General features: G+C 32.5%; 1 protein-coding gene across 1 annotated transcript; it reads right to left on the reverse strand.

Annotated features, from left to right (window-relative positions):
• Positions 1-6,389: 6,389 nt before the first annotated feature.
• Positions 6,390-49,193, reverse strand: Dhc93AB (Dynein heavy chain at 93AB). The gene is made up of 67 exons (XM_088224279.1): positions 48,943-49,193; positions 48,671-48,823; positions 47,445-47,656; positions 44,967-45,197; positions 43,857-44,141; positions 43,626-43,736; positions 43,004-43,158; positions 41,011-41,209; positions 40,673-40,934; positions 40,167-40,315; positions 39,882-40,093; positions 39,522-39,807; positions 39,175-39,447; positions 38,963-39,109; positions 38,701-38,871; positions 38,455-38,613; positions 38,203-38,376; positions 37,964-38,109; positions 37,760-37,886; positions 36,317-36,346; positions 35,986-36,231; positions 35,680-35,904; positions 35,369-35,595; positions 35,117-35,261; positions 34,219-34,631; positions 32,892-33,027; positions 32,684-32,818; positions 31,523-31,653; positions 31,113-31,446; positions 30,325-31,037; positions 29,939-30,240; positions 29,712-29,866; positions 29,498-29,634; positions 28,946-29,412; positions 28,758-28,873; positions 28,511-28,672; positions 28,232-28,431; positions 27,995-28,151; positions 27,446-27,634; positions 26,854-27,093; positions 25,985-26,175; positions 25,733-25,902; positions 25,139-25,401; positions 24,003-24,123; positions 23,013-23,188; positions 21,011-21,180; positions 20,789-20,927; positions 20,527-20,691; positions 20,014-20,207; positions 19,738-19,942; positions 19,491-19,655; positions 19,207-19,347; positions 18,965-19,135; positions 18,730-18,878; positions 18,563-18,650; positions 17,924-18,003; positions 17,559-17,835; positions 16,781-16,972; positions 15,738-15,909; positions 13,123-13,298; positions 10,967-11,209; positions 9,576-9,758; positions 9,434-9,493; positions 8,159-8,272; positions 7,721-7,869; positions 7,498-7,630; positions 6,390-6,778 (listed from the first exon to the last, which is right to left on the reverse strand). Exons 2-67 carry the CDS (start codon positions 48,819-48,821, stop codon positions 6,617-6,619), a joined length of 12,759 nt encoding a protein of 4,252 aa, XP_088080405.1. The 5' UTR covers positions 48,822-48,823; positions 48,943-49,193; the 3' UTR covers positions 6,390-6,616.
• Between the last annotated feature and the right edge of the window lie 22,896 nt (positions 49,194-72,089).

The raw sequence follows: 72,089 nt of genomic DNA on the forward strand, positions 1-72,089 counted from the left end.
GTATCTTATAAATTTATAAATGTCTGTTGGCTTTCCAATGAAATAAAATAAAATTTTAAAAAAGGTTAAGGTAGAACTTGCCAAAAAAGAGTCTGCTCTTGTGTTTGGCAAGTATACAAAATATTGTAAAAAAGAAACAAAATATGAAAAACAAAATAATACAATAAACGAGAAATTAAACAATTGAAAAAGTTTACTATCAATAAAAAAAAAATATACAAAAAAAAACACAAAATTTATAGATTAATATACACAAGCACATATTATACATACATCGTTATTTTCAGAATACGGTTCATGTTAATTATGTCAGGAAGTTTTTTTCAATTTATCTTTAAATTTTCCGTAATTTATTTCTCGACGTATATTTTGTGGTAAATTATTGAAAATCTTCCGTCCTATATAAGTATAATGATGTTTGGCCGTGATAGTTTTAATTCTTTGTAGAACGAGGCATCCTGTTCTTAACCTTCCCGTAATACGGTCCGATGGGAGGCTCTCTTTATGCACCTGGAGCATACAACCCTTTCATTAGATTTCCTCTACTCTTAAAACATTAAATTCTTTGAACAGTTCAGTAAGTGAGAAGAAGAATGGTTTATATAGTTTTTTTTTTTCTGTAGAACCTTTAAGGGTATAAAGTGGGCGTTAAAAGCCCCTCCCCATCCAACTATTGGATATTGAATGATTGACTGTACTAGAGCATAATAAACTGTCTTCAATTGATCCGTCGATAAGATACCTCTAAGCTCTAAAAATATGTTGAGTAATTTTCTTAGTCTTTTACATATTGAATCAATTTGTTCTCTTCATTTAATATTTTGGTATATTTTATCTTAGATTTTTCGATCACGGTAACACATTGAGAAGAATAGTTTGTATGGTCCCCGCAATTTTTGTCGTGAGATTTTAGATTTATTTCTATTGTTTAATGTGAATGTTAGGTAGTGGGTTTTTCTGAATTCATTATCAAGTAACTTTGATCCAACCACTCTTTAAAAACTTCTAGTCTATATTAGCCACTTTATTAACCTCATTCCAAGTTTTTTATTAAAAATCATCACAGTATCATCGGCGTAAGAAATGACTTCGCCCTTAAGTGGTAAACTGAACATTATATTGACATAGATTATAAATAGTATAAGACCTAGAATAGTACCTTGTGGGATACCAAAACAGGGGGCTGAATCGGTCAATGTTTTGTTTATCCTGGTGTACTGGATTCTGTTTTGTAAGAATTCTTCTAACCACATAAGAACCGTTCCACTAATCTCATAAAATTTCAGTCTGTGTATCAGTCTGACGTTTGATACACTGTCAAAAGCTTTTCTTAGATCTACAAATATATCAAGTACCTTATTACCCTTGTCCAATGAATCGTATATTATTGACGTTAATTTAGCTATGGCATCTTGAGTGCTTATATTTTCTCTAAAGCCATACTGATTACCGTTAAGTATGTTATTTGCTTTTAGATAAATTAACAGTTGCTTTTTGTCAACTTTTCAAAAAATTTGGCAATATTTGATATAAGAGAAATTGGACGATAGTTGGTTAGTTCTTTGTGATCCCCGTTCTTATACAATGGGATTACTACTATTTTTTTATAGTTTTTTGGAAAAACTCTATTTCTCAAGCTTGTATTTACAGTATGAGTAATTGGTTTACTTATAAAAGGTAATAAAACTTTGATTAATGGGACAGTGGACTGGCAGAGTTTCTTAAACTATAAATGTGTTTTTTAATTTCATCTTCTTCTATTTCATCAAAAGAATCTAATTTTACTGCATTTACACTGTTTTCGAGGATATCGTTTTTAAAATCTGGATTAATGTTTTTTGCAAGATTTTCACCGACCTTAGAAAAGAAATCGTTAAAGTAATTAGCCATCTGTTTTGTTTCCTTATCTGCTAGAATTAATTGATTATTAAGTTTAATCTTTTGTATCGGATTAGAAACATTACATTTTCTTTCGGTTGTGTCGTTTATTATTTGCCATTTTTTTGTTGTTCAGTGTGGCAATCTACTTTCTCGTATTTTTTCTCTAAAATATGTTTCTTTAGTCCATTTAATAATATTTGATAGGTTTTTTTTATATTTCTTATAAAAGGAAGAAATTTTTTATTTTAGTGAATATCTTTAAAAAGTCGAAAAAAGTTTTTTTTTTTTGCGGATAGACACAACAATTCCATGGGTAATCCATGGCTTTATATGTCGAAATTTAGCTTTTATTTTTAATACGGATTGAGTCGAATCCGCTTTGATATAATTATTTAATGTTTTTTTTAATGACATCGCATAATCTAGTGCGTTATCAAAAGATAACGGGGATAACCAGTTTTCGTTTTGTATGTTTTCGCGCAATTTCTCTTTATTAATTTTACTAATAATTGTAATACTATCCCTTTTCTGACTAGTACATTTTTGGTCATATATTAAAATAGCAGTGTAGTGGTCTGTAATGTTTATTTCCCATATAACGGTTTCTTTGCTAACCCGAGGAACTCTGTGGCAGGCCAATACAGAGATAGGATTGACATTAATCACGTGGGGGTTGGACGCTCTGGATCTTGGGTCCTGGGTTTTGCACACATCACATTTCCAATTGGAACGTGTGATTTGTGACATTTTCCGTAAATTTGCTGCAGATGTACCCATACAAGAGTGGTGGGTACTCCCATAACACCGTTAGCACTTAAGTGGTTTTGATGGGCTCACGATGTTAGAACACTTATTGCAAGTAATGTAATTAATTTTCTTTATGTTACGAAGAGATGCGCCTTGTTAAAAGTAAATGCAATCGGGTGAACACGAAAAAGGATATCGATGAAATCTACTGCCATCTATTGGATAACCAATATATTAATAATTTATGTGTTTTAGTACCTGAACGTGTGAATAATTAGGTGGACGTCTGTACTAAGCAGTTGACTAATTAGCTTGTAGAAATAATTTAGCTTCGTTCTTGTATCTTTTAGAGTTAAATTATAAATTATATTATATTAAAATAAATTATATTGAAATGACAGTTGTCAAATTTAAAATAGTTTAAAGTTTAACTCACTTGTATCGTTAGATACGAGTAGTATGCCTTCACAATTACACTTGTCACAAAGTAATCCGGTATTAATTTGTAATAACTCAATTTCGGTTAAAACAATCACCACTAAATCGTAGATTCTACTTTTTTTGCTTTCTCTGAATAATCGTGTTACTATGTAGCGAAAGATCTATATTGCGTAGATCAACCTCCTATATTGCGAATTTAGGTTCGTACTGCGCATACCTTTTCCCCCGCGGTGCTCATGGGTACGGCGGCGGCGCGGCGTCTATAATACTTCAGTAACTCATTGACTATCTCGCGCTATACTTAAAAAATATAAACCCTCAGATTCCGAGATAAAATAAATGTTCAACCGATATGTTCAAATTCACTAACACCAATAATTGTGAAGAACAAAAGAGAACAGGTAAGCATTCGAATCGTAACAATGATGCATTTTCAAAAATTAATGACATGGATACTGTACTTCATAATATAACGGAATGTTGGTGTTGATTGATTTTATAGGTGGTATACAATCCTTAACGCAATATGATTATTAATATAAATAAATAAAATAATTTCTGAAAACCATGATATCTTGCAAACTTGTGCCATTCACTTAATTTCTAAGCAGACTGGTATTGGGGCGCATTCCGTAAAATATACTTTGTTACGATATTTAAGAACCGTGAAGTTAAATCGCCAAATAAAAAGAGACAGCGATTGAGCATATTTTCGACAATTGACGATAAAAATGCAATTAGATATATCAAAGGCTATCTTCATCGGTACATACCGAAACGGTATACTTAACTTCTGTACTATCTCTATCATCCTCCATCGACTTGTCATCTCGACATTATATGATCGAATCCAACCAATGAATGACCCTAAAAATTTAGTCCGCGTTCCTACTTAATTAAAATTAAAAATTGTTTTCATTTATATTTTAAATAGGATTCTGTGCTATAAAGTGGCCACTTCAAAACGATTATAAACTCCAATAAATCCCAATTCAAGCAAAAATTGCTAATAATAAAATAGATGTCTCAGAAGAATCTTGGGTGAGCGGTGATTTGACTTGTAAGGAATGAAGTAATAAGAGAAAGGACTCAGCTAACTCCGGTGACAACTGTCATCAAGTGGAGGCGATACGCTCAATTTGGCCATGTACTGCGGATGCCTCCTGAGAGCTTTAACCACGCTTGCCTAACTTTAGAAAGTATCAGGTTCTCGACGTCCTGGATGTCCACTGCTGACTGTTCGTTGGCAGTTTATGTCAGAACTATGAAACGCTAACCTGACTTGAGAGGATGCACAGGAGCTGGCAGCTGACAGAGATGCCTGGAGGAACTTCGTAGACACCATATGCTCCAACTAGAGCAGACATAGAATGATGATGGTGATGCCAATAACTAGGTAGTACCTATAGGCACCTTACCTACTATAATATTTTGTTTTCTCATGAATAAAATTTGTTTTTCTTTTTTTGATTTTTATTTGACAAGAGGAATAGGTTTATGGAATAAAACAAATATTATGCTTTCTAAATAAAGAATGTCTATTTATATAAAAAATGTGAGAAAATAAAAAGTGTCATGAAGATTACTATTTGATAAAAAGATACATTAAGACTAGTTAATTTTAATATAATTTATTTTATTTTTTGGATATAGATTACATATAAATCGGTCATCATACAAAGCACCAACATATATGAGTATTAAAATTATTGATTAAAAGCACATTTTTATTTAAAGCTTCATCAATTCACACCCCTGGAATAATAGTGACACAACTCAAAAAACTAATTTTCACAGGAGAGGAGTTTCACACACGCCCATATCAGTAAAATAACATTCATTTGCTAAAACGAAGGCATAACTTAAAGTATTTAATATTTTCAGAAATAACAATAGCATGATGAGCATTGTGTCACTATTATTTCTTGATTTAAATAGATAAAATTTAGTATAACTGTGATATTTTTGCTTTTAAGGCCGCATCATTATTACTAAGAATAATGCTATTAGATGTGCAGATATTCAGTAACATTTCTGCGTACTTAACTTGAAAATGTCAATTTTGGACATGAGCCTTTATTATCGCTGAGGTGTGAATTATTTTTATGTCAGGCCTGGGAAAACTGTGGCCTGCGGACTGTATGCTGCCTGAATTGCATTTTTCAGTCGCCCGCGAGATATAATCATATTTCTGAAAAAATGCTATTTTTCTGCCCTTTAAACATAAAAAAAAACCATTTAGTATTATAGAATTTATCGACTTAACATATATCTATAAATATACATTTTTTTTATTATAGAAATAAAAGACGAGTGTCTATAAAGCAAGTGGTCTCGGGAAAGGGGGGAATGAAAGTGCATAAGAGATACACCACCGTGACATGAAGTGTCAGTGTTATTATATAGATAGTATGCCCTTTCTTTGGGAATAAAAATAACCGACAATGTACTGACTCTCTGTAGTGACTCAGTATCCCTCTAACTACAAAATTAACACCTGAAACATAGAATTAAGAATAGTCAAGAAACCACATACGCACATCAAACAGAAGGCGAGTAAACTACTCATAAATGAGTATGGTTACGTTTTGACCCATTAGTTTCTTTGTAGACGTCGCTCAGTACGCAACTCCTGATTTGAATTCAACTATGCCGTGTTGTGTCCTTTTAAAGTGTAGAAATACTGCTAGGATCTTAAAGAAACAGGATTCAATCACATTTCACGTGTAATTAGCAAATGAATGAGTATGTAACAAATACATTACTTAAAAATTTAATTATTTTTCCACCTGTCAGATTGTCGAAGAAACAATATGAACATTTAGTTAGTGTTGCCAGGGTAGTAAACTTTTTTACCCTACTTTGCTCATCTAATGATAGAACTAATGAAAATTGGATCTTGGATTAAACAACTGTATCGTAGATATTTGACCGACATTATCTTTAAAACATCAACTATTTTTTAACATGATATAAAAATATCCGTTTTAAAATAAAATAAAATTGGTTTTATATTTTAAGTTTAAAGTTCATTAATTCAATTACTCTTATTAAATGACTCTTTATTTATCTACTCTGTTGTGTCAATCAATATTTCCGCGTGCACAATAAAATTTTAGAGAAATTAACAAATTGCTTTTTTTTACCTTAACTTCTATGACCTGAAATTTAAAATTATTTCCAGTTTCATTCTTCAAATAAAATTGTATTTTATTATAGAATCCCTTTTTTAAATATTGAAATTCCTTATGTCAAAGTCCCGAGTGTAAAAAAAATAAATGAACCATTCTGAAGTAAAATTGAAGAAAATCACATGTGTAGTTGATCATGACGATTTTACTTAACTTCTTGGGGTGCAACTGGCCCTTAATTATCCTTGGTAAACTCTTTATTTAAAGACTAGTGATTTAAATGGAATATAAATAACAACTGAGAAACACTGTGATTGGTGTTATGTTTTAGTCTTCTACAAACTTAAAATTATTATTAAAAATAATGATAAAGCAAGCAGAAAAAAAATGCAATTATTGTGATGATCTAGACCAGACTAGACTTGCAGTAGAAGGGCTACTCCGGCTAGAGTCCATTTAGAAGGTTTGTCTTTTGTTTTGAGATTGAATGTCCAAACAAATGTTGGACCTCGAGTGCGTGTCTTATAAACTGGACATTCATACATATTCCTCAGGTCTTGCTTATCCTGCGTGATGGCCTAAAAAGATTACATAACCAAATGATATTATAATATATATGCACAATATCATTATCATCAATCATTAGGTGCGGAAAAGGAATGACGGTGAAACACACTCCGAGAAAGACTAGACAACCACAACATACAAAAAGAACCCATGCGCCTTCGGTGAGATTCATCTAGCTGAATTCTTTTACCTACTTTCATTTATCGATCAATGAGTTGCTTAATAAAATGGTTTATAAGCGTATTAATGAAATAAATTTAATAGTTTTGGGTAGTTGTACTTTATTTTTCATGTAAATATATTTATAATTAAAAAATAATTTTTAATAAACAGTTTTTATTTATTATTATTATTCATTATAGGCAGGCAGCCTTTGCTGATGCGCCTATATCTCGTGTACTGCTTTTTGTCTGCATTCTTGCGGGTTAAATTCTTTTTCTAAGGTGTATACTGAACACTGACGAACGTTTTTATGGAAAAAGGTCAGTTTTTGAAATAATGAGGGCAACATCCTTTTTCTCAACACGGTCGATATCAATAAACCTTTTTAGTGGCATTGATTTAATGAAGTTGTTTATATTTATATAAATAGTAGATATCCGCCGGATATTAACCTACTTTTTGATATCCAGCCAGATAGTTGCCGGATATACGTATCACCTCTAGTGAAAATACCCTATTCCTATTACAGTTAATAGTAAAAATAAACACCGGGTCAATCAATACTAACTCTTATGTTGATAACTGGCATTTGAGGGAATAACTCTTTAAGCCTCGAGTCCATAATTATACCAGCTTGAGGATCCCATCGCGCTCCTTCCATCAGTAATCCATGGACATATGCGCCATCTTTTGGTGCAGAACTGGAAACAAGGCAATTTATGAATACATTAATAATAAGAAATAAGAATGTAGCAATATGATTAAATTCGTTTGAAAAATTCAATCCTAACGTAAAGTCTTCTTTGTTTTTCTTGGTGACATCACATTGCAGGCACATCTTGTCCAAAGGGAGTTCATTCCGCCGGGCGGTGCTCTGCATAATAGCTGTCAAAAGACTCTGAGGATTGAAAAAGCCTCCCAACCAAACTGAGGCCGGCAACTGTAAAAAAATTAATACAAGCATTACCCCATTACATTAGAGAAAATGGATCAGAATCAAAGAGAACACTGTTAAATACTTCAATCATTCTTTGCAAGTGTTTCTTGAATGACAAACATATTTCAATTGAGGAAAAACAAAATGTTACTGTGCGGGATAAAAAGAAAACTTAAGGATTTGGAATCTGATCATTGATTACGCTAACTCTGTTTCTACACCACTATTGATTATACTAAGCGATCCTGTGAGCAAAAATTCAAGTTATTTATTCTATATTTGCAGAACTTACCACAAAATCGGATGACCATGTTTCCAACTCTCTTAATCTAAGAAGTAAATCGACAAACCAAGATGTTAACCCCAGAAGAGATGGATACGCTCTTGATGACCATACCGGCGGAACCTGTTGAAAAAATAGAACATGAAAATCCTACCTCATGAAATAAATCAATCCCAGAACATGAAAGTCTCTTCTCATCTTTGTTGCTACCAATTTGTTTTTATGTTCCCAACCGTGTCACCAGAAGTCCAAATCTGCTATTTATCAAATCTTCACAGAACAACTTTTGTTTTTATGTCCCAATGTTCAGAATGTATAGATTAGTCAATTGGTCACACAACTTGGAATTCTTTCAGATAGATCTTCCCGCCTTTCATAGATCTCTGCCCATTGGCCGTATATGTAAATAAATTAGCACAGTATAGAATGAAGTTGGATTGGCTTGGGTTAGCTCGATGTCTTATATGGTCATCGTGTTATTGAATATATTGTATGCCATTATTTTATTGCCCTTGTTTGCCTTTGCTGCATACTTTTATGTTCTTTTTGTTTATAAACAATATTTTTTAGAGTTTGTCCAAATTTTTGTAGACAAGGACTGGATTCAACTCCCTGGGGAACTGTTAACATTAACATATTACAACAGAGATGAAGAACAATGACAGGTCATAAGACCTGTAGATGCCTAGATTTCTATATTACCTTCTCTAAAATTTTCTTAATCTCTGTTGTTAATCTTTTTGTTTAGTTTCTTGTACAAATGTTTCTTTAATATAACTGTTGTAATTGGCTTAAACCACATATATCATAAATAAATAAAAAGAGTAGGGAAATATCACAAACTACGAATACCGATAAAAATATATTCAACGGATTGAGAATGATTAATTGTATTTTCAAAATCAATATGCATATTGTGGAAAAATGATTTCATACATAAATTAAAAAAAGAACCTTAAAAAAATATGTCGCTAGAAAAACACATATTTGGCCTTGACAGTTGTGATGTCAAGATTTGTGACAATGTTCTAAACAAATTTGTATGAATTGAATGAATCGTGAAGTATGAGTGACGTGGCCAATGGAATGGCCGTTTTTGCAGGAATCCAAAATTACAAATTTAAAAATATTTTTTATGCTACTAAGCAAAAAAATTTATTTTTACTGGAAAGTATTTCACAGACCTTTATTACTTAAAAAATGTTTTTAAAAAAAAACTGATATTTCCCTATTCTTATAAAATATTATTATGAAAAGAATCATCTAAACATAACAGCAACTTACTTGATCAAGGAAAAGAGCATTTTCTAAGTTTTCCATATCTGATGTTATTGTAAGTTCTCCCTGAAATGTTAAATAATTATTATAAAAACTTTACGTATCATCTGAATTTAAAATTGTTGGCTTTTATCAAAAAGTACTGCACCTTTAATCCCAAATCTAGTTCTTTGAGGGACCTCTTGAGTTCCCCTGTAAGATAGTTCATCCGTTCGCACTCCTGAAAAGCTACAATAACGTACGGAGTTCTTTCCTCAACCTTCCCCATGATTTCAACCATATTGAATTCCTCTGGAAGTTTCTCCATCATTTCATCCAGCATTTGTTTCACCTAGAATAAGAAATGTATGTAAATACAATCGTATGTAATGAAATAATTGAGGAATGATTTTTCAAAAAATTATTTCATGTATATTCATATTATGTTTTAGCAATTAAGAAACTTTAAAAAGTATATGTGAGGGTATTAGAGAAGCAAACTAAGAAATCTCCACTGAAGGAGTTACTGAAATATTTGCGAAAAACTTTGGAAAAAGAATTGTGAGATTTCTAATTATGGTTCACTAACTCAATGGAGAACGCTAAGTTTGCGGTGTCAAGTAGTATAATTGAAATCTGTTTTTGCAAGATTTAGAGGCGGTTTTAAATTATGCTTTCATTTTGGGAGGTAGGTTTTTATGTGTAGTTTTTTTTGGCATCAATAACTCATTTTCAAACTATCAGTAAGGTCGCAGTGAGTCACATCTTGCTGGAGGGTGTGATTCTATAAAATGCTGCAAACGTCCAGTTGCATTCCACCGGCATCACTACCGACTAGTCCTACTTGTTAGCGTCCACGTCGTGAACCCTGGGCAATGGGATCACACTCATAACAGTGTGATCACAGCAGATAACAAGAAGATGAAAGGCGAGTTTCTGGTGCCTCTATTTTATTTTTGGAAACAACATATTGGCATTTCCTTGAAGGTAATAAATCACTGCGTAATTCAAATTTGACCACTTTAGAAGAGATAATAAAACGTTTTTTTATTAGTGTTCAGTAAAACTATGGATTTCAAAAAAAAATAAGTAAAGTTAAGTTTACAATTAAAAATATTATTTTTTTGTTTTTACTAGCAATGTCTGAATATATTTACCGCCAAATGGCATAACTGGATAACTTAACTTATTACATACAGTGATGGGTTGCCACTAACAATTTATTTATCTCAAAGTTCTACTTGCATTGCAATCTGTAGTTAAATGTTATTTGCCCTTTGATCCATAAAAATAGTTGCATTTTTTACCAATGTAAACATAACTGTGCTTTCAATCTGTAAAAAAACTTCTGAACTCACACAGTAGAATGATGGGTGAAAAAAATAAATTAGAAAAAAACAATCATGTTTATACAAGCCCCAAGAGATCCAAGCAGTACTATACAATTGAAAAGGAAAATAAATAAAAAAATATATAATAAACTGATATGCTATTTAGAATGAGCATCTGCTTAGATACATGATACCCTTACAAATTAAATCAATTGATATTTAATCAAACCTTGTCTTCTCTAGTGACAGTAGCACCTCCTGATGATCCGGAGTCCCTGGGCTGCATCTCAAACACCGTTCTGAAGAGATTTTCACTGGTGGTGGTGAGGAAGCCGATCTCCGCATTGGGATGCAGCCCATACAAGTACGGAGACTCGGGAGGCATCGCATCATCTATGTAAGTGTGGTAACCGATGTAGTCTGTGTTGGGAGGTGCAGGAAACCCGGGCGCTAGTTGAAGCTCACCATCCACCTAAAATAACATTCTCACTACTATTAACTCAACAATAAACTAAAATGAATCAATGTTGAAAAATAGATAAGATGATCAGTCTTACGCTTCAGGTGCCAGTCTAACAACAATGAAATATTGCAGTGTAGAACTACCTTAAAAACCAATATTTCGCATCCACCCTGTTAGAAATTGAACATAGGACCTCAAGCATGATAGTGGTGAACCAAGTAAACATTCAAATTTCGTTTGTGTTGGTAGATACACTAGAATTATTTATATGAAAACTTATACACACCCATAAAACAGAGGTTGTTAAAGATTTGAATGGACTGTATTTATTATTTGAACATTTTAGGTTCATTGAATTCACCACATGTTTTTAAGGTGCAATGGCCATCTTGTATTAATTTCTATGTTTTATTATGAATTCTTTACAATTATGGATTAAAATGTGTTGATGTTCATTAAACTTTACATATTATCACATAGGTTCAAACTCAGAGTAATAATGCTCTACCGCTTTTAGAACAGCCCATACAGACAAAAATTATTCCAGGATTATCAATCACGAAGTTAGCTACAGTTTACAGCAAAACAATGGGCAGTGGCTCAGAGAAATAAGGTGCTACTGCTGTAGAGCCGCCCATATGGACACAAATCATTCCAGGATTATCAATCACGAAGTTAGCTACAGTTTACAGCAAAACAATGGGCCGTAGCTCAGAGTAATAAGGTGCTAACTCTGTAGAGCCGCCCATACAAACACAAATCATTCAAGGATTATCAATCACGAAGTAAGCTACAGTTTACAGCAAAACAATGGGCCGTAGCTCAGAGTTATAAGGTGCTACCACTGTAGAGCCGCCCATACAGACAAAAATCATTTTATTTATTAATGAAATCATACAGTCTTTATATAAAACAAGGTACAAAAGAACAATAAAAAAAAGTAAGACCAATTACAGATTTCACACTAATTTATTATGAATGCAGGAGGAGAGGGAAAAAATAGTTAAATTCTAAAAAAGTAAAATTATAAATATTAAATAAAAAGTACATAAAAAGAAGAAGACATTCTATACTTTCCTCCCTCCCTCTCTGCTTCCATGAACATTTAAATTTATTTGTAAAAATTCACAACCAACAATAATTTATTAGATGAAGGTAGTAGATGTAAGCAAGTATAAATTAAGAGTTGAAATCAAAAGTTAAAATAAAAATCAAAAGTAAAAGTTGAAATTAAAATGAAAAGTTTAAATTAAAATTAAGTTAAAAGTTAAAATTAAGAATTAAAATTAAAAAATTAAAATTGAAAGATAAAATTAAAAATCAAATTAAAAGTTAAAAGTCAAGCAGGAGATAAATTTAAAATGTCTTTAACAGATCTGATAAAAATATGGTATTTACAATGTAATATGTCGATGTCACTAAAACTGTCATTATAGGTAATCTATATTCTTTGTAGAGTGCTATTTTTTAAATAATTAGTCATTGAGTTAGGAATGTCGAAGAGTACAGATTGACGAGTTCTACTGACAGGGACTCGATATGAAATGCCTCTAACAATTTCTGGGCTATCAATTACGTTATTAACAATTTTGTAGAGAAAACTCATATCCAACATAGTACGCTGAGTTGCGAGATTTTGAACCTTGTGATTTAGTATTATCAACCACGAAGTTAGCCGTAGTTTACAGCAAAACAATGGGCCATAGATACTTTGGTCGAGAATTGCAGGCCGGCCCAAGTGCAGCGACGAAACCGTCCATTACACATCTGTTGTTAAACCGAAAATTTGCGATGCTTTTGTTCTATGCAATAGAACAAAATGGAATCTCTATAAGCGGGTGGCACATTATTACTCTGAGGGTTAAAAGTTACGATAATATACTTTTGGCATATATGCGTAATTTTCACTAAAATTACATTACCAAATCAGGTTGAAGGAGTTCCTCCAAATAAGATATGCACAGCTTTCTGTCCCAATCATCAGTTATATGACCTCCGTACATTATCTCTCCAAAGAGATATCTCAGATCCTCCCACGGAACTTTTGAGTTCGCTTCTAAGTAGTTGTACAATACAGATACACTGATATTTAAGTCACCTGAAAGAAATACCCTTACTTAATAAATTGTATTTTATCAACAATATTTTGAGTCTATACGAATTTTTGTGGACAAGAACTGAATTCAACCCCCGAGAGACTCATAGTGCCTAGACTTTTGTATTCCCTCGTATAAGATGTTCATCATTTTTGCAGTAATATATTAATGTATTTTATTTCACAATATAAAATCATCATCATCATCCCCCTTTCTGCAGCCAATAGTGCATAAGGCACTGCATTGGTAAACCAAATGTAAGGTAGTTCGATTATCTGTTACATGAATGTCTTGCACTTCAGATGCTAATCCAGAAAAAAATAAATATTGCAGTTTGAAAAACCTTTCAAATCGATATTTCACGGCCACCCTGCCAGGAATTGAATCCAGGACCTCTAAAAAGGTAGGCGAGTATGTCAAACACCGAACAACAAGGCGGACTTATCTCCACTCGATTTCCTTTTTCAGGATTTTTATCTGAGATTAGTAATTGCGTCAAAAATACTCGTCCACGATTCTGATTCTATTTCACACACAGAACTGTATTATTCATCTCCCCAGACACAGACAATATATTAATTGTTTCATGTATTCGAATGGGTTTTCTGGAGCAGGATTCTCCTACGACTTTGACAAAAGTCTCTTTAGTGTATTTTTTCATTTTATAATATGTACGTCTTGAATTTTAGTTTGTAATGTATGGGTTATTTTACACACCAGCGCTGCTATTCCGAATGCTCTCGCAGTCGTAGACAACACTTTAATTTTGTGTATTTTGCATGTAAATACGCGAGATAAAAGTGTTGTCTACGGTCACGAGAGCGTTTGGAATATCACCCCCTGAAGATGTTAAAGAGTTTGCCTCCATACTGAATAGCCTGATACTTTACGGATCTGGGCGTGGAGGGGGAGATTAAGCAAAATGTAAACTCTCGCCTTCCACACAGGAGCCAGGCTCTTTGTAGACCAGGACTTGGAGGGCGAGAACTACTCACGGGGACCCGTCACAATAGATCTTCACAGGTTGAAGTGACGTCAGGAGCTTGAATAGCACTGACCCCCACCTCTAGGAATAGGTTATTTTTAAATAGATGAAGTGAATTGAATAAAATCAACTAAGAAAAAACCTTACTGCTGTCACAATACAAAAATGTCCCTTTTCAGCCCATAAAAATATCACAGAGAGCACATTTCAAAAGAATTATTTTGATTTTCATGTTTGCAGATACAAACAGAGTTTTTCTGGGTTTGCATTGTTTTCCGAGGTTTCAAATTGCATTGCAACGTCCTTCATCGGGATTAATGTAATTTGGGTGGATATTTATGTAGCAAAATTTATGGGTGTCTGGAAGAATGACGAGACAGATGCCACCATTTTGTAGCAAAAATTCACAGTGTATACTTGTAATGCCGTATTAAACAGACTTCATGAACTCGGCAATAGTTATTCCCTCGTATCTGATATATTTAGTGTAGGGTATTGTTCCAATAGAACAAACCTTTTAAACTTTTTCAAAGATGGTGAATGGTAATTATATTTATTTATTCATGCATTTCATAATATATACAGTTTTTTGTTCACTTTGCCTAGCTGTATGAAACAGTACTTATGATTTTCTTGTTGTATACCCAAGTTTTATAAAAAAAAATTAAACCTAAAAGTTATACAAAATTTATATTTAAAAAATTAACCTAAAACTTATACAGCATATTTAGTAGAAAGTTTAAATAATTCAAGAATAAATGTAAAAAACAAAATTAAATAATAAACTAAAACATTCTTGGGTATATGTTGTAGAATGTTTTAGTTTATTATTTAATTTTGTTTTTTACATTTATTCTTGAATTATTTAAACTTTCTACTAAATATGCTGTATAAGTTTTAGGTTAATTTTTTAAATATAAATTTTGTATAACTTTTAGGTTTAATTTTTTTTTATAAAACTTGGGTATAAGAAAATTTATGTTTTAAAAAAAATATATATTAAGCCAAATATGTTAGTATTACAAATTTGTGTAAAGGGCAGATTTGCCGTTTATGTTAATAAAATAAAAAAATATATATATATATTTAGAATTTGTACTTCGTTGCATCTGCACATTTCGTAATTTAGAAAATTCAATTTTCGCTACACGAAAAAATAAGTTATTAAGCTTTCTTGCCAACAATTTGAACAGCATTGTCCATCTCCTGGGCTGAATAACATAATATACTGTCATTTCAAGCCTAATGATAGAGTTTCACGATAAAGGTGGCTGTAGTATTGTTCAATGCAAAATCAATAAAATATATCGGGAAACAGCGAGATCTTTAAATGGGTAATATACATAGATGTGTAGAACTTTTCACAAAAAAAGAAAACTACAATATCATTACATTCTGAATACAATGGAACCAGATCACTCTTAGGCGTAGAATATTATGTAATGAAATAACTCACCAACATTGAAAGGATACACTTTATTCCATCCTTGAGGACCAAACTTCCTTCTCTCAGCAACCACAGCGTGGAAGTAACACAAGGAGAAGAGAATAACCTTAAACTCGGCTTCCTTGCCACACATTTCCAAAGTTTCTTGATTGAAATTATCCAGTGCCTTATGAAGGTTAGCCTAAATAAAAATAATTAATAGTTACGGTCTATTCATCAAAGCATAAAAATCAACGCTGCAAAATAATGTAAATACATTTAAAAGTAAGTAAATAAGTTCTTTAAAAAATAATTACCTTTGACCACAAATGAAGAATGCAAAATAAAAACAATGTGCATAAACTGAAAAAAAAAACAAAAGCATTAAATAAAATTACAGTGAAAAAAATATTGAAATGATATACCTTTCACATGTTGTGGCGGTAATGAAGTAAATAAAAAACATGGCAAATTAAAAATCAAAAAATTGGAGTCAAGTTTTATAATTCACATCATATTATTGTTTTAAAAGATACATAATATTATATTCTACCTAGTACGAGTATGCCTGTATTTAAAAAATAAATCTAATATCTTTTCAATATGGCCCACTTTTTTATTTAAAAATTAACCAATCGTGTAACATTCAACCTCTTAATCCCTCCCCTTACTTACTTCCCCCCCACACACATTTTGAAACATATCGTTAAATATTATTAACCAAGTTTTAGTGCACGTTCAGACATGGTAGTGTTTGCATCCCCTTTAACTCTGCGTGTAACTGTTATATTTTTTCGCAAATACTATGTTTACTACGGTGAAGGCAAAGGTGAAAGTGTATATTAGTATTTGCATGTTGGTGTAGTGAGTGTCCTGACGAAGAGACGGGTACGTCTCGTAACCGGTAGACATAAAAAGCCAATAAGTGGTTAAATACTAATATTTACAAACATGATTCTTAAGAAGTATTAGAATAGTCAAATATTAAAGTTTTTCCGATAAAAAGGGAATCTAATTTTATTATTTTCCCGACAGTCTCAATTCCAGTGATTGAAGTCATGTTTAGAATTTACCTGCATTCCAGTAGGGGGTTCATTAGTGATCTTGATAGAAGATTCCAGAATACCCTGAGGAATAATATGCGCTGCTGCAGTGGCCGCTGGTTCAGCACTCACGAATACTCTGTAATCGGGGTGGGAGCCAAACGAATAAAGCTCCAGAGTCTTCTCTAGGGATGGCAGCCATTTTTTAACAAGATGAATGTTCTGCAAACGAATATGATATTTTAATCATAATTATATGGACAGTACATAATCCGTTTTAAATTAATTTCGAACCAAAAATATTTTTTGTAGTATTATAAAAACATATTTAAAATTAAATTATAATGTATGTTAATAAATCATTCTTCAGTGTAAGAGTAATTACACTGAAGAAAGATTTATTAATATACATTATAACAATAAGTACAAAGGCATCTATTTCAGTGACATATTTTTTTAACTTTGAAAAGTATCGGTGAAGATTTAGATAATAACTCTGAAATATAAAAAAATACAAAATATTTATTTTTTATTATTTTGTCTAATCTGAACAGTAATTGCATAATACCTCAATATTCTGTCACAGTAAGATAAGATGATTGATATTCAACTTTAGGTAAAATCCATGAACTAAAGTAATTGATAAAAGAAAAAATATTTTTAGAAAAAAACACCATTTATAAAATAAACATTTCATGTCTGAGGAGTTTATGCTAGATTTACCCATAATAATTACGCTTGCCCTTACATCAAAAGGCAGAAATGTATTTCATAACATCAACGTATAAAACAAGTGGAAAAATCTTACTTGTAATACGACCCAGTGACCATTTTGTGCTGCCACATCCATGGCTTTTTCAGCCACCACTTCTTGCCCCTGGCCGAGAGACACGTTGTGGAAGTTTCCATTATCAGAAGTGAATCCCAGGGTCCTGCCAAGAGTCTCCACATCCTTCAAGGGGTTCACACCAGGAGATAAGATGAAGAAAATAGGAGTGGATGGACTGGTCTCCTCGAAAGATTTGCTGAATTCCATTGTGCGATTTTCAACATATTTGGCTCCCATCTTTTCCTCGATAAATGTTCTGTGCAAGTAAATTTTATGTTTTAGATCTCAATAAAAAAACAAGACACAATACCAATATTAATAATTTATTTTAAAATATAACTTACGCAACTGCATAAGTCATTCTATCTGGTCTAAGGGCTCTCAGCATGCATAACCTCTGAATTGGTGTTTTGTTCTTCCACTCCTGAAATTAATATCATCAAAAATATTCATACATTCATCAATTGAATTTGTGTATCACTAACAATTTTTATTTTTTATTTTTATTTTACACCACAATTAGGCCAGAAAACCCAATTACAGAGGTGAATTACAGCACAGAACATAGTTTTAAAATTCTTAAATATTTAATTCGCAATAATCCATTGTCCATAAGGACAATTAGTAAGTACTCTCTCTACAAAATTGGTATTAAGAAGTAGATAATGAAGGTCGGTTGCACACGGATTGATGAGTGAATCGGGATAGGTAAAACAAAAAGTGTCTTCACGTCTCACTCTAGATGCTATAGATATACTCACGAAAGAGAGACAATTTCACATGTGACGCAGGCCAGCCTGTACCATTGCCACAAAATGTTCAGTTGCTCACAGAGTTCCACAGCATAAGTTGAGGCTTAAAATTTGTTTTGGGCATCTTTCAAAATAAGGTAAAATGTTTCCCTCAGTACAGGACACCCCGATTTAAAAAAAATAACTCAAAAAATTATAAATTAATTAATGATTAATCAAATCGATGGGTACCTGAGGAAACTTTTCCTTCTCTGGACAATCGAGTTCAACAAGCTTCTTCCATCTTTTTGAAGAAGTTTCTATGTCTCGATCAAGATTTCTAAAAATGTTTTAAGCAATTATAAAATAAAATAGAGAAATAAACCGCACTAAAAAAAATAAATATAAAAATATTAAACCTGAATTCCTCTTTCCCTGATAATGAACAGATTCCACCCCAACTTGTGTTTGTTAGGAAATCTACTGGACTTGTAACATGAGGCTTTATTGGAAATCTTAGCAAAAAGTCTAATTCTGCGGAAGAAATCTCTCCACCCATTAATAGAATCTAAAACATCAAACAGAGGAACATTGCAGTAAAGCTTACATAATATATTTATTATAGAAATAAACAATTAGGATAATTTCACAAACTTGAAATGTCATTTGGGATGAAAATATAAGTTTATCACACTCAAAAAGTCCCCTTGTTGTGTACTGGAATACAGAATAACTTATGCAATCGATCAAATTCTTCACTCTCTGTGTCACATCCTCGGCTGGTTCGGCTTTTGATATCGCTTTTTGGAACACAACACTAAACGCCTGAAAAAATATAAGAATATGAAAATTTTCTCAAGTCTTCCTTATGTTTGAATAAGTTTTGGATAAGGTACCTTGAGAGAGAATTGGTAGATGGGATTGATTGTGTTGAGATCATTTAGAATGAAATAAAGTAAACTAGCTCTGGCTGCAGCAGGACGATAAAATTCTCTCGCTTGGTCAATCTGGTGAGAAGTTATTTTAGCTTCGGCAACCTAGAAAAAAGAAATCCTATTAAAGTTGATGATAAAATAATAATGCATGTGTTACAAATTATGTAAAACTTATTCAAATTTGAATTTATTGATCAATTTAACAAATGTACATATTTTTGTGTGTGTGCAATGTTCCGAGATACCTTTCTTTCAATATCCGCGGCTGTTTTTTTAGTTGTTTCCAAGTTTTCAACCAAAGCAGTATCTCCCAGAATATTAGCTCCGGCAGAAGATAACCGGGAGAGCAAATCATCTTCCAAACCTTTCAGTTGTATTTTGAATTGATTCTGTTGCTTGGTCAACTCTGCCTAAAATTTTCAAAAAGAGATTTGAAAACCCGAAATGATATAATATACTAGACACGAAATTTTATAATTGATTCATCTAAACCTTCAGTTCTTCCAAGTCTGGTCTCTCTGCTTTGACGACTTCAGCTAAAAGTTGATCCTCTAATCCATCCCTAGTGACCGTAAAGTTGACTAATGTTGTTTGGGCTTGCATTTCTGGTTTATAGTGAGGATTAGCGAGCTTCGTATGCAAGATCAATCTGAACTCCGGGTTATATTCCACTTCTTTATCTCCTATCTTGATTGCTCTAAAATAATATATGTGAATAGATACACAGGTACTTTGTGAAAATATTGTGACTGATTTTAAAATGCTCACCTTCCTTTCTTGATAAGATTTCTACCTAGAAGGGGATCAAGTACAGGATCAACACTTTCCCCTATATTTTCAACTAGGACAATTTCTCCCTTGTTCAAAGCTTTTTCTATTGTATCCAAATAACCCTTTGAACCTAACCTTATCACTTGCAGAGTATCACCGTACTTTTGTTTTATCCACTTGACACCTTGTAACTGAAATATCACATATTTGAAACTATAGTTCGAATCCCTATTTCTATGTACATACATATATCAAAAACTTTGCGAAATTTCGACTTCACAAGAAAAATCTTTAAAAACATTAATAACAATTGTTAGAATTGCTTTTATTTAACCTCAGTGGAGATGACTTATATCCAACAAACATTTGCAAACAGATATCTAGCGATACTTAAAGATTATAAACATAGTGATAATTTTCAACAATAGGGTAAATAAAACATGATTATATAATTATGTTCATTTTTGTCACAAATTTTTAAACAATAAAAAAAAAACAGTTACATTTTACCTGCGGATCAATCATGAGTGGCCACCTATCCGAATTAGACAGAATGGTGGCATTTTCTGTACTCATTCTATCAGAAGGCAATCCTTCATTCTGCCACATGGCGATCTGTGTATCATCCGTCAATAGTGACAATGGATCGAGACCTTCGGTTATAGGCAGAGGGGGCTAGAAAAATAGTCAGACGCATTTTAATTGAATCAAAATTCACAAATTGATTTACTAAAAAACTAATTGAGAATAAAAGTTCAACTAAAGTATATACCTCGAGAGTTTTAAGACTTGTAAGCCACATTTTATTGAGTAGATCCAGACGATATTGTTTAGTGAAACAACCAACATATGAAATGAAAGCTGTCACAAGTAAAACATCGCCGGGTAATGTGGTACTTTGTTGCATAAAACTGAAAACAACAGATATTTTTAGTGCATTGTTGTTATGTAAAGATAAAAAAAAATTGTTTCTAAAATAAATTCAAGTACTTACTTTGATACCGCCTCGGCCCATCTGACGTTTTCACTAGCCAAACCACCCACAAGTCTGTTGGCAAGTTGTATAGTGCAGTTAGTAGCATCGGCTTCTTGCTGGCACCGAAGTTTCTCCAGGGTAGCCACTTCAAAATCTGCCGTCAACTTTGCGAGCTGCTCTTCTAGAGACTATAACAAAAATATTTACTGTGAAATTTAAATTCAAAATTCATGTTTATCCAAACCAAAATAACAAATAAAACAAAATGTTATTTAAGGCATTAAATTGGGACAAAATATCAGGCCAGGAAAGGTTGAGCAAAAGCTTGATATTATGAAGGCATAATACTCTCCAATCATATCTTAACCTTTAAGCTAATACACGAAGAAATAATAATTATTATATTCAATAAAATCGCCAGTAAACTACATATTTTATGTAAGAAAAAAAAACTGAAGTTTTGATTTTACATTTTAAAAAATGAAGAAAATCTTATCGAGAAGGGGAATTCAAAGTCTATGCATTTGAGTTATCGTTAGCTGGATGTTCCCTGTTTAAACTTAAATACAACTCTTAATTTTTGGAACTTGTGTACATATAGCATTTGTCAAATCAGCCAACGACAGGTCATAAGCCCTTCAAGTCTGGACTTTAAAATATGTACCTATCGTAAAAATAATTAATTTTTAGTGAGATATTTGTCCATTTATGTAAATCCTGTGAAGTTTGAATAAAGTGTTCATCTACAATAATTTGGACATACTGAAAACATACAAACTAGCTAGCCACTGACGCAACGTATTTTATGTTCTTATACAGTCCCACATCCCGTCTTATATTTTTCAAAAATTTTACAATTCAATCCGATGTGCCCTCAGCTCGACTTTTGCCTCCAAACTGACAAATAAATTAATTACAATATTTGAGTTTGTTCAAATGTTTGTACACACAAGACTGGATTTCAGCTCCTCGGGAGTCATTAAGATTAACAAATTACAACAGGGGTGGAGAATACTTTCAAGAACGGAATTTTATTTTTATTTTATTCAGAAAACATACAGTCATACATAATAAGTATTAAAAACCACAATTTTTTAACATAAAAAGACCGATTAAGTTTTCATGAATTATGCAAAAGATATAAACATTAAATGTGACAAAAAAAATAAATAAATAAGAATTTCAAGTGAGAAAAGAATAATTGTTAACATTTGCGTTTTCCATGGAGGTAATAAATTAAAATAAATAAAAATACCGAATGTACACTCCGAGCCATCCACGCACACACATGAACGCACATATAAAACATACACAAACATATACATTACATGCGGCACATATACATAGTATAAACCACTCAAGATACACATTCAGTAACTATCCCAAATAATCGATCCCATAAAGAAATTTTCTGTACAAATGCAACGTGCAGTTAAAAATGTCTACATCAATACTAAGTCCATTAAAATTTCTACAGGTACGTCTAATGAATGAATTCGAGGTATAATTGTTTTTACAAGTTGGTACATAAAAAAGGGAATTTAATCTGGTATAGCGAAGAGGACAACGGAAACCAATATTTTGTAAAATATACGGCGAATCAACTATATTATTGAGAATTTTGAAAAGAAAAATTAAATCACATGTAAGGCGCCTTTTTTGTAGTGATTCTCTATTAAAATTGATTAAAGATGCGCCGTTATCATTTTCAATGTTGCCAAAACGATATTCCAGGCTCCAGGAATATGGAAGTCTAGGCATTAACAGGGCTTATAACCTGTCATTGGCTGGTTTAAGTGGCCACTTTACACGCTGTAACATTCACCATTTTGCCTGTGTTTGAACATCCATATTTCTTCCATTCTTCCATTTGTTGATTTTAATGAAGTTAAAAAGCTGAAACCTATGTTACTAATATCTGACCCTTAGGTGTAAAAATAATTTTATTACAAATCAGTCAATGTTTGTATTTATAGAAAAAACACTAATGTGTAAAATAGAATAATATTTCAAGACTCACGGCAACTTTTTCCTTGATAACCTGCAGTTTCTCAGTAGCGGCTGCCAATTCCGCATTCGCTTGAGCCAAAGCCTTTCTCTTAGGTTCAACATCGCAAAATACTTCATAAAACTTTATTATGTTGATAACCCAAGCACATAATCCTGCTGCAGCTCCCGATTTTGATCTAATAAACTCTTTAAAATAAAAATATTTAGTGGATTAATTATCATTTTAAACATAAATTAATCTTAACCCTAGGATGGTAATGGGGATGACTCGTCACCCTAGACAGCCAATCACGCACTAATATCTCGAATGAGATTTATTGTCTCGTTTTAAAATTTCACGTATTCTCTTGTTTTGCTGTGCATAATTTAGTAGCCTTTGCGCGTGGGCAGCGGAAGGACGTGGTTTCAGAGATACAGAAATAAATTTGGCGTTGCAATTGGCTGAACCACATGTGAAACAACATTTACAGTCAAACTTACCTCGTGAATTAGCAAACGCTATTCGTGATATTCTTAACATTCCAGAGCTGGTATTCTGAACGGAATTGCGCGCAAAGAGATCGCTCTGTTAGCGTGTATTTGATACGTAAACACGCGTTAAAAATGTGTTTTCTACGCCCACTTTTGCAATCAGAATACCAGCCCAAAAGAGATTGTTGAGGTTGAACCATGAAAAAATGATGAAAGATTTAAAATTTTGTGCATTAAATGTAAAAAGCCAGCTTGCCCTGATCATCGAAAGGGAATTTCTTTGATTTGTGTTTAGATACCTATTGTTCATGTTTTTTTTAATTTTATTTTATTGAAATCCGATCTCAAGAAAAGTTCCTAATTGTTAATTAATAAGTCCATAGTTAATTACTTAAAAACTGTGTTTTTTTTTCCTTAAATTAAACTGGGGTGACTGATCACCGCAGTTGCCATTCACGCTTGAATAAAATGTGTTACTATCATAGAGTTATACACAGACAAGAAAATTATATTTTGAATAAAAAAATACCTGGTTCAAACTCCGCATCTTTGAGATATGGTGCAATAGCCTTGATAACTTCTGGGTGAATATTTTCTTTGTCATAATTTATCAAGGCTTCCAGAAAAGAGTCCACTTTGGCCATTACAATCTAAAAAAAAAACTAATTTCTTTATCATAATATCGAATAATTAAAATAGTAAAATTGGGGTCAATTTCGGACTCACCCGGAAACCAATGCCCACAGTCGCTTGACCTACTATCGTCTTAAAAACAGTGCAGAAAGTGAATCATATAATTTCTATACGTAAAGAGTAAAATATAAAAACATCCAAAATACTAATTATCAAGCACGGATGTCAAATTGCTGACAGTCAGGGTAATAGAAAAAGACCTTAATTTCCCACTCAAAAGAAGAGAGAACAATAGTGATAGTTACTATAAAAGCCGTGAAGCCCTTACTAGTTGGTGAGAATCAAGTTAGTTAGTCATTCAGAAATAGTCAGTAGAGTTCAACCATCATTCTCACGCTCCATTACCGATTCAGCATTGTATTATTCTTATTCTTAGAGGTACTATGCAAGCTCCAGACTTCACTACGACCTATGAAGATCTATCGTGACGGGTCCCCGTGAATACTTCTCGCCCTCCAAGCCCAGGTCTATAAAGAGCTTGGCTACTGTGTGGAAGGAGAGAGTTTACATTTTGCTAAATCTCTCCCTCCAAGCCTAGATCCGTAAAGTATCGGGCTATTAGGTAGGGGGCGAGCTCTTTAACATCCTCAGGTTTAACTAGTGGTCCTCGAAGATGAGGCTCCTTTTATGATGTAAAGCATCACATTCACATATAATGTGTATAGGTGTTTCCCCATCTGCACTGCAAAACCTACATCTAGAAGTTTCGGAAAGGTTCATTCTAGCAAGGGGTGTGTGCAATCTGCAGTGCCCTGTAACGGCTTTAGTGATAACCCTCCAGTGTTGTATTATTCTAAATGTAATAAATATGCATTGAAGCATGAAGCATTACATCGTTTTCTTTTGTCACCTCCAACTGGGGTAAGAATACCCAGTTTCAACAACTAAATCCAACACTTATTTGTGTTATAGCAGAAATACTTTGATAACATTTTACCAGATGATTAAATAAATATTTATAATTTAAATTACCTTAGCAGCTTTCCAGCTTCTATCCTTAGGGATCTTCCCTCCGGGAGCTAGAAGTACCATGACAGCAGCTGTTACATTAGTGACGGCACCAGGAGGGGACCCGAAGGACTTCAGCTCCGTAAGGTTGGCTTTGTTCAGGGTATTCAGAGCTTCCTGGGCAGCAAGCAAAGCTGGCTCCGCTTTTACTAAATCTTCCTCGCAATCCTTCTGCTTTTTGGATACCTCTTCGGCTATAATGCCCACCTTTTGTTCCTCATCATCGGCTAATAACAAAACATGCTTTTTTAATCGGCATTTATTTTTAGTTAACTACCAATACATACTAAAAGACAATTTTTGCTTTAAGTAACAAAATAAATAATAATACTGCAATTAAAAACATCATATTTAAGACAAACTTCTTTCCTACACAAACTAACCCGGAAGGGTGCTACATTTTAAAATGAAAATGATCTTGTGTTTTGTAGATTTTCTGGAAATTAATTAAGAATAAAAAATAAAGAAAAAAAAACAAATAATGAAGAATAAAATATTTGAAAAATAAGAAAAAAAAAATTGCAGAGTACATATTCATATTGTATTTTAAAATGCTACCTAAAGCCTTTTCATTTTGAACTTTCTCAGTTTCAACTCCAACAATTTCTATGAGTGCATCAGCTGCCTCATTCTTTTGCTGCAGTTCTATTTCCTGTACGGCAAGCTTGGCCTTCAAGTCTTCCACTTGCTCAGCTGTACTGCGCAGCTTCTCCAAGCCATTCTCCAATCTAAAACAAACAGAAAAATAAGTAGAAGATACACAAAACAGTTTTTTTTTAAATCAAATATCAACACATGGCAGATACAAACCTTACAACTTTTCCAGTTAATTCTAATGATTTTTGACTAAGTAACTTAGAATAAAGACTGATTTGTTCCAAGTAGCTTTTTGGAGTGGTGTAATTGTAGCGACGATCATTTGCCAAATAAGCTTTAGACAGTGAGTTGACAGAAGTATGAGCAAATGCCATAAATCTAGCAACAGAATCACGAAACGCACCCTGAAAAAAAACAATATATTGTAAAGAATATTAGGTATCCAAATAAATCAACAAATTATAAACCAGACGCACTTTTCTGGATTGTCATGCAGTGTGTTAATAAATAGCACTTCTTATCCAAAATGCTAGTGAAAGAAGCTGTTTTTGTTTGTCACAGGAAGCTCTTACCCCAGTTGGAGATGAACAGAAAAAACGAAGTTACGGTTCGATGCATATTTATTACATGTTGATTGAAATATAAAACTTGGTTACGAAGCGCGAGAGTAATGGCAATAACTTAATTGCACTAGCATGACTGGGTTGAGCTGACTAGGATTGACTAATGTTACCACGCCCTGTGGTCCGTGTTTTTTTGTTCCTCACGTCTCCATAACAGAGATGAAGTTAATGCCCTCCAGAACATTGCACCAGATATGTCATGTTTCGTTATTGAGTTAATGTCATATGTTGGTCTTGCTCAATATAACATATTGTATTAAATAGAATATGCTTAGTTGCTTCCTCAGTTGTTGCTCTAGTTTTATGGTAAGATCATTCGGCGCATGTGTGTGTCATAGATCTATGGATTTTGTCCCCCACACTCACATAAATTATTGACACGGCTCTACAACTCAAAAAATTGACAGCCTTAAGGCTATGAAAATCTACAAATTTGACTCATATTGAGCATATTTTTACCGGTAAAGCTTCTAATTCCTGTAAAAATCGTACAGACACAGACACCAAAGCTTCTTGTGGCCACTCGTGGAACCAATTGACCGCAGTACTGTTTGTGATGGCAGGGAATTTCCTCGAGCGGACGCGGAGAGTATTACCCACGGGAGAGAAACACAAAACAACTTTCAGTTGTTTTCTCACACGATCTATGAAAAACTTCCAACAGTTTTCACGTGTGTCTAATATTCCTGCGCCTTTAACCTAAAAAAGTTTTTTTTTTTTTAAATTACAGTATCAAGTCATACTAACACTTCTAGAAGTATTTAAAATGCAGATAATTGTATTCAAAATGAAACATAGTCGATGAACTCTATGACATTTTAATCAAAATAAAAATGAAAGTGACAGAACTCATTGTTTTTTTTTAAAAACTGATCTATTTCATCTTATAGGGTCATTCTTTGATAAAGCAGCCGTAAGTTAAACGCATCACTACTTCTTTCAAACATAGTAGGATTCATCTATTGTGTTTTTAATTTGATATTTGTATATTATCTATAATTAACTCTTATTTTTATTTAGTTGCAAATAATTTATGTATATGAGTTCCTACCTCATTCCTTACTCCAGCAATTATATTTTCAACCTCGTCATCGGGGAAAAGGTCGGCTACTTCTCCCGAAGCCAACAGATCGTTGATCAGAACCAGGAATTGTTCATTAGCCACTTGAGCGTCTGTCATAAGGAACATAATCCCTACATTTTTTATACCTGTCTTCATATAGAGTCCGGACAATTCATTCTGTAATATTAAAGACGATGCATATTTTTACTATCTCAATTAATTTTTTTGTTGTTTAAAATCAAAATGCCTTTTTGTTGTCTCCCTGACAACCAAATTGCACCCATATGTGGTAATATTTACAACAAAAAAAACAACATATCTACACAATACATAGTTTGCCCTGAAGATGGTTCCTGGAACGGTGATTACACGGGATCACCCAAAAAAGACAATACATATTGTTAGGTAGGGTAGTGGTAAGAAAGTTGTAGTGGTCTTGCTGCATTCAGAATAACTGTTTTTCTTAGTTGGAGGACTTCCAGAACACTACAGTAAAAGTTAAAGAATAGAAATTTAATAGTTTGATAATATTTTAACCTTAAGATCAGAAACCCCATATCCTTTTCTTAACTGTATCTGGAACACTTCCAAACTGGATATGAATGCAGCGAGTCGAGATAAAGATTGTTTTCCTGACCCACCGACCCCCACAAGCAGAGCACTTCCTCTCGGACTCTCGAGAATACGATTTATCCTATAAACAAAATATTTCAAAGTTACAGAATCAAAAACTTACTATAAAAATAAAAATTTAATAAATAAATGTTGTTTTACCGACAAATGTGCATCATCGCATCTTCAAAAAGGACTAAATTCATCGCAGCAACAAGATCATTATAACTGACCAGCGCTTCTTGAAGCAGATTGTTGAGCATATCCCATGAACTAATCGGCATATATTTAGGTTCACCGATTCCTCCAGCAAAATGGCAGTAAATGTTCGGCTTTTCAAATACCACCCCTTCATCCACTTCCTGCAGTAAAAAAATATTAATTTAAATGTAGGTATTGAATTTTTATATTTCCAATCGACATGTTCATTTTAGTTCTTACATCAAAGTTCTTTTTACAAATATCCACTTGTAATTTTAAAAATGAATCAATGTCTTTGTCATCGGTAAGTTTATCTCCGTAAACTCTATGAGTTTCATGTAACCAGAGACGAATCACATCACTCGGAACATTTAAACAGTCATTTGTGCTAAAAAGAAGGCCCTAAAATAAAAGTGTAATGCTTAACTTTAGTAAAAACGACAATTACATAATAAACATCTGTGATACCAAAAAGGGTTATTTTTACCTGGAATACATTTGACAAATCTCGAAGATTGAAGATGTAATGGAACTTTATGGCAGTTGGCAAAAATACTTGACTGACTTTGTGGTGTAGAGCGATCGAAGCTGCCACCACATTTGCTAAAAATTATAAACCATTAATAAGAAAATACTCACATAATATGAATAGTGAATTACATAATAAATTCTTACGTGCTAGTTTCGTGACGACTTGTAAAAATCTTAGCTCAAGATTGGAGAAGTGCTGACTCAGAATAGAATGGTAGATATTAGTCAGGGCTTCAGCTCCGGGAAAACTTACGGCAAAAACACAGAAATGCCTTTGAAGTCTCGGGTTTATTGTGAAACTACCCGATGTCGGGTTCATACAGGACACGTACTGACAATTGTGAATATCTTTGAGCGCCAATCTGGCTCTGTCATACCAGTGACTGTAGTCTAAATGTTGCCTTATTATTGTGTGCGGCTGAACCGTGCCATAACCGTCCACTTCTGGCATGTTCATATCATCTATGAAGTACACTAATGTCTTGTTTCCCGGGGGACCGTAGTTTCGACCGGCTTTCTTCTCGAGAGGTTTTTCTAAAACTTTTTGAAGCATCTCAGATGTGGTGTAGAAGTTGAAAGGCACATTGGCAATGGCGTAATTCTCGGAAAGACTGAGAAATCAAAATTAAAATAGTTACTTTATTTATTTAAAAATCATTAAATGTGAACATAAAGATGGATGAAAACAAGCTATACCTGGCCAACTTTTCATTCACGAGGACAGTTTTTCCACAACCTGCATTACCAACGAGCATGACTGGATGCTTTTTCTCCATTAAAAGATCCATAAAATATTTTATCCTAATGCATTCTGAAGTGGGAACTAGAACAGCCTAGAAGATAGAGTTCCAAAAATTTATTATACAGAAAGAATTAAATAATTAAATAATGACATTTAAGCAGACATTACCTGTAATGGCATGTCAGGATCTAATTCAAACTTAGGTAGTCTTTCGGTCCATGAGAAAAATTGTTTTGTTTCAGTATCGATGTAATAATCGAAAACATTTCCACCAGTTGGAAACTTCACAGATTTAAACTCATTTATCCACCATTTTGTAAATTCTGAAACAGATAATGCATCGTGTTACTAATTTAATATTTGAATGATATTCATAAATCTTTAGGTACACTCACCACTACGATAGTCGATATTTTGTTCTTGGAACATGGCTGAACCGAATGCCCACACACAGGCAAACACAAAATATAATTCATACCACTCTTTGGGACAGTCTGCAGGAGTGTGTACCGGGATCAGTAAGCAGTTCAGGAGTTGGCAAAGCATCGCTACGTGAGCCATCTCAGCTATAGGAGTTATTTTCTTAAACCTTGTACGAACATTCTCAAGGCACGAAGGAATGTACTTATCAAAAAGGATGACTAAATTAGACTTCTCCTGGGGAATTGTTCGCCTTTCAATCCAACTTGTAACATAACTATAAAATAATTAATATTTAGATACAAACATATATACATATGGCAATCCGTGTTCAATGCATTATTTAATCAGTCTAACTTACGGATTCCAGCCCAAATCTTGTGGGTTGATGTACAATATTCCCGCACGTGATACTGTAGCAGGAGTAGCAGTTCTCAAATTGGATATTTCAAATAACAATCTCATCGCCGGAGTAAGAGCTATTCGCTCGTTACTAGCCAATGTCAACACTTTATTATCATCCATAACGGTGTTCAGAGATTCTATCCACATTGGATCAATATCACCGTCCAGTACTATCCACTTGGGACCATCTCCACTGAGGTTAGCCTGCTCTCTCATAATAACAGAAAACAATCCGTCTTTCCATTCGCGGGTAGCGGGATTGATAATTCCAAACAATTCGTCATTCGTGACTGCTTTGGGGTTCAAGTCATTAAACATAGGTTTCTTTTTGATGTTCTGATATGTTCGAAACAGAGTCTTCCATACTTGTGTTTTTCCTGTGCCAGCATTGCCAACAATGAAAACGGAGTGCCTTACTTCGAGCAATTCTTCAAGTTGGACAACTTTGAGGATGAAGTTGTCTTCAGGTTGAAGGGCTAAATCTAAAGCGGCTTGTTTGACAGTTCTTTCAAAGTCCAAATCTCTTTTCCTTGGAACTTCCAGTGCAGGGAACAAATCTCCTATGAGTCCCATAAAGATAGGCATGTCGTCAGTAACGACTTTCGGTATGTTAAAATCACGAAGGGCTCTCATAAGGACTTCTTCTTCAGGTCTACCAGGATCACCACGCTAAAAAAAAATCGGTAATATTTTAACTCTTAAAAAATATAGTACTAGATTATTTTTTAATTAGGTTATACATACTTTCAATGAGCCGGCCACTACTAATACTGACTTGATAGCTCTTAACCCCCAATCGTAATGATCTTGCTTAGATAATAGCTCCTTGCACAAAGTGTAGAGCGTTATAAATTTACGAGCCAGTACTCTGGCATCTTGAAAACCTTCTGCTACCAACATAATTTCACAAATCAGCTCAAAATCTGGTACAACCATTGCACACGGCCTAAACAAAGCCTTCAGGTTCTCAGGTAATTCTGTTCTACCAGCATATCCAGGGTTCATGGTTATAAATATGCCAACAGAAGGAACCATGGCAATCTGTTCTCCCATAAAATTAAATTGATTTTTCTTATCTCTGAAAAATACAGAGCGGTTAGATGGAAATATGTAGGAACCATCGATATATATTATCTAATTCAATTATTTTATACCTAATAGCATCTTGAACTGACTTTACTTGAACAGCAACCACAGAAAGTACTTCAACTGAAATTCTGTTGAACTCGTCAAAGCACCCCCAAGCGCCAGTTTGAGCAAGGCCTTTGTAAATATTTCCACAGGACTAAAAATGTAATAATAACCATAGAATAAACATTTCAAACAATATATACAGACACTTACAGGGCGTTCAAATGTTTAATGAGCCTATGTCAATGTGTTAGTGCCTGTCGGTGAACCAAGTAAACAAATTTCATTTAAGTTGGTAGGCACACTAGAATAATCATCGCCATTCCCTTTTCACTCACTAATGGTGCATAGGGAACTGCATCAGAACACCAACCGAAGTGTATCTCGATCATTTTTGTCAGATGAAGATAAGATGATCACGCTTCAGGCGCAGTCTAGGAACTATAAAATATTCTAGTGTGAAAACACATTTTAAAATAAATATTTCATGTCGACCATGTCGGGAATCAAACTCAAGACCTCTTGCGTAATGGGCAAACGCGCTGACCACGCCGACTGATTTATATGAAAACTTATTGTTTCGCACACATAAACCAGAGGTTATTGAACGGACTTTACATATGTGAGACTTTTGAATGCGTTTTTGTAGTTATGTTGTAATTGTTTTTTTATTGGTAGAAAAAAACTTCACTTTAAAAATTATAAGAAGCATAAATCAAACTACTTGATTATTTTTGAATTATTTTTTTACCACATCATCTGCCATTTAATGCTTGTAAAATAGTTAAGATGTGAAATGATACTACATAAGAAAAGTGGTGTGTTTGAGAAGGATACCGTCTTTCTTTGGACATATTGCTAGACGTGAGTCAGACAATCTAGAAAAGGCAATAATGTCTGGCCGAGTTGAAGGTAAGAGAAGCCGGGGTAGAATCCCATATAGATGGACTGACCAAATAAAGGTTGCTACGGGGCTAAAATTTGATGAGTCAGTTCGTCGGGCTGCGGACAGACTGGAGTGGAACAGACTAATCAGAAGTGTTCATGGTGATCACGATCCTCAGCATTGAGGGACCGACTTTGAAGAAGAAGTAAAGATGAAAATAATAGTAGAGTACAAAAGTAATTAATTAACCTCGAAGTAAAGCAAAATCTTGTATCAATATAATGTAATTGTTTGATACCTTATAATCCATTTGTTCAGAACAGTTGAACACATAAACCATTATGCCCAAAGCACGCCCTAAATCTTTAGTTGTCTCCGTTTTGCCTGTACCCGCAGGACCGGCTGGTCCACCGCCCATTATCAAATGCAGAGACTAGAAAACATAAAAAAATAAATTAAAAAGAGTATTGTAGAGAATAAGTTTTGAACATTAAAAAATGTCTTACTTGAGTTAAAGTTATGTAGCAACGATCAGTCAGCGGAGTAATAACCAGACGTGGAGTGTTGCCGAGATATTCATAACTGTACCGGAATTGTGCATCACAAATGTTGGCAAAACAATCCCTTTCTTTTTCGCACCATCTGTAAAAAAATATTTGTTTCATTTGAATCAATTTACAAACAGTGTCCATTTAAAACATACGTATATTATAACAAAAAAGACAACGAGTGCCATGAGAAATAGGATATAAAAAACATGTTCTTACACGGTAAACATTAGGATAATAATAAAAATTAACTATTTTGAATGACTTCACAAGATCTTCCGAATCAACCAATGATAATGAGGAAGTTCAGTGGTTTTTTATTTGTTAATAGACTATTAAACTAAGCCAAAGAATTTTTTTTCAATTTTACATATCGTATTATCAGCGCTACGATTTTTTAAAAGTTTTGTATTTCTAAAATAACTCCGCGTGTGACGTCAGAGGTTTATTTCCGCATAGTCTCGATCAGTTCTTCCCATTGGTCCGTCCACGGCAACGAAACCGGAAATCTTCCATAGCTGTCATATCATAGGTTGATTCATATGAACCAGTGACGTCATTCAAAGTAGTTAATTTTTTTTATTTAAATGTTTATTATTATATTTTTCGTACATTTTCAGGAAACTTTGCCGGACAATTAAATGCTCCAATTTTTACCGCGCGCAAGAAAACATTTATTGTATCCAATTACCCGTAGGGCTGAAGTTCCTCATTCTCTGTTTCCGGGTAGCCAACTCACCAATCAGCAGAATTCACCGACTACAATTTGTGATGTCACGGGCGGAGTAATTACAAAAATCATAATGCTGACAATGCAATACATATTTTTTTTTTTTTTTTTAATTTTTAGGCGATTGACAAATATTGTTATTTTAAAAACCACTGAACATAGAGCTAGAAAAGAACCAATAAATGAAAAAGCAGACATTATTTTTATTTTTAATTAAATATATTGTTATTTATCTGATGAGTGAAGTTATTGAATTTACAACCAAAATCATTCAGATCCTGATTTTCATAAATAAGTGTTATCATTTTGAGTAGAGGTGTCTGAAAACCATGATAATTAGGCCTATGATAACCGAGGGAAAAGTTTCATTATTTTTCAGTCAACATTAGAAGTCGGGGCATTAAATGAACCATTAGATTGAATCGGCATTTCGAAAGACTCAATAGATTTGAGAAAAGGGTTTCAGTACGTATCGGAACAGTTATCTATTGTGAATCTTAATAAGTTTTTTTCACAGAAAACGGATGTCGACAACAAATCTAACAGCACTCTTACCTGTGTCTCAATTGAGATTGCCATTGAAAAGCGGATGCAAATTCCACCTTAGACTGTATAAGTTTACTAACGACATCTCTCGAGTGCACATCAATAGTGCAAATTGTCATAATCTTTTGCCGATCTTGTTTAGACAGTTCTCCAATGAGCAATGTGATCAGAGTGCTCAGTTGAGAGACTTGTTTTTTCAAGTAGTCCTTGAGAGCGTTGTCATAGCCCTCTTCTAATCGGGAGAAAGCGATGTTTACTTCAGTTGTCCACCAAATTTGAGTGCCACAGAGTGAAACTTGTGCCGGAAAGTCAAACAGCCACTGTTCTCTGGGCTTTTCTTCATATGTGACAGCTCCATCGGCAAAGTATTTCCGAATAGACTCTCTCATTTCATCTTGCAGTCGATTTAACCATACTTCAACCTAAAAGAAAGCACATTTTAGTAACAAAAAACAACAAAATAAAATTGTTAAAAATACAAAATACTCTAATACTTTTGCTTTGTTATTTTTTACAATATTTTTATTTAATTTGTTTTTTATTTTTCATGTGTAATTTCTTATTTTTTATAGGAATTTGTAATTGTTCATCTTTACTCATTTTTTTTCTCTCTTTATTCATGTCATGCAGATTTTATTGTTAATTTAAGTTTATTACTTTATTTTCATGTTTGAATAAATAAAATGTGTATATTTTTTCATTAGTGGCATCCTGCAAATTTAATCACAGTTAATTTTCTTTTGTTTCTGGATATATATTGTAAATCATTAATAATTTCTATTATTCACTGTGAAAAAGGTACATAGACTTTTTATTACAATTTATGTCACAATTATTCTGTACGCATTTCATGTAAAATTTGTCGTTATTTTCCTAAAATAAAATAAAACAAAATGAAGAAACTCACTGCTCCAAAACAATCACAGTCTCGGAAGAAGGCGACATATTCGCCATCTTTTGCTATCATTCCTTCAGAGGAGCGTTCATTATTTGGTCCAATTTCTGGCTTGAATTTCAGTTTAGCCATTGAATCAAACAGTTTTGTCAAATGCCTAAAAGTTGATCATTATGATTAATTTGCATACGACATAGATTTGAGTTGTCGGTACTCAGAAAAGAAACGAAAAAGTACTGAAAATAGAAACACGACAATACTAACCTACAAACAAGTTCCGGTTGATTTGCATTTGATAAAACATCCAGAAGATCTGCCGAGGACACAAAGTAGAATCTCGGGAAAGCCAATCGTTTTGTTTCCAAATATTCAGCCAGCGCCTTTTCACACAGAGTCAATTCTCTCTGTAACGCATCTAATTGGTGCACAAGTCCTTCTTTGTTGGTTCCTCTCACGACATTTGGTGTTTTTGACATCTCCAGTGTCATTTCCTTATTTATTTATTTTTAAACATTGATAAATAAAAATGAAACAGAAAAAATGCATTGATAATAAATAAAATTAGCAATACTTACTTTGAACTCTGTATCTATTCTATCAAACCTCTCGGAATCATCGGGTAATTGTTTTCTAATGTCTTCTGAGCTCATAAAAATACTTTCCAAATGAGTCCAAGTTCTCTGAACTTCAAACCAGATTGTGATCACTTGATCGGCGACACAAAGTTTGTTTTGCCATTCGGATACTTCAGTTAGGAAATGAGCGATGAATTTCGACGTAATCAAATTTTGCAGTTGGACCTAAAAAGAAATATTAATTAAAGAATTTTAGGCAAACTAAAGAAAAAAAAATGGGCATAACATCATGCAGGAACCCAGTACCTGATTTTCTTCTAATGTTTCTATCAACTCTTCACTAGTTCTTAAGAGTATCGATCCCGTTCTTCCGTGGATTTCTTGTTCAAACTCCATAGTACTCCAAGTAGAGTTCAAGTCTCGCAGTACTTTTTCCATCGACATTTCCTTTACGGCTTTGTCAACTATATTTTTAACTTCCTCTTCACACTCGTGAAGGTTCAGGGCAAGTAAGTCCGCCAAAGTGGTGCTGGTATCCATGACTATTCTCACCTGTGAGAGTAATGGTGTTAATAATGTGCCGATGTTAGCAGAAATATGAACAATTCTGTGCGCAAAGTGTGGATGCAGTACTTACAGTGAGTTCAGGAGGCAATTCGGCTAAACTCTGCGAAACAAAAACATGACATATGATTTATTTACATGAATTATTTGCGTATAATGAATTTTCACAGTGAATCACAGCTCCTGTGCATGATTTTCGGAATATTTACAAATTCAAAGATTTTTTCCTCGAAAACATGCGATAACATATTATGAAATCATGATTTGAATTCGGTGAAGTGAAAAAATTATTTCACAACATAATTTACAGTCAACATGCATTTTTTAAAAATATAATACGCCTCCACTTGTCAACATGCATTTTATACACTAAAATATACACACAACAAACATCAAAATGACAGACAACATCTAAAATATGTGGAATTATGTTCCCATGGCAACCGTGAACATTATTCATTTGATAGTTCTTAGAGATACACTATGTAAAAATTTCTTAAATTTTTAGGTACAAGAGGATCTCGATAGTCTGAACACCCAAAATTTATATCCTGTTTGGATGTATGAAGCATTCAAATTATAGTATGCAGATATTCTGAAAGGCATTTTAGAAAATTAAATAAAAGTTTTTTATAGCTGAAATATGTTTTAATCATGTAAAATGTTAAATAATAAATGTATAATGCTATTCATCACATGACAAACAGGCAATACGTGTAGCAATTAAAATGTATGATATAGTACTGACTGCTGACTGCGGTAGGGCGGTCATTCAGATTATAGAGGCATTTGGATTATAGAAGCATTCGGATTATAGAGGCATTCGGATTATAGAGGCATTCGGATTAGCTGGGGTTTGGACTATCGAGGTCCTGCTGTACTTATTTATACACGTTTTCCAGTATTTTTGAATTTCATAATTAACATAACACATACATTTTTCATTAATAAGATTTAGATACTTTGATTACTGTTTTGAAATAATTTAATGAATTTGAAATCTTTAATATTTGAGCACTAGTTTTATGAAACAAAATAAAATAAAAATAATTTTGTTTTATTTTAATTAACTTAACTTACAGTTTAGCCAACTAGTTTTGACAAAACTCGCACCCTGTGTATTTTACTGTAATGTTAGTTAATAATTATCCCCAAAGAAGACAAATATTGTTGAAACTAGTCGGCTGAACTTGAAATAAAGTGAATCATAATAAAACCAGTCACGATCTGCGAATCTCGATGAAGCGAGGTTTTATCCTGTCTTATAAGTGGAGAATTTATATCATACAATGCAGAAAATATAAACAGTGAACACACAAGCACTAACTTAAGTGATAATCATTCAATGGTGACTCGTAGAAACAACTCATAAAAAAAAATTATATAGTCAGCGACATGTTCAAAAATTATAATGTAAGTTATGTTTAAGCAATAGATGCATATATTTTACAAGATTCCATATTAAAATTTACTTTCACTATACTGTACCGCATAACATACATTCCCAACATTTTACCTTGGTACTTTTCATTAATTGATCCCAATGCCTTTCTCTAATGGCTTGATTTTGTAATTCTCCGACAGCTCTTAATGAAGTCAACATGTTTTTCACCGTTGCCTCTAAGTTAACGTATGTATCCCAACTGAAATGTAGTAAACAGCCCAATTAAAACAGTTCAAAAGACACCAACTAAAAGAAAAGAGATTTTGTAAAGCGCACCTTCTCATTTCTTTATCTAAGGTTCGTATTTCCTTGGCAAATTTCTTACACTCAATATCCATATTCTCAACATCGATTTTTCTCCAAGGTGTAGTTTTCCAGTCTTCGATACTAGCTTTGACAATATAAGCGTAATCCCACAATTGCTGTAAAATATTGACAAATACATTACAAAGTAAAATTCCAAAATGCTGAATCTAAAACTATAATAACACACAAAATAAAATTGTTTACCATACCTTCAACAAACGAAGTTCCTTTCTGCATTGTTTTAGCAATTTAAACTCGGGAACGATAACTTCGAACAAGGATCCTGAACTTTGAATACCGGACATTTCGTTTTCTCGGAGTAATATTTCTTTATCTGTTCTATCCATGAGATAGTATGGATCTTCACATTCAAACTTAAAGAACTATAAAAAAGTGTATTGTAAAATAACAGCTGGTTGCTTAAAAAAAGTTGCATATTTTTTTCATGCATTCCTACCTACCTCGTATTTCTTGAATATGTCTCTGTAAAAATTGATGTGAAAATCAAAGTCTATTAATTTTTTCCTGATACACGATACTTCTATAGCTTGAAGTGGAGCGACTTGTTGCTTGACTGTAACGGCCAATTTTTTCGTATTATTCCATTGCTCTGGTAATTCCTAAGATAACATTAATAACAATAGATGTAAGTTGTAAAAAATCACGAGTAATCATAAGTAAGAAGGTTACTTGTTTTGTGCTTTTACCTGCAAAAGAACATTCACTTCTTCGGGAATGTCCATATCGTAATATTTTAGAAGTTCTATGGTGTCCGTTAGAGGACCAAACATGTCATCAGTTGTCACACTGCGGTCCTTGACATTCATCAAATATCCCATTACAGAGACTAGAGTAGTGTAATCTCCTTCGGCCACTACCTGTAGTAAGGATTTAAAGAAACATAGGGAGTGTTTAGCTCTTTAAATTATTTTGTAGGTTTAATAATTGTATTTAATTATTATCTAATACCTGTAGTAGTCCTTCATCGGCTTCCCTTATAAACGATGCAAGGTCAGACAGGCGTGAAGTCACATTGCATACGAGATGTTCCTTGTACATATTACCCCATTTTCTCACTATATTCAAGAGAGCCTGTCTGAATGGACGCACATCAACCTAATGAAGAATTTTGATTATTGATATGAAATTATAATAAGGATGATTATGTAACAAAATTTTACCTGGAACCAAGAGTTAAAGATTTGAAAAGAGGCCATTTCTTCAATTTCTGTGAAAAGTGTTTCGTAACTGTCAATCTGGTCCCGGAAGGCATCCATTGTTGGCGGTTTGGGTTGAGGGCCTTGGGATTCATCGACAGCGATCAAATCTAACTCTTCATTGGTCAACTGCCTTCCATAGTACAAAAACATCTCCATCAAACCCTCGCGGTCTTCTAGCCAAAGGTAGGAGTAATTCTCGAAACTTCCGCAGAATTCTTTGGCTTCTTCCATAACCTGTGAAGAGATAACATTTTACCAGAGTGAACAGGGAGTAAATTCAACAGAAATGTATAAAAAGTCTAACATACATGATGCACTCCTTGGAGAATTTCTTTAATCATCTCTTGCATATCAATATTCTGTTTAATTTCTTCTTGATAAGTAACAGTTTTTTGCTTCGATATTCTTCCCATGAGTGATCCCATTTTAACAATGTCATCTATCAACTCAGTCAAGAGGCTATTGAATCCTTTAGGGTCGTCCATTTGTAAAGAAGGAACATACACCATTTCAGGTTCTCTCAACTCTAGCTGAGATTGAAACAGCGCTGCTAACCCATTCTTAGGATCCATATTTTCAGTCAAGTATCCCAAACTGAAAGAAAAAAAACAGTTAGAACAATCTAAAATTAAAATGAGATATTAAGTAACTGACCATCAATCCATTACCTGCATCCGACAGTTCTTAATAAAGCTTCCGAAACAATGTTATCCACAAAGTCAACATAACTCAACCACTCTTTTGAATCGGCTTTATCCTGCATACCAAATAAGACTATATTTTCTGACAGCAATTTTTGAATAGTCTCAGATGCTTTCTCGATATCGGCATAACGCTTAGTTGAACGTTCGACCCTCTCCTCGATGCACAGTGTTGTATCCTAGAAAAAAAATACCAGTTTACAAAATGAATCTACAGAAATAAAATATTTAATTAAAATAAACCCTCTGTACCTTTTTGCCTTCTTTACGTTCAAACAAGGGGACTCTGCACCAGACTGATAAGATAGCTCTTACTTCCCTTAAATTTTCTTGAGTTTTATGCATTCTGCTTTGCAGATCGCCGACTAACTGATGCAACTCTTCCAAAAAATCCCAAAGATCTAGAAATAATCAAATACTTGTAATAAACCATCGTCAATCAAAATAGGATAACTTATTTTCAAAATCATCAAATTCTTCCTCTTATACATTGGTCTAAGACTCCGCATTCATATCCTTGTTCTTCATCTCCGGTAACTCAGTACATAAATATTTATAGTATTATAGATATTATGTATCTTACATTTATCTGAAAAATATAACAATGGTGATAATTTCATGAGTAAAAATGATCAAAACAATTCATTTGAAAATAAAGAATATAAAATGACAATTGAAATAGATGAGAATGTATTTTAAAATATGAGATTGTATTTAAGAAGGTGATTATGTATTTCAATAGATGATTATATATTTACTTTCTGAGTTCCAACTAAGTTTTGTTTGACCGATTTCAATCTGTTGATCTATTCTTTCAATTTCGTCTTTTACAAGATCAAACTCTACTTTTTGACTGCTTTTCTTTATTTTATTATACCATTCCACTGTACCCTGAAGGTTAATTCTGTACAATCTAAGAGTATCTTCCCTTTCAAACAATTTTAATGCAACTTCTGGTATTAGAGGCAGAAGTTCCTCATTTCTTTTCAGATAGTGAACTTCTCGGAGTATTGCCACAAGCTAAAATATCAAAAAAATTATCAAGTAATATTTTTTATAAAAGTGTAAATAGACTACAAAAACAGGAAAGAAATACCTCTGGATCAAAATTCAGGAGCAAAATTTCAGGATTATCCGGCTTTCTGGTAAGAAGAGATTTCTTCATATTGTTTGCAATTAAAATAGGTACGTCGAGTGCCCAATCACCAAAATAAAGATTGCAAAAGGTATTCATTTCTTTCATTAGATACTCATATTTTTCAAAGATAATCAGAGCTTGGGGGCATTCAGTAATTCTGAAAAGTGTTTTCAATTCAGGAAAACGGTTTTAAATTATATTGTACAAACATATTTATTCAACGGTTACACAAAATAAATTGAATGAAGTGAAATAAAAAGTATTTTAAAAATGCAGTCAATAAATGGCGATTCATTAACAAGTATGATGAGGCATAAAGATGTCAATTGTTGGACACAGAAAGTGATAGAATGATAACCTAGGATGAAATGAAGAGAATTCAACGACCAAAGAGCTGATCATCCAATGATACAAAGAGTCATTCAGGAGTCCAATAGTATCACTCGGTGCAGGTTAGGAACAAGAAAAGAAGAGGTCTGTCCAAAACTGAAATGAATATTACTGATGGTGATTAGTTAACATAATGCAAATGAATGAGAATTGTGTATATGGACGGTGGAGAGGCAAAAATTACTATGCGACATGTAGCCAACTTTACAAAAGAGCCAATAAAGGTTTTTTTTTTTATTCATAAAAAATCTCATACTTTAATTTTTTTTTAATTATGTAGGAATTACGCCAATATGTAAATATAAGTTTTTTTCATTCATTATAAAAACTCAAAAAAAAACTTTAATGAGGAATTTCAGTGGTTTTTTTTTTATTTGTTAATAGACTATTAAACTAAGTGAAAAATATTTGTACAATTTTTATATATCGTATTATCAGCGCTATGATTTTTCGAAATTTTGTGTTTCCGAAATAACTTCACGTGTGCCATCAGAGGTATCTTTCGCTTATTCTCAATCAGTTCTGCCATTGGTGTATTGACGGCAAGCAAACCGGAAATCTTCCATAACTCTCTTATTATTGGTTGATTAATATGAACCAGTGACGTCATTCAAAGAAGTTCGTTTTTATTAATTTTTTGTACATTTTGAGGAAACTTTGGCGTACAATTAAATGCTTAAATTTTTACCGCGCACAAGATAACATTTATTGTATCCAATTTCCCGTAGGGCTGAAGTTCCTCATTGACTCTCGTGTTAAGTTGGCTGCATAAGGTGAGCTTCTAGTAGAACTTGTTTATTAATGAAAATAAATTTAAAAAGTTAATATGTTTATCACAAAGATGGCAATAAATTATTTTAGTATCACGATTCGTAAACAAAATAAATCTTACATTAAAATGTCTGCCTTAAAATAGGTTACACCTACTTTTGTAGGGAAACAGTGCAATACAGATCGGTAGTCAGATGGCAGAAGGGACCATCTGTAATTTTCAAAAATGTTCAGGAGAGCTGAAATATGACTCAATTTCAAGACTTCAATCCCCAAACCAAAATATTTTAGTGTTGCTTTTCAATAATGAATTACCATTCTAAATTATGGTGTTTTTTTTTTCTATGTGTATTTACTGAAATATTGATTAAAACTTTTGAAAACTAAAAAACAGAAAAAAATGCAGATGGTCCCTTCTGCCATCTGACTACCGAGATAAATCCATGATATAGCAAACATATAAACTATTATTAGATAGCTGAAAGAGTTATTTTTAATGAGAAGTACTTAGTGATGACTGCAAGTACTAATATATTGTAGCAGCAAGAAAGGGATTTTGTCCGTAGTTTGGTTAATGTTAAATTATAAACAACTTGTACCCACTTTATCCAAATATTATAAAAAAGAAAAAACAAAATGATTATATACTAGATTTTATACATACTGAAATTTACATTAGCTCTCTTCACAGATAGTTCATGTGAATTAGAAGCTTCCAATATGTTTCCATAAAAATTAAAAATGATTTATGTGAATATCAAAAAAGTTCAGCATTAAAAATAATACATACGGATCCTGCAAGGCTCTGAAACTTGTAATGGGTGCGGACGCTCTAGTTCTAACACAATCAACAAACAACAGGCCGCCTGCAGTTTTGGGCATAAATAAATCAACTTCAATATGGTCAAATCTCTCCAACCTGCTGACTTGTTCATCAAAGATAATCTAGAACACAAAGATTTTATATGAAAACCAACAGTGAATTTTCAAAAAAAACCTTAAAAGCACAGATTCCATCAAAAACTCAAAAGCAGAGAAAATGTAATATTTTAGTTTGTTCAGAAAAATAATCACAAAAAACTACGTACAATGTATAAATAAACTATAAGTATATAAATAAACTAAGAATAAGCGTAAAAATGGAGTGTGAATGTAATCAGTAATAATGTTAAAAAATAGTTTGATATGGCTTTTTAATATATGTATTTTAATTACTCTGTTAATAATTGATCTATAAATCAGCATTGATAATCTTCACCCACAATGATCCTTTATGAAAATACTAAGAATGTGGTCTAGAACATATAATAAATTAGCACATATTTTACTAGATTGTAACCAATGTACCCGCTACTGGAGAGGTTAATTGCTTACTTGTATGAATATATATATAACACATATTAATTAAATACCTGGCAGACATCTATTTCATCCTCGAGCATGATAAGAATCTCTGAATATTTTGCAGTAAACTCTTTCTTGATTAGAGGTCTATCGAGAACTGACCCAACAATATCTATAAGCTATAGAAAAATAATAAACAATAATAAATTTTAAAATCGTTTTAAAAATTGTGATGTCTTTTATAGTTTACACAACCAATAAAACCAAATAGTTTAACTCATAATTAGAAATAAAAATACCTTAAAAATTGATTCCAAATTCGCACAGTTGTCAAATGACTCACACAAGGTTGTGGCTAGCTTGGTATCAAGAACTATAATTTCATCTTGGAATATTTGAAAGTCTCCAATAAATGTGTCATCGTCGGGGTCAAGCACATCATACGTCTTGGAAGCGAAGGCAGCAAACAGAACATTAAACTCTTGGTACACCGATGCTATTCTCGCACTCAAGACACGACCCTTAAGACCTCCAATCTCTATCTTTTCTAATTTAGAAAACTCAAGAACTGTGTGAAAAAACCACTGAAATTAAAGTCAAAATAGGTAAATGAGAACCGCAAAGTAAAAACTCAATAAACCGTAGAGTACCAAAGAAAATTATTTAAACACATTATTTAAAAAAATGTTTTTATTAGTTAGTGAAAGTTCAGTGTATACAATTGATAAAATAGTTTTTTTAACAAATTGACAGATTGACACTTTAATCCACTTCATTTGATAGACCAATAACAACTAGTTATTATCTTATCATGCACATTATTTAAAGTCAAAATCAATGCTATACAATTTGTGCACAAAGGGAAACTTCAATCAATTTTACTTACAAAAACATGCTAATTATGTAAACAGATTAATGTTTAACTAATAAAACGAGTTGTGGCCCCATGGCTAGTGTCTCGGACTCACGGCTCAAAGGTCTGTGGTTCAAATTCCACTCTACGCCAACATAATTCCCATTTTCTAATAGTGAGATATTTACAACTCGTTGAAAATGACCTTCAAAATGAAATATTTGAATAAATCACAATTGTATATCGAGAACTGCATTACCATGTTTCATACAAATACTTGTAAAGCAGGTTCCCTAGAACGTACATATTTTGATAGCTATATGAGAACTTGCTACCATGCAAAAAAATATACATAAAGTATAATAAATAAATTAACAGTCAAATTTCTCTGGTCTGGAAGTGCACTTAGAGAGAAAACATTAGCGTGCAACAGTAGCCAAAATGACGGAACGAATCCAATCAACACAGGATTACCCAAAAAAGGCGATACATACATAGTTAGTTGCTTTTATTTTATTTCCGGAAATTGTGCAATTATTCAATACTTTACCCATACCTGAATAGTAGTCAATCTTTCCACAAACTTGTTCATTCTTTCAAAGACTGAATTAGGATGGAATGTCCATAGTACTGGTTCACAATCTTTAAAGTACGAAGCGAGGTTATCCTTGTGATAGTCAAATACGGAGCGAAATTTCTTCAATATTGTTAAAGTTAAATGAATTCTTTGCTTAGCTTCATCTATATCACTGTGGAATAATGTCGTTGGATCCAAAAATCTTTTCCCCTGAAAAATAATGATAAGAACAAAAAAATAATAAGTGCAAGCTGCTTCCACTTCACAAAACAGCATGGTCAATCAACCATTTTGGGAAGACAATATTAATTTCTACATTAATCATCATTGTGGAATCAACCAGGGCTAGTTTCCGAAAATCAGAGTTTCTTTTTACGAAGTTAGCAACGTCCATACTCTAGCGACATCTATGGCTTAACAGTGAAAGGTAGACCAAATAAAATTAGTAAAAATAGCACTTGGTACTTTCTGGGAAAATAGCATCACTACATTATTTATGTTAGTGGTTGTCTATAGAAAGAAAGATTTTGATTTTAACATGTTTTAAACTAAAACAACAATAAAAATATAAATGTTACAACAAAACAAAAACAACTTTCTCAACAACCAATGTCGTTGAGATGAGTGCCCTTTCGTATTTAATAAAAATAAATCATAATTTAAGAAAAATATTGTCAGCTGAAATTTAAAATGCTGTAGGAGACAGTGCGTAAATTGTTGAACAGAGTGAAAAGAAAATTGTATAATTACTGTTTTTGTTAATATGTAAATATAAATTACCACAGTAAAATATCTGTTCTGATACATTAACTTTTTATAACTTGACTTTTAACTTTTCATCTGCACCTTTTTTTCTTGATATCCCTGAAATCTTACAAAACCTACTCTCGCATTCACACTCGCAGGCTTAAGAATAATGAAATACCATTCCTCGGTCTTTACAGTACCAATTCAGTCTCAAGATAGCAAATACGTGCAGAATTTTGATTATTTTGGATTAAAGTTAACATATTTCATCAAACAACTAAAACACCTGTCTAATAATTTATTTTATATTAAATATTTTACCATTATTTATCTTATGTCAATGTCCTTGCAAATAGTTTATATATTTTATTGTATTCCATGTTAACATGTATGAAATATAATATAATAATAACATTGATAATATTTACTACAAGGAACATGGTAAATTAAAATATTATTTTCCCTTTCTTGAATAGTTTACACTTTTTCTCTTTAAGTATTTTAATTTAATTACTGTAAGAATATTAGAATCTCCTGAAATAAATTGTCAGAAAAAAAACTGATCATTTTAATTTGGTAGATACTTTTTTTATTAAATGCTGATTGTAAAAAGAGTGCATGGGATCCCTTTCTCCGGACACTTGATGTAGTGGGTGGTTACACTTCTATGATTTTATCAAGAAATGTTACAATTGAAATCTATTTGACTCGTGATAGTGATGTCTGGCTATATCAAACAAATCTCTCAAACTTCTCGATTTTATCAATAGAATGACGACGGACTTCAAAAATATTAATACCATCAAAACTCTTTATTGCTCACTAGTTCGACCCCATCTAGAATACGCTTCTCCTATTTGGTCTCCATTCTACAGGACTCATATTGACCACATCGAGACTGTCCAACACCGTTTTCTAAGAAAAGTGGCATGGTTGCTCGGATTACAAAGGAGTAATTATAGAGCAATCTCTTAATATGTCTTCATTGGAGAGACGTAGAACTGAGATGGACCTTAAATGCATTTTCAAAATACTTAATGCTGTAAGTGATGTCCCATCTCTGTTGCAATCAATTTCTTTTCATGTTCCCAACCATGTCACTAGAAGTCAAAATCCGCTATTTATTAAATCTTCTAAAAGCAACTTTTGTTTTTATGCCCCAATGTCCAGAATGTGTAGATTAGTCAATTCATCACACGACTTGGAATTCATTGGGATAGATCTTCCGGCTTTTCGTAGATCTCTTCACGACTAAAACAGTGTGGGATGAAGTTGGATTGGCATGGTTTAGCTTAAAGTCTTTCGTTTTTATGAATATATTGTATACCATTATTGTATTGCCTTTGTTTGTCTTTGCTACATGGTTTTATGTTCTTTTTGTTCAGTTTCTTGTATTTATGTTTCTTAATGTGACTGTTGTAATTGGCTTAGGCCGTATATATAATAAATAAAAAAATATATTAGTTATCAATTATTAAGAATTAGTAATTATGAAATAACAGTCTGTGCCACTATAAATATGTTCATTAGGGCTGTGTTTGTCGAGGCTATGTAAATAATTCGCTCGACAGTAACTTTTAAATGTTTTACCTTTGAACCTACATAATTGATAAGTGACCAACTCTATGTCAGACACTAATAATAATAGGTAAGTATATTACATTATAAACTATTTATTGTTCAGTTTTTATTCATCTAATGATGGATTACCTGATAAATGAGGATATTACAAAGTTCTCTCAGCACTACCATCAACTTGGAGGATTGGCAGTAATATTTGGATTCAGTCCACACAAGACAGAGGATATGGAACATCGGCCTGAAGACGGGAATCAGTTCAGAGAAATCTACATCTTCTAGATTCTGGAAGTGTTTTGCCAAACCCTTGAGATGTATATTAATGTCTCTTGCCTCAGTAAGAGCTGAAAATATATACGATTTAAAAAACACTTTCAAAATTATTGTTCCTTTTTTAGTGTTCTTATGATTTACACAAATATTTAAATTTTGAAAGCCATTTTGAACAAGTTGTAAATAACTCATCATTAGAAAATGGCAAACAAATTGTGGTAGAGAGGGGTGCGAACCTCAGACTTTTGATCCGTAAATCCGTGATACTAGCCACAGGACCACAACCCGATTCTAATTTTGTTATTTTGGTTGGTTGGATGAAATTAATAAGCAGCAATGTACAAACAAAAGTTGATTTGCATTTTTAAAACATTTATATGCAATTACATCATATCACAATGGAAATTCAGTGCTACGGGAAATCGGATTGAAAAAATGTTTTCTTACGCACGGCAAAAATTATAGTTATTGTACAGCAAAGTTTTTAAAAAATGATAACCAATCAATTATAGTGTTGTTATGTGTTGTGATAGATTTCCGGTTTCCTGGTAGCCATTTTTTTCAACATTTAGCATATTTTGACAGCTACGGGGTTATACTTTTAAATGTCAGCACAACTCACTTACTACAACTCATGACGTCACGGACGAAGTAATTTCAAAATTACAATACGATACGATAATTATAATAGGATACATGAAAAAATTATTTTTTAAATTTTGACTTAGTTTAATAATACATTAACAAATAAGAAATAATAATAAAACCACTGAACTTCTTAATTCGATTTATATAACAGTGATAATATTTTAAATTATTCTTCCTACAAAATCAATCTCTAAGTACCTAATAAATTTATTGTGGAGATTTCATAATACCTAATTTACATAAAAAATAAACAAACCACCATGCCGTTTTTATGTAGGGGTAGGCAAAGAGAATAGAACGCCATATAACTCTGTATTTACTTACAGACCTTGGAAATGGTAACAATTTAATAACAGTGGATGTAAAAAAAGAAATTTAGAAAATAAAATTAAAAGTAATAGTAGATAGATTATTATTTTTAATTTAGTGTAAAGTACCTGCGACTATGTTTCTGAAGAGGTTTCTAAAGCAGGGAAAATAAGCAGAGTCTGTTACTTCCAATATAACTGCCATACATCTAACTCTTTCACTTCTTAGTTGATCGTATATGTAATTCAAATTGGTCAGACGAGATTTCCAGAACTCCATTTCTAGGACAAGAACAAAGATTAGTTATATTAGACAATCGTTATTATCATAATATTTCGTAATGTTGTACCCCAAAAATGGTTAGAAACACAATTCATAGTATAATAAAATAATTACTCACCGGGATTCAACAAATTGATTTGTCATGTTTATTTAATGTACAATATTTATGGAAATAAATAACATATGGAACGACCATAGAATTTTATGGCCACGATGGTATGAAAAAAATCGACACATTTAAGAGTTTGGTTTTGTATATCCAAGTATGATTAACTGCAATATTAATTTTATGATAGAGAAACTTTTTCTTTGAAATATTTGAAATTAAGTTTTGACAGGTTTTAGTTTACTACGTTGCCAACTCTGTCTCTATCAACTGCTGCCAACTTAAATAACACTTTTGCGAGATATTGCGTTCGAACAACACCGATCGGTGCTGGTTCAAAACGTTTTTAGTTAAAATGAGTATCTACTTTCACAAATAGAATAAAATATAAAAAACATATTTTGGAACCTTACGGCTACGTAAGCAGGTAAAAAATTGGTATTTTATTAAACTTACCTACAACTGGAGTCGGATTAGCACCATTATTAAACGCGTCTCCTGAATCTTCTTGCATGACATCGTTAATCTGCGTAGCCCATTTGATGATGACACCCTCGATTGCGCTTTTTAGATACAAATCCACTTCTTCTCCCCTAAGAATAGCTTTTTCCATTTCGTTGACTCGCTCTACCCCCACTGGCATTGGTAGAACTGTTTGACCGTTGACTTGACCTTTGACCTGAACGAAAGAAAGGTAGAAAGATAAGTGTGTTTATGTTTTAAATGGGAATATCGGAGTTTAGGCAATGATTTTACACATTCATTAACATTCATATTTCCTCAACTCCTTCTTCGTCTGGCGACTTCTATGAAGTAAGAGAGCTTGTAACCATTATTGATGTAAATGATATTCATGTGACTGGTGGTAAATTTGACTGGCTAAAGACTATTGGTTTTAGGAATAAGCTCGCCAAATCGTATGTATTTTTTGTATCTGAAATAAAGTAAATAAATGCCTAGACTTTGATATCCCTTCTCAAAAATATTTTCTCTCTCCGTTTCCATAAATGCATTCCTTATAACTTTTTAAGGGGTGGAATCCAGCCTTGTTTTAAATTACTTGGAAATACTTTAAAAAATGATGAAAACCGCTTATTCTAAACGGCAATTTTCAATTTCAAAAAGCATTTTTACTCAACATTTAGATACTACTGAAACTTAGAGCTTAAACCTGGCAGGGTCAATATGAAATTTTTATTACTCTGTCTCTATCCATGAACTCTCACCTGAAGCGTAAGACTGATCACCTTACCACATAATCGAGATAAACTGAACTTGGTATTTGAATACATTACTGGCACTGAGCGCGGTGGGGAAATAATAATAAAAATGATAACACAGACAGTAAGATTTAATAGGGGGAACTTCAAGTTTAATATTTACTAACCTGGTAAACAGTGCTTTTGAGACTGTGGACATGTTTCTTGATGTCTTGTGCCACCACAGCTGGCCACGAAGCATGATTTAAAGGGTTTGAGAGCAATGGGACGAATATCTCATCCACGAGAGCAGCGAGCTGATCGATGGTCTTTGGAGCCAAATCACCTGATGATATAAATATGTAAAAAAGTAAATTATTGCTCTACAGGATAAAGACCATTTTTCGAGTGACTAAAATAAAACCTAGAATTGTAATGTATCTTGTTATAATGCATTACGCATCGCTCATTATAAAATGTATCATTGAATATTATTTTTGTATCCATAATTCTAATTTTTATCTATCCAGAAAAAACACAAATGCTAACATTAAAAAATATTCACCGACAATTTTAAATACTCTAATAACTTGATCACCCGCTGTTAAATGTTTTAATGCCTAGACATAATTAAAATGATTATTATATAGTTAGATGTTAAATTGAATTGAACTTATTAGATATATGGGTTGTAAATTGTTTTAGATCAAGAGTCATTTACTTATATTTTTTTATTTTTTTTATTTATTGGGGATATCAACAGTAATATTTGTAACAAAAATACTTGAATAATTATAAATTACTGTTGATATCCCCAATAAATAAAAAAAAAATAAAAAAATAAAAAAAATATAAGTAAATGAGTCTTGATCTAAAACAATTTACAACCCATATATCTAATAAGTTCAATTTATATATGTAACAAAAATACAACAAATAAAATATACAGAGAAGAAAACCAATGACAGATTTCCACAGAAATACATTAAATACACGTACAATACATACTAGTGTGTTTGTGTGAGTGTAAGTGAGTGAGATATTGCGCGGGGTATTTTAGGCTACTGACAAGGTACACAGTTTCAGACATTTTTTGTTTCTTTTTAGAAGTAGGTAGGTACTAAGTATTAATAATAATTGAGAGTTTAAAATTTCACTGCTACCAGTAATAATATGGATGGTATGTTTTGATTAAAATAATAATGTTCATTCCTGTTAATTTAATTTTCTCTTGGGTACTACAAAACTACAATTTACATATTAGATTTCATCTAAAAATCTTCATGACTTTCATTGCATTTCATACATTTTCATTACCTCCCAAACGTTTTTATTGCCTTCCACACCTTCATTACTTTCCATAAAAGACATTAGTTACTTGTAGTCGAAAAAATAGCAATCGAGTTGAGGTAGAGTGGGATTTGAACCTTGCATATTTGATTTATTAGTCCACGACACTACCACGGGACGAACATAATTTAATAAATAGACACACTTTACGCGTGGCTTAAAACTTTCCTTACATCTACATACAGAAAGAGAAAATAATATTGAACAATGTTTTGAGTATGTCCAAATGCTTGCAGACAGGCTGGATTTTCTCCCTATGGAGTTGTTCTTATTTAAATTTGTTGCAACAGAGAGTGAAAACATTTTTGAGAAGGGAATATGGGAGTCTAGGCATTTACAGGGCTTATGACCTGTCATTGGCTGGTTTAAGTGGCCACTTTACACACTGTGTAACATTCACCATTTTGCCTATGTTTGAACATCCACATTTCCTCAACTCTTCCATCTGTTGACTTTTGTGAAGTAAAAGAGCTGAAACCTTTATCATGCGGGTGAGGTTCATCCGGCTGAACCAATTCACCTACTAGGCAACGCCTGAAAACAATTTTCCAGTTTTGTATACTTCTTCTTTTACCAGGTAGTTTATTCAACAATGTTTTGAGTATGTCCAAATGCTTGCAGACTGGCTGGATTTTACTCCCTAGGGAGTTGTTCATATTACAATTTTTGCAACCGAGAGGGAAAATATTTTTGAGAAGGGATATGGGAGTCTAGGCATTTACAGGGCTTATGACCTGTCTCATATTCCCTTCTCAAAAATGTTTTCCCTCTCTGTTGCAACAAATTCAAAAATAATATTGTTTTTTTTAGATACAGATATTATATTATATTGTTTATTGATCTGCCAGCTGGAAACTGCTTTTTAAATGTCAGTGAAAATAACCTTGTTAGAGTAAGGTTCGAACTTCGGATTCCATGAGTCACAGTCTACAATGCGACCACCGGACCACAGACCGTTTGATAGGTATGTGCATTGTACACGTAATACTTCTAAATTCATAACATTGGTGTTTATTTGTAAATATTACTTGATCAAACTCCATAGTTCTGAAAATAGCTACTAGGGCAAAAGCGCTTGTTGGTCAAATAAAAAGTTCAACTTAACCAAGGAATTTAATTTATATTTTTTTATCAAAATCACTTCCAAATTCAATTAACTATGGTGTTACGAAACTTAATTTAAATTCAAAGGTTGACTCATTCACTTAATGGGTGATTGTGTAAATAGATTAGGGGTAGGTTAGTAACTACCGAACTAATTGAGAATTAAATGGCGTCAAAGACGCTTTAAAAAAGTTTTTCAGAAAATCTACAAAGCATTTACTTTGACAAATACTAAAGCAGATTAGCGAAATAAAGGTCCTACAAGTAATTTTTTGTATCCGTACACCTCAGTATGGTTCTGCAATGAAGAAAATCAGTGGTTTTTTATTATTTGTTAATAGACTTTCAAACTAAGGCAAAATACAATTTGAAAAAACATTTTAGGTAGGTATCGTATTATAGGCGCAATGATTTTTTTTAATTTTGTAATTTTCAAATTACTCCGTACGTGACGTCACAAGTTCTTGTCGGCGAGTTCAGCTGATTGGTGAGTTGGCTTCCCGTAAACCGGAAATCAATCAAAACATTATATAATTGGTTTAATCGGAAGCTATTGTGAAGTTCAACATTGTTGATTTTTATCCAATTTGTTTTAACAGGGAGGGAAAACCTTTTTGAGAAAAAAGGACCAGCAATCAGTACAGGCTACTTTTTATCACGAAAAAACATCTCATTCCATCGGGAAAATTCTAATTACTAAATGACAAAATTCATTTGTGTATATATGTGTATATTTATATATACATGTGTGTATATATGTGTATGTCTGTATGTATATGAATCAAAATGTGTATCCGAATAAGTTTATATTTTGTTTGTCTGTGCTCTATATTAATTTGTTAAGTATTATAATATATTAAAATGTAATTGCCTAGCTTGGAACGGGGTATGTACCCTTGTTAGCTGGGCAAAGTGAATATGGAATTGTATTTTGATAAAGAGTGTGAATAAACAAACAAACAAATAAACAAATAATTTCTCTCTAATACCACGCGAACAAAGTTGCGGGCAAAAGTATTTATTATAAAGCGGATATCTTCTAACCTCGGACTATGACAAGTCCCAGACACTACCGTACCAAGGAACGACATAATATTTAATTGATCAAAAAACTTGTTTAATAATAATCTTTGGAAAAAATATTATTCAACAGATTTTAGTGTTTATTTTCTTCTTATATTAATTAATTCAATTCAGGTTTAAATTAAATTTATTTTAGTACTGATCTTTCCTGAATTATTTTACATGTATTAAATACAGCAAAATGTCAATTTTTTGTATAATTTCTTCCATTATTTTCCAGTTTTATATTCATTTGCCGATTAGGGGCCATAATTTAATCCCGTTACGCTAGAGACATGGTGATTATAACACTATTAGTAAAAAAAAGCGATATGTTTTGACCCTTTTTACTACTGCCCACGAACGCGTTTATTTGAATTTTTAGAGTATATAATAATTATTATATTATATAAAATTTGTATAAATATTTAATTCAAAATTTATTTTTAAAAATAAGCAACCAGAAAATATTTTTCATTTATTATTATAACTATAATACTCATCTCCAAATTAATTTTAAAAAATGAGCCATGAGAATTCGTATAATTTTTTAGAAATATTTATTAAAAATTACATAGGGTTACAGTACGTGTGAAAAATAATTGAACAAAATGATAAGAAAAAAAAATCCCACATAGGCATAGCCTGGTTTAACGAATTTAACTAGACAGTACAAATTTATGAACAAAATTACCCAAACATACTTTTAGTGCAAAAAAAAAAATACATATTTTCCCAGCAATTTAGCCAAATAAATCAAGAACATCTCTTTCCGTGACCCATTTTGTAGCATATTTTTTAAAGGTGTGATTGGTTAAACTTTTCATGACTCTTACATTATTTCGGTGATAGCCGACCATTGCCTACTAGTTGATTTATTAATGAACTTGAGTGGAATTGGATATTGAGGCACAATAAAAAAAAATATCCACAAAAGTTTCAGCTCAAGCGTATATCTAAATGCTCATTTTATGATTGATATGAATGAATAAAATTTGAAACATTAGTTTAATATTCAAAAATGTTATTCCTAAATGGATGTTATATCTACGTAAGTCGGAGTAAGTGCGTAATATGGAAGATTGATTATCACTACTGACCAAAGTGGATAGTATAAAAGTAAATAATAATAAAATTATAATTCATCGAGTCATCAAAAACAATAAATAAATCTTTGTCATAATCGTAAATGATTTTGCAAGAATAGATGTATTTGCTTTAAACAATGAAACGTAAACTCATTCATTATCATTCCATTGCGCCATTGTTCTAGTTTTTCCAGGAAATGTCGTTTAATTGGTTAGAACTTGAAATGCTTCTGAAACACTCGCAAGTATTTTTTCTGCAATAATATATTTTTCTAAAGGTTTATGTTTCATTCTGAAGTTGAATGAAGTTGCAGAGTACGTTTGTACAATTTTCCGATTTCTCTTCAGATAAATTTAGAACAATATTCTTAAAATTCCCAAGTCTTTATTCATATATTACTGGAGGAAAATAGTTCATTAGCAAATGGTAAAAATTAAAAAACTCACATCGTAAATTCAAATTAAATGGATAGATAACACAGTTATTTTTTATTGTCATCATCATCATAATTTCCCTATTCGCACTCAGTGGTGCATGGGGTACTTGACTACAACATAACGCCCGCCGCATCTGTCTCCATGGCGGTACCCACATAGAAAAAAACATAAGCAAGGTAAAAAATAATGCAACTTCCATATGAAATAAAGAAATATAAAAAAAACATACAGAGAAAAAAAAGAACAAGAAAAGCTGCTCGATGAAGTTCTTTGTAATCTGGTAGCCTTGGCATTTTTGTGCTAAAATAACGTAATCCAGAAGTACGTAGTATGTACTACATTGAATTGAGCAAAAGAGGGAAGTGAATTCTTCGCGCACTGGGATTTAATTGATTGGACATTATTAATTCGCCGAGATAATTTGAATTTTTTTTAGATGCCACTAGATCTGTGTATCCGACAGGGCATATTTTTATATTACTTTATTTAATATTCCTTTTGGACCACGAATAAAAGCGAGAAGCTTTATTCGGTATTCATGGATAGTAAGGTGATCACTCTCACGCTTTGGTCACCAGCCTAGCGACAGTAAAATACTGCAGTCTTAAACTGGCATTAAAACCTCAGAAAAATAACGCGCTACGAGTGTGGAGACGCCTTTTCGCTTTATTGCATAGAACAAAAGCGTTGCAAATTTTGGTTTGACAACAGACGTGTCACGAACGGTTTTATCGCTGCGCTTGCGATTCTCGACCTGAATATCTACGGCCTATTGTTTTGTTGTAAACTATAGCTATCTTCGTGATTGATAATCATATAATGATTTTTTTCCGTATGGGCGGCTCTACAGCGGTGCATTATTACTCGGAGATTAAAAAGCATTTTCCACGTCGATACAGGAATCAAATTCGTGACCCAAGCATATCCAGCAAATACCCTAACCACTACATTACGAGATCATCGATTATTGCTCTATTATTTTGTATCTAAGTGATGATGATGGATAATACAAAATGTGCGGTAGACGAACAAAAATTAAGACAATGACTACAAACTTCTGTATATTTTGGCTATTGATCAGAGAATAAAATTTATGTTGCTCAATTCATACCGATTTAGTGCCCCATGCACCGTGAGGTATGGAAAAAGAACGAGGTTTTTAAGGAATAAATAAAATTACTTTGTTTTATAAACCACTTTTTTATTGTCACAACCGAATAGTTTCGGAAACTCAGTTGCCCTCTTCAGGGTTAATAAGTTATTGTATAATCCCGAAAAGGGCAACGTGAGTTGCCAATACTAGTCGGTTGTGACAATAAAAAAAGTGGTTCATAAAACAAAGTACCTAATTTTATTTATTCTTTTAAAATATAACAATGAACTACAAAGTTAGTGCTACAAACATCCAAACAATAGAGAATGATATTAATTAATTGTAAATTTTACCCATAATAATGAATTCATTGCACTTTTCCCTCGGGACAACGCCCGTCGTCTTCTTCACGAAATATACTCCTTTGGTCTTGAGAATGCAAGGAAAGGACGAACAGGGAATAAGCTGGGCTGAAGGAGTCAACACAACTACCAGCGTAAGGATACTGCACTTGTCCACGAAATCCTTTAAAATATCTTTGTATTCCAACGTAGACAATACACGGGACCATTTTTCAGGTTTCAACCTCAATGATTTTGTGACGTAACTTCCGATATATTCAAATCTAGGATCTTGATTGGACGGGGCCTCCATTGCGACGTTCTTTAATTAATTTCAAATAAGGAACCTTAAAACAAATGAACTCCGCAGTGGCACGACATCACAAAGCATTTTTATATTTATTTGATATTTTTATTTACGTGGTATTTTTATTGATATTATTATTTTTATTTATTATTTGCGTAACCAAATATGTGATTACATTTATATATGTAAATATATATGGGTATCGTTTAAAGTATTAACATGTTCTCGAATAAAACCACGAACAAAGCAAACAAAGCAAACAAAGTAAACAAAGGAAATTCGTGTTAATTTTTTACTTTTTATATTCTTCTCTGGTTGAGTCAATGCACTAAATTAACTGTTGGTTATAATATTTTATCATAGTCATTATGTGTACACATTGTGTAAATTAGTTGCAATCCAAATTCATTTTAAATTTATTGTATTAATGATTACGTAAGAAAAAATATAATTTTATTTACGGTTTTTATAAATTATTCTTAGTATTGTGAGGTGTATTTGAGTTTTGGTTTCTGAAAAGAGATTTTTAGTGTATATTTCAATTAACAACTTCGTTTTAACATTTTCAATTTTAAAAACTGATATTCGTTAATTTAGCATTGATTTTAGATTGTTATTTTTTTACAGCAGTAAAACTGATTCTCGATCAAATTTGCACCGAACAATATAGTATTTTAACTAATAAATTAATCTTGAATTATATTATTCAATAAGCACTGGTGTGTTTCAGGCGAAGCTTACAAAGAACTAAACACAAAATCAATTTAGCAACCCGATGATGGATTTTTTAAAAAGAAAACAGTGGAGTTACGTAGAGTAAGTTTGGTGACATTCACAGGGCGGTATCTTGTCCTTAGTGAAGCGAGACATGATAATATTATGTGGAAAGGGAATTTTAGTATGAAAATCTAATAAACTAGGCAGGCCTGGGCAAACTTTTCAAATGAAGCACCGCATTTGGAATTTTAAATTAACAGCGGGCTTAAGTAAAAAAGTCACTAGCCCTATAAACGTGAGTTTTGAGTTGAATATGCCATTCAAAGCGCAAAATTATGTTCTTTCAAAGGGAACAGTCACCAAGGTTACTTACCTAGAAAAAAAAATGCAAAAATCGAAATTTATTCATGTATTTATTTTTTATAAAAACCTTAATTAGCATAAAAATTATGTTCAAAACTCGTTTATTTATCGTAGCTGTTCTAAATTTAATTTACAAATTGTCCCCATTTAGATATTTTTAATACAAAATTTTGTGACTTCAAAAAAAAACTTTTTGAAACACTGTAAAATGAAACATTTGTCAGTGTGTAATAAGTTTATGTTCATTTAAATATGTTTATTTTATTATGATATCAAAATTTTGAATTGTTCAACTATATTATGAAAATCCCTCTCCTCCACTCCTCCACTCTTTTTCCTCATCCCTTAACCTTCTTACGAGCTCTTTTTTTTTCTCTTGTCTTATATAATATATTATTTTTAGTAGTAGTAGTAGTAGTAGTAGTAATTTTTCTTTTTACCGTGTAACATGTTCTTTCATTATATTTGTGAAAAACTTTAACTGTATATATGTACTATTTTTTATATTTTGTATTCTTATTTAACAACTGTTGTTTTTCCTTAATAAATAAAAATAAAATAAAAATATAAAAATATAAAAAAAACAAAAAAACAGTACATACAATAAAAAAATGGAACACTTGAGGTTGAACTTGCCAAAAAAGAGTCTGGCTCTTGTGTTTGACAAGTTTTCAAAATAATATAAAAAAGAAACAAAAAATGCAAAACAAAACAATTCAAAAAAATACAATAAATAAAATAAAAAATAAAACAATTATAAAAATTGAGAAAATTTGACAGTAATAAAAAAATAATTAAAAACACAAAATTTATAAATTGATTTACAAGTTGATATACACAGGCACATATTATACATACATCTTTATTTTCAAAATGCGGTTAATGTCAATTATGTCAGGAAGCTTTTCTTTAATTTATCCTTAAATTTTTCGTAATTTATTTCTTGACGTAGATTTTGTGGTAAATTATTGAAAAGCTTCCGTCCCATATAAGTATAATGATGATTGGCTGTGGTAGTTTTAATTTTCTATAGAGCGAGGCATCCTGTTCTTAACTGGTTAAAAGGAGAGTTGGTCAAAATTGTGTACTAAAAAACAAAAATATATATCAAAAAGATACATGCGTAACAAAGAAAAACCTTATGAATTAAAAATAAAAACTATTTTTTAATTGGGAGATAAGGCTTGTACATATTTACTTTTAAAAATAACATTATGTTATACGTAAGATGAGGAATGTGAAATAAGATAATGAGTTTGGAAGGGGAGAGAAATAAGAACCAAGGAAAGAAAAAGGATAAAAACGTGTATTAAAAATAACAGTAAAATACAAGGAGTACAGTATTCTGAGGATTTATACTAATGTTTCAGGCGTTTCTTGAAAGCGGCTAGAAAAGGTGCATTTTTTAAATAAATAGGTAGCTCATTCCAAAGTCTAGAACCTTGAACGAAAAAGGAATAGGTAGAAGGTAAATAAAATTCTCAGCAAGATATTTTGGAGCGCAAGGGTTGTGAAGAAATTATTTGTTGTTAATGAAAAACATAGGTATGACCTTAAATAAAATCTCAATAAGCATAAATCATTCAAGACAGATAGAATTTATTGTCAGTTTAGGCAGATTTTAATCATTTTTTAAGTGTGACAGTTTTCTTCCTAAAAACAGCAGTTTGTTTGTGTTTAGGTATTTGTATAATTTAACATAAAGCAAGAAACATGTTAAAAATATTGCTTTATATAAAACATATTTTTAAGAATTGCTTTTCATTGAATTGAATTGTCACTAACTCTAAAGTTGTTTTGTCCAGATTATAAACACGCTAGTCAATAAATCAAATTTTAGCCTTGCCACATTAAAAACCTCCCAGATATATGAAAATCAATCTGAAAGAAAAAATTACCAATGTAATTGATTAAAAACACATGAAGGCATTGTATCGCACATATAAAACTTCTAAAACGCAAAATCAAATTTTTCCTAGTTCTTCAAACTTTCGAATTTCAATTTCTCAAAATGATGTTTTTTTGGTTAGTGACTTTTGCCTGAAAGGCGACGATTTATTCTCACAAAGAGGAATTTCAATATAAAATAATAAATACAACAAACAAACAAACAAACAAACAAACAAACAAACAAACTATCACGCCGTTTCACCGTAAGGGTAGGCAGTAAGAATAGAACGTCATATCACTCTGTCTTTGCTTACAGATCTCGCTTCCTCTACATTCATACATCTACTCAAGTCTCTTCAGGTATTTGTTGCATTCGGTAATGCCATGTCCTTCTCGGTCTTCCTCAAATCTTTTTAGACGTTCTTTTGCTGTCAAGCTCAACATCTGTGCACGCATCGTACATAGTTTTCACACGGGCACCTAAGAGATCGCATTGTGACAGCAATTACAAACAGTTTAATGATAAAAATGCAACTGGTTCACATCTTTCTACATTTTTTAAATTTCTGTTTTTAATTTTGTAGTTAGTGAGAGTTTGAGTTAGTGGAGTCCGTGTCTTTGTTAATTATTTTTATTCCCAATGAAAACGGATACTATCTACAGTACCCGCCATTGAATAAAGTACACCAGGCTGAGAAAGAGACTGCCGGCCTAGTCGGCTAACTTCGGCTTTGTAAAGTGTCGTCTTTGTCATTCATCCATATTACAGATACAGGACTCGTGTGACAGATACGACGCTCTACATAGTCGGCAGTCTCTTTTTAAAGCCCGATGTACTTTATTAGTTGCCGGGTACTGTATATAATAATACTAATATTTCATGTCACTGTGGTGTCTCTTTTTACGTAGTCTCAATTTCTCCTCTCCCCGTGACAATAGTATACATACCCGTAATACATTCTACAATATAAAATTATTTTTTGAGCTTTTTCCAGAAATACGATTATGGCTCGCGGGCCGCAGTTTGCCCAGGCCTGAACTAGAAGTCAACCTAGTTGCCCCGTCACGCGAACTTTCCTCGATCTAACTCTTCCAAGGAAAACCTACGACACTGGGAAGAAAAGTTAAGAGGGGAGTTTTGCCGCCCTAAGCATAACCATCGCAATCGACATTTTTTGTGAAAAATTAGTTATTAGTATATTCTAAATCAGCGCAACGAGATCTACAAGAATAGTCAGTCCATTTTTTTCCGAAACTTCTAGATGTAGGTTCTGCAGTGCAGACGAGGAAACACCTAGACACATTTTTTGTGAGCGTGATGCTTTACATCATAAAAGGAGCCTCATCCTCGGGGGACCACTGGTGGGATCTGAGGATGTTAAAGAGTTCACTTTCTACCTAATAGCCTGATACTTTACGGATCTGGGCTTGGAGGGGGAGATTCAGCAAAATGTAAACTCTTTTCTTCCACACAGTAGCCAGGCTCTTTATAGACCTGGGCTTGGAGGGCGAGAACTACTAACGGAGATCCGTCACAATAGATCTTCACAGGTCACAGTGACGTCAGGAGCTTGCATAGCACTGGCCCCTACCACTAAGAATAAGAATAGTCAAATTTTTCATAATTGAAATATTTAACATATTTTTATTTAGCATAATTAGCGTATGTGCTGCATTTTAAGCCTCCTTACTAAATATTTTCTTGGTGATAGTCATTTCTGTACAAATAATTAACATGATATTTAATAAGTGCACTACGCACGCAAGACATAAGCAACCTAAAATGACATATGTCATTGTTATGCTTACGCCCCTCGGTTTATACTGGAAAAATCATCATCATTCCCTTTCCACACCTAATGATGCATCATGGTTAGAGTTATGCTTCGATGTCCTCCAATTTTTCCATCTGAGACATTTATCAAGATTCTGGATATTAGAATTTTTTTTATAAAATAGTCCTTAATACATTTCTGGTCGTGCGGTTACAAAAGGAGATCCCAGCAGAATGCTGGTTCGAGGTTTTCCCGTAATACACAAAACACGTGTGACTTTCGCTTAAAGAAATTTGTCTTTAGTGGCCCCAAGAGGTTCTGAATGAACATATTAAGTTCTCGAAAACAAAAGACATTTTTAAGAGAAGTGTACAAGTTTGGATTTGGTCTAAGGGAAGAAACCATTGCAAGAGATTGCTGCGAAGCATTGCATGGATTTATATACTCTTAATGGTGTTGTCCAGGTGTTTATTAACATTTGTGTTTATGTAATAAACTTCATTTGTAATATTGTTCAATACTATTCATGCTCCCACTTTCCATTTTGTTGTATCCAAACTCAACACAGGGCTCTTGGCCTCATAGAGTTAGGGGTACGTAATGACTTTTTGTGATGTGTATCTTTGTATGAATACATAAATAAAAAATTAGGGCCAAATGCTTGCAGACTGGCTGGATTTCCTCCCTAGGGAGTTGTTCATATTTAAATTTATTTCAACAGAGAGGGAAAAATTATTGAGAAGGGAATATGGAAGTCTAGGCATTTACAGGGCTTATGACCTGTCATTGGCTGGTTTAAGTGGCCACTTTACACACTGTGTAACATTCACCATTCTGCCCAAGTTTGAACATCCACATTTCCTCAACTCTTCCATCTGTTGACTTTTGTTTCAGCCGGATGAATCTCACCCACGTGATAAAGGTTTCAGCTCTTTTACTTCACAAAAGTCAACAGATGGAAGAGTTGAGGAAATGTGGATGTTCAAACTTGGGCAGAATGGTGAATGTTACACAGTGTGTAAAGTGGCCACTTAAACCAGCCAATGACAGGTCATAAGCCCTGTAAATGCCTAGACTTCCATATTCCCTTCTCAATAATTTTTCCCTCTCTGTTGAAATAAATTAAAAAAATTAGGGCACTGATCACATCGTATCTTGATATTTTTTTGTTATATGAATCTAAGATGAGAAGTTTTACGCTTCAGGTGCCATTCTAGGGACTGTAATATATTATACAAATACATTTTTAAATAAATATTTCATGTCAATCATGTCAGGAATCGAACCCGAGACCTTTTGCATGGTAGGCGAACGCACTCACCACTGCACAACAGGCCGACTAAAGAAATACTAAACATAACTAACGCATTTGGTGCTTACATGAAAGAATCATTATGCCATAACGACCGAATTTGGTATATATAGTTACATTTCAATTCTTCCATATTTGCCTGACATAAATATCACAACTGCAGGCTTAGACATAACCAACGCAATTGCCGCTGCACATATGCTTGATATGCGCCCCCATTAATAAGAGTTTCAGCTGTTTAACTTTACAAATATCGACAGCTAAAATAATTGAAAAATTATTGATGTTTAAACGTAGGCAGAATGGTGAATGTTACACAGTGTGTAAATTGGCAGCTAAAAATAGCCAATAACAGATCATAAGCTCTAGCAACGCCAACACTTCCATACTCCCTTCTTGTAAATGTTTTTCATCTCTGTTATAATATATTAATTTATAATTTAATTCAATTTACACAATTAAAAAGTTCAATTACTATTACAAATTATTGAATCTCCATCCTTACTTTTTGTCCGTATACATTGAATTTTATAAAAAAGATAAAAGTCTCTAAGATGTACCGAAAGCGATGAAACTGGTCACTCGTTATTCCAAATTGGTGGGTTAAAGTTAACTCGACTTTTATTTTAATAATAAATTATAATGAACGTCCTGCGAAAATTTTCACCAACAAGCTCGAATTTATTCTTAATTTGGTTAAATCAACAACTCACCTCTTAAATCTCAACTTAGAAATGCCACGGGGTATTAAAACAATGCTTTAACGACTCCGTACCGTAAATGCAGTAAAATTCAAGTCGAAGAATGTTATTTTTGTCACGCTATCAAATTTAATCATATGTTTATTTCATAATAATAATTCAGCATTTAATACTCGCAACATTACTATGCCCTTTTGTATCCTGGGCTGAGGGCACAACGTACATAGATACATGACACACACATCCGTCAAATTATTTTACCAGAAATCTATTCCGTTGACCGAAGAAAGCAACTTAGCATTTTCTATGACACAGTACACTGTATTATGCAAGACCTACTTATTACGTACAGGACGTTAACTTTTAATAACGACATCAGATGACAAATCCAGGACGATGCTCTGGAATGCATTAACTTCATCCCTGCCGTAGGAACGTCAAGCACAAAAGAACACGACCCATAAAAGGACTACAGCCTTCTTTTGAATAATTTGAATGTTTATGATGATGGTACCAGAAGGAGAAAAGAAAAATGAAAATAAACGTAAAATTCAAAGATTGTTTGTCATCGGCTAAAAAAAAAACTACGGACGGAAGAATTGAAGAAATTTGAAACAAGAATGATAATTTTGTATAATGCATACTGTTGTGTCATTTTTTTTTAAATATATCAACCAATACAATTTTGTGAACTGCCAAAAATTTAAGGCCCACTTTATAAAGAAGAGTTTTTAAACATAAAACGGTGCGGTATTCTTGTAAAAGTAATAAAATTAACCCTGAAAGGGTAAAAGTTTTTAGAACATATGGATTTATATTATTTTATATCTGAATTTCCAATTGAATCAATGAGTTTTTCGACTTGTCAACTGCCAACCCTCACGTTATTAAGATTGGTCACGCACTGTGCGGTAACCTACATATCACTAGTGATTTTCAACCCTTCTTGCCAATATCATTTACCAACTCAAAGGGGGACCATGCAATAAAACGTTATTAAATTGTTATCAAGAATGTTGTGAAACATTTTTTTAAATGTTAGTAAATACTGACTTTTCTAAGGCTATCGGTTTCGAGAAATTTATATCTCTTCGTCAGGACAAGAATTACACTAACATGCGAATCCGACTTTACACCTTCACAAAAAAAAAACAATATGCTAATAGGACAGGTGCTTTTAGTAGCTAACACTAACGTTAACGGATTTTTATTTTTTAAATGTCTGATCTTGTGAGAGCAATAGCTGAAAAACAACAAAGGAACAAGAAAGGAATATGAATTTACTAGGTTATATCGAAACCGGTGGACATTCAAAAGTCGGTAAGTTGTTAGGTTTGTACAATTTATTAACTTTAATTTAATTATAAAGTTATAAAATTTAATCAATGATTATTATAAGACACCTTTGTCCAATTTTAATAGTTTCAATTTTCATGATTTTATTTCATAAATAAATCCAAAATCTACATCTACATAGATAAGCAGTTACAAAAGCTATTTAATAAATAGTCGAAATAAATCCGACCTTCTAGTCCTATTTAAAATTCTCAACTCACTCTTTGATGCGCCTGAACTACTAAGCTCAATAAAATTAAATATCCCAACTAGAAACCTCAGACAAAACTTACTCTTTCATACCGATAACCATAGAACTAACTATGGTTTTTATTCCCCTGTGCCCAGAATTCTTAGGTCTGCCAACAAACATACCAATCTTGAATTTTTTGAAAACAAGTTGTCTTCTTTCAAACGATCACTGAATCAAATTCAAGTATAAACACCTCTCTCCCGCTTCCACTCCCATAAAGTCTACTATATGTCATGGTGTCTTTCTACTTTCCTTTATAATAATTTACTATGTATAAATATGTATTTAATGATGCTCATTGGGCGTATATATAAATATAAATAATTAAATAATATCTAAATGAAATAAATGTAGGTGGTTTATGAATCAAACCATATATTTTGGGTTTACTTTTGAAATGGAAACTATAAAAATAGAACAAAAGTGTATTTTAATAATCATTGATTCAATTGTTAAAAGCAAGTAAATTACTAAACAGTATTTGGAGTTCATCCAAATCTTCGTAGACAAGTAGATACTATATTCAAATTGAGACGGATTGTAGTCCCGTGCGAGTTGAGAACTTAATCAAGAGGGGCAAAGGTTTGCTGTCCGTTGTTCCCATTTTTTTAACACAGTTATTTACGATTAGGCCTCAAGGGTGAAAATATTTTAGCAAATCATAAGAACGCAAATATTTAGCTGAGGAGTTTATGCAGATGTAAAACCTTTTTATAATGTAATATTTATAATGTCTAGGCGTTCAAGAGCTTATAAACTGTTCAATAGATTACATTACAGTTTGTGTAGTATACACCTTTTTGCCTTTGATCGATTTTTTTTCGTCCGTTTTTTATTTGAATATTACACGGAGTATAAAGACAATAACAGGTTATGCGCTTTGTGAATGGTTAAAATTTTATTCACAAAAATATGTGATTTGAAAGATGAAGAGGAGAGAAAATGTTTATAAATAAAAATTAAGTGAGGACAAATGGTAGGATCTAATTGATTATTATTTATTATATTAAGCTTTAATAAAACCAATGCATAAAAAAATAGTATGGATTTTTAAACATATTACTGTGTTTGGCCGCTTTTGGTGAGTTATCCCCGATCACTGGACTACGCAGTTTTTATCAGGTCATGGTAAATTTAATCAAAAATTATTTGTTTTTAATATTGTTGACTCCCCTTCGTGCTGCTGCGGATATCCTAACTAATCTTCTGAACACATTCTGTGGTCTTGTCTTTTTCCCCTTCTCTATGATTACCGAATTGAGATTCTCGCTACTATCCGTGGCCCTGTTATAGGTCCTATCGGATGTACAGATCTGGTGGCTTCCAAAAAGAATTTCAAGGCTTTTAAAAAGTTTTGAAATCATTTCGGCGAATTGATCATGTCCAATCAATTTAATCCCAGTCAGTGAAGAATTCACTTCCCTCTCTTCTCAATCCAATGAAGTACATATTATGTACTTCTGGATTACTTTCTTTCAACACAAAGATGCTAAAGCTACCAGATTTCAGAGAGCTCCTTCGGGTAGCTTTTCTCGTTTGACAACGAGCAAATTTTCCTTGTATGTGGGCACCGCCAAGGAGACTTATGTCCTCAGATGCGGTGTGCGGTATATGGTGGGTAAGCTGTGTGTCGCCGGTTTTTCGGTATCGTTATCAAAAGTGTCGTTTTTAAAAAAAAAATATTTGATGTATTTTAAATCATAACAAATTAATGAAACGATGTTACATTTGATATTATGTTATCTTTTTCCTCAAAATCACACGGAACCATGGTTTTCCCACAAATAATAACTGAAATGAGTTACATTCGAATAACGTCAAAGAAAATCGATTCTTCTCTTATGACGTGATAGACGTTTGCCCGATGTTTTCATGGAAAGCAATTAATACGCAAAGTACGCCATGGGATTAATATTTTATAATAGGATCCTAGTTATTGCTTATAACCGTAAAATACAATACAAAGCTATAAAGAGAAATAAGGTCGATGGGCTTCTTAATAAGATATTTCCGAGTATCTGTATTTTTAAACCAGTTAATTAGATAGCTATTTCGAGATACTTAAACGGTATCCAATAAAAAATCTTAAACTAAAATTTATACTTTCTCTTCTCTTAAACCGCTTTTCATACTAGTAAAAAAAACTTAGCTGTGAATAATCTTTTTCAGCTTTCAAAGACAACAGCTGGAGGCGCGATGCAGAGGCCTGGGTGAAGATTTTCCCATCGGTGATAGGTAATAAAGAACTCACACGGGAGGTAGTATCATACATGATAAATATAGCGCAGGAAATTGGTAAATTAAACCAAAGTAGGGAACAAAATGCCGAACACTCCTCTAGTGGAACGGAAGGCCTGTTGACTGCTGCCAACAGGCCGGCTTCTCCTGAAGAGTTTTAAGTGGTTTCCTCTCCACGTGAGCAAATGCTGAGAAGTTCCTGATTAGCCCACATTAATATATCCCTCCTGATCCCAATAGTTTAGATAAATTTTAAGATATTTAATAGCAGAAAAATCCACTTTTTGAAATATAAACCTTGTATATTATAAGCAAGGTAAATAATAAAGCAACTCCCATATAAAAAAATATTAAAAAAAATAAAAAAAGACATCCCCTACTCCACCACCAACCGACGGCCTCGCGTCTGAGATCTAGAAACAGTTTTATCAAAGCCACCCCCGCCGTTGAATCCTCACAACAGCGGAGAGAAGAACTATGGCAACAGGATCTTGGAGCGAGACCGTGGATGGATCCAAATGAGGGTATCCAACAAGGTGAACACCTACCATACTCCCTATGGATCGCCCTCGGGTGGGTGTTACAAGATGTAATCTCCAAGGGGGGGTATCTCTCTGGTGATGATATAATGTGTGACCCAGGATGACAGCCAGCTATTGCCACTGCTGCATGCATACTCTAAATGCAGCGTATCGCGATCCTTTGAGTGAAGGAAAGGTTATTAGTCTTATGCTTTAGGTGCTAGTTCAGGAAAAATTTCATATTGCGACTTGCAATTATGAAAAGAAACACAAATGACTTAATTCAACTTTAAGTTAAGGTACGTACCTAAAGTTTTTTTAATACATAATAGCTCCCGAAATTGTATGTTAAAGAATTAAATCAACCGAAAACTTTTAATGGATCTCTGCACAAACAGCTTATAGTGACTTGTACCCGAATACCACAGATCCCAATGATTAATTTTACCTAACACATACTTGTAACACAAACGGGTTTTAACAATTATAAATAAAAGAATTAAAAAATCGTATGGATTTTCAATGCTAACTGATTCCATAACCATATTGTGTGGATATTTTAAACGACATTACGCAATCCTTTAATGATTGTAAGGATGCCATCTTGTTTAAAATATTTTGGCATTGGTAGTATTTAAAATAAGGTCAAAGATTTTTTACAAAAATGTTTGAAGTTAAAAAAATATGCGAATGGTATTGACAAAATTACTCAATTCTGGGTTCATTTACATACAATGTTTTGTAATACTTATGTTTTGTTACAAAATTATTTGATTTTTTCTCGGAACTAATAAATTGTAAAATGTCTTCCTCGGCACGGGTTTTTTCAGTGAGGAATGCATAGTTAATTAAATTATAAATGTATTCTTGTGCAATATTAAATATATATTATAAATAAAAAAGTTAGGTTACTGAGATTTTAATTGATAGGTAAGCAAAAACAAAATGTATTTTAACTCTTGTATGGCTGTGACGTCACACTAGTCGACATAGGACACAAGACTTAATATATCTCTCTAATTTTTAAAAATTATTAATTCGTATTTTTTGAAATCTTCAAATGGACATTTCTACACCCGATTTAGAAAGTAAAATTTGTATAACTACGGTAAATGTTAAAACAAAAAATATTTATCCTTGCTACGCGAAGAATGAATGTCCGCTAATTCAGCAAAACATCTATACCTATGATGTAATAACTTATATTTACACATAAGTTATCAATTTAAAAAATACTTGGTACACTTACACTTATTTATTTTGACTAATTAGCGCTTTCATCCTCTAATGGGCATCTTCAGACTGGTGAATATTATACAGTGTAAGGATAATTTGTATAAAACTAAATATTATCTTAAGTGTATGTACATTTAAAAATAAGTTGAAAAATATACAATACGCAATATTTCAATGGAACAGAGTGAGACAAATTATTGAAACATGTGTTGGCGGTGTATTTTAAGAGAAGATTCTATTATATGAAAAATACTTATTGTTTTATTACAATGTACAGGGTCCAACTAAGGGGGCTAATAAGGGTGAGTTTTTTAATTCTATCTGCTGATTTATTAAAATTCTATCGCAATTATTTTTTATCCTATTTATTTCCAAAATTTCCAATCTATCTAACTTTTGACCTTTATGTCCTACATGTAAAATTTATATGCTTTTTGATTTGTCAAAATTATGTTTCAATTAATTTAAATGTGATGCAATTCCATCAAGAATTGTCAATAAATAATTTAAATAAAAAAATCTATGCATATACCTTATACGAGAGAGAGCACGAAGATAGAAGTCATAACAAGGAAGAAAGAGATGTTTCTAATCCTATGTTTGTGGTGATGTACTCATGTGTTTGTGTCATATAATTGTTCGTCCCATGGAGTTGGGACTTATTGTCTCAAATAATGTACAATAAGCTTATCTAGGTTAGTAAATAAATTGCGTTGCTAATAGTCCTCATTAGTAATTAGTAATTAGTAATTAGTAATTAGTAATTAGTAATTATTTATTCACTGTACATCATGTCACCATGTTATAAAAAATCACCCATTTGAAAATACCATAAGATTTTTATTGAAGATAATAAACGCCATGGCTACGTATTTGCTGTGTAACAAGATCTCGCGAAGTATTATTTATGAGGAAAAGCGCAATCGTTTGCTACCGACAAATGATGATTTTTTTTCATCATTCATCAAAACTAACCACTGGTAGATGTTAAATATTGAACTAATCACCACTTAAACCATCCAATGACAGGTCATAGGTAAATGCCTAGACTTCCATATTCCATCCCTGTTGTAATTTGTTAATCTCAACGAGTCCCTAGTGGTTGAAATCCAGGCTTTTGTCGACAAACATTTGGACAAACTCAAAATATTGTAATAAAACCAACTGGCCCAAGAAAAAGTTTTAAAAAATGCAAAAATGTTTTCGGGCGTTGTCTAGTATGTGAAATAATTCAATCAGATGAATCTCTTCACAAAAATAAAAGTTTCAGCTTTTTAACTTCTTAATATGGATGTTCAAATATAGCAAAATGATGAATGTTACAGTGTGTAAAGTGGCCACTTAAACCAGCCAGACAGGTCATAAGCCCAGTAAATGTCTAGACTTCCATATTTTCTTCTCTAAAATGTTCTCCATCCCTGTTGAAATTTGTTCATAATTTGTGAATTAAATAGATTTATTTTTAGTATGTGCGTTTTTCATTAATGATTACTCGGTGTGCGCATTCGGTATTTTTATTTATTTATATTTATTACCTCCATGGAAACCGCAAATGTTAACAATTATTCTTTTTTCACTTGAATTTCTTATTATTTTTTTTATTTTTGTCACATTTAATGTTTATATCATTTTCATAATTTATGAAAACTTAATTGATATTTATATGTTAAAAAATTGTTGTCTTTAAAACTTATTATGTATGACTGTTTGTTTTCTGAATAAAATAAAATAAAATACCGAATAGTAGCCGAATATATTCGTAGCATCTCTAGTATTGATACGGTGGTTAACATTTTTATCTGCATAGACATTATATATTAACATGGAGCCAAGGTATTTAAAGTGTGACATTTTGGCTTTGTGTTATTATCAATAAGTTTATCACAACATATGTCTTCCACCCCTCCAGTCACTGGATTATTGTACATTATATTAATTTTATTTAGAAGTCTAGAAAAATATATAAAAAACAGAATATTCATTCTAAGTATTATTTATTCAAAACACGATGTTTACCTTTTTATTTATTTTATTGCTGACGTCCATACATCGGATAAATATACGACTTACGTAGTTCTAAATTCTTCGTTTTTTAACATAAACAAAATAAATAGATTCTGTTACGTTTAATTCATTTCGATGATAACATAAAATTCTCCAATTTTGTTATCTACTGGAAGTAATCTGCCTTGGATAAAATCTAATACAAAACGTAGGTATTATTTTTAGAGGTCAGTAAAGCCATCGAACTCAACGTCACAACTAAAAAGTAAACTTGTTTTCTATAATACGCCAGCGAAATTAACTTTGTGTATCAGTCCTTGAGGTATTACTAAGAAATCCAATTTCATTAAAACTTACCATTAACTTTGTTTACACCAAAAAACCACCATATCTGGGGGTCAGTGCTAGAAGTGCCTCAGATTTTGCATCAGATTTGGTCAAAACAAGTTAGGCATCAAAGAGTATTCATAAATAACCATTCATTTAGTTCTACAAGTGCACAAGTCAGCAGTGGCGAACGGTGATTTTATTTACAGGTAAGCTATAAAAAATCAATTATAATATAATGTAAGTGACATATACTATAAATTGCTATTTTTTTATGTGGTTTTGTGTGATACAACAACTCTCATCTATGAAATCAACTCTAACAAAGTAACTTTGTGATATATTATATTGTGTAGATACTCGTATTATCATCCATTAATTTAACAAGTAACTTGTATAAAAGTTGATAAAAAATAGCATAGCGAATTCAGTCAGTATAAAGTATTCTCATTACGATTGAAATGTAAACTGGCCGATTTGTTCTAGAAATGAATAATGCCAAAAA

This window comes from Micrasema longulum, unplaced genomic scaffold (assembly GCF_059751315.1).
Source record: "Micrasema longulum isolate JH-2025_06_02 unplaced genomic scaffold, ASM5975131v1 h1tg000277l, whole genome shotgun sequence".
Classification (NCBI taxonomy): Eukaryota; Metazoa; Arthropoda; class Insecta; order Trichoptera; family Brachycentridae; genus Micrasema; species Micrasema longulum.

Excerpts from the sequence above, each read along its gene's own strand:
- Dhc93AB (XM_088224279.1), bottom strand. The coding sequence starts at position 48,821 with ATGGAGTTCTGGAAATCTCGTCTGACCAATTTGAATTACATATACGAT. Across the intron at positions 38,614-38,700 it reads AAGTGAATGTTCTTTTGCAG|GAATTACCAGAGCAATGGAA; the intron begins GTAAAAGCACAA and ends ATGTTATCTTAG. Across the intron at positions 30,241-30,324 it reads CAAGATTTGGGCTGGAATCC|TTATGTTACAAGTTGGATTG; the intron begins GTAAGTTAGACT and ends ATTATTTTATAG.